This window comes from Micropterus salmoides, unplaced genomic scaffold, assembly GCF_014851395.1.
Source record: "Micropterus salmoides isolate LMB-PRFRI ecotype aquatic unplaced genomic scaffold, ASM1485139v1 Ms_hic_scaffold_21, whole genome shotgun sequence".
Taxonomy (NCBI): domain Eukaryota; kingdom Metazoa; phylum Chordata; class Actinopteri; order Centrarchiformes; family Centrarchidae; genus Micropterus; species Micropterus salmoides.
In genome coordinates, this window is record NW_024041262.1 from 27,716,811 (window position 1) to 27,777,758 (window position 60,948).

The following is a 60,948-nucleotide window of genomic DNA, read 5'->3' on the forward strand; positions in this document are numbered from 1 at the left end:
CCGTCTCATCCAAATGTGGTCATTTCCGGGCACTTCAAGCTTCAAAACGGCAGTCCACAAACCACCAACCACCACCAACGGATGACTAGAGTCTATGACTCTTTCATGACGCTTTTTTGGACATGTAGGGCTCCGCGGTTAAGTTAGCAAGAATAAATATGCAATGTCTGGTTAAACTTTTTCAAAATAAAACCAGTTTGATTAGGTTTAGGAACCAACATTATTCACTTTGGTTTAAAGTAACTACTTTCTACCTACGTATCAATAAACATTCAATGTTGACTCTTTTTTTTCCCACACAAAAAAAAAGGTGCAATCTCTGGCCCTCCATTCACCCCAACCACCTCCTTACTCTGACTTTTTTTGTTAAATATCCTGCAGCTACCTTTAGCGTTCAGAAGGGACCGTGCAGCGCTTCCCCCAGTACGTTACAAACTGACGCCAAGGGCTCTGGCGTCCATATGTCACGACTTGGGGGTGAGAATGGGTTGGACTGTTCTGTGATCTTCCACCTCGGGGGTTAATGTTTACTTCAGTGGCCGTGGTTTGAAGAAATAAACATTGACTGCTGATAGGAAACAAGATGTCTGTGCTGTCACTTTGTAAGAGTTTTTGTGGTGCTGTAAAAATGTAATGCTACGGTTTAATTCACACGACCACCTGAGGTCACTGTCAGGAAACAGACGGCTCGTTCTGAAGTTTCTCTGGGGAGGACAGTCGTCACGTCTGTGGTTTCATCCAGAGGTCGTGAGGTCTAAAAGTGTCTCGGCTGTCTGAGCCACAGTCCCAGCTTCATAAAGACGATATTAAAAAGACTTTTCCAAGTGACAGAGTCCTCAGGAGAAATACCAGCAGAGTCCTGAATCCACATCAGACCTCCTCCTTAAAACCTTTTAAAGCAAAAACTGAATATAAACTTAAATTAATGTTTGGCCTGGAGCTTCATCTCGTTTGCTTTTTATTACCTGTCACATCTGCTGTGATAACAGATGAACAGTGTCTCCCCGCTGAAGGAAGATATGCTGTGGTTGTTCTCTGATTTCAGTCCCACACACCTCCAGTGTCCTCGGCTGTCTGGGGAATCGAACCTGCATCTCCCTGCCGTCATAACCAGTGATGTTAAAGCCAGCTGCACAGTGATTGGCCAGTTTAAACAGGAGCATCCCCTCAACGTTTTAACATGATAGATTCTCACTCTGCCACTTTAACAGCAGAAGTTTAAAAGTTTAGTTTGGTCAGTTCAAATAAGTATGGAAGTTTTTTAAGGGCATGCGGTCTCTTCTTGACTTCCTCCTTTTCTCTCATCAGCATTACTGCGACCACCGGCATGTTGTGAAGACTGACAAACAGGAGCACAGAGACTCTTTTAATGGACCTGTTATTTTGTTGTTGAAATGAAACTTGCCTCTGGAGAGTTTCCTCTGTCAGTCCTGTCAACACATTCTCACTCCTGACTCATCATATTTTGACGCTTGGTCCAAGGACCTTTGGCATCCGTTTTAGACATTTAAGGCTCCGCTGTCAAGTTAGCAACACTTAGCAACAATACATATGCAACGTCCAGTATAGTTAGCAACAATACATATGCAACGTCCAGTATAGTTAGCAAAAATAAATATGCAACGTCCGGTTAGAGTTTCAAAATAAAACGCTAGCATTTCGAAACATCGCCATTTTGAAACGGCATGTTCTTAAAGTAGCAATTTGGTTAGGTTTAGGAAACAAAACATACTTGGTTCGAGTGGCTTTTTATTGTGACCAGCATAAGGCCTTTTATTGTGGCCAGCCTAAGGCACACCTGTGCAATCCCCATGCTGTCTGATCAGCATCTTGATATGCCACACCTGTGAGGTGAATATTATTATCTCGGCAAAGGAGAAGTGCTCACTAACACAGATTCTAACAGTATTTGAGAGAAATAGGCCTTTTGTGTATGTAGAGAAAGTCTCAGATCTTTCAGTTCAGCTCAGGATGAATGGGGGCAAAAACACAAGTGTTGCTTTTAGAAGTTTGTTTAGTATGTATAGAAATTGTAAGTTGCTTTTGATAAAAGCATCAGCTAAATGATTAAAATGTAAATGAGAAAGACCCTAATGAACAGCCTGCAGTTAGTGCCACTGCCCGGTTCAAGCTATCACTGCACACACACAAGAAAATCTTAAATAAAAGTATTTTTTTGCAGGTCCCTGTGTATGTTTTTCATTATAGATCATTAGTTTGTGTGACTGCAGTGTTTCACTGTGGTTGTGTTTAGGTATAATTTTGATAGGAATTTCTGTAAATAAGCTCAATTAAAAGAAACAAAAAATCTGGATCTCACTAATCCCTAAACCCTGGTTTTGGCCCTGGTGCTGATGCACCGTTGTGTTCCCATGATTACCAAATGATTTGCATAAACATGTACACTGCTTATTATACGAACAGTTCCAGTTCAGCAGACAGATTTATTAATAAGACTAAAATTAAATATCTGACATCATAAAATGGTGTGGTTGGTCAGTTTAGTTTCACGCCACAAACAAACTGCAACAGAGTCGCTGTGGAAACAGACCGAGACGCCCCTTTTCGAACGGTCCTGGTCCAGTTGTTTAGTCCGCATCAGCCCGAATGATCCAAACAGGTTACAGGCGAACGCTTCCTGGGATCTTTTCCAGGTCTGATACCATAAAATTAAGAAACGCCAGTTGCTGGACTCTCTGTCTCAACATGAGAGTGTTTGACCTGCTGCTGGTTGGACGCAGCGGTCTACCCGTTTAACATGACACGTGCGTGTGTGCGTGCGTGCATGATGTTGCCATGACAACATCTGCACACTGTATGCACTCTCTCACACACACAGTAGCTCTATACTATTCATGTTTTCATCTGCTCTCTGCTTCTGACATGCAGATTAGAGAGAGAGAAACAAAAGTGCACAAACTCACACATGCATTAACATGGACACGTGCACGCAGCGCTATAGACACACCTACTGTATTAAGTAATCATGTACACACACACACACACGTACTGTTTAATAGTGATGTCCAGATCCTCTTTTCCTTCTACAGGAGATGCAACCACAGATTAACATTTAATGTGTGAAGCTGGTGGTAATAAATCTATTTGTTTTCTTAAACGTGTGTTTTTCAGCTCTGGTCCATGTGAAGCTGTGGGCGATTGACCGTCAGTGTTTCCAGACCATCATGATGAGAACTGGACTCATCAAACATGCTGAGTACATGGACTTCCTCAAGAGGTGACTGCTGCAATGCAACCAATAAAAACCCACGAGCAAGGCACCAACTGTCAGGGTTAGAGGTTCGATTCCCACAGAGATGATCACTGAGTCCCTAATCCAGATCTCACTCCCAGCAGATTTAAAGTCATAATCCTTCAGATTTCAAAACCAATCCTAGCTGACACTGGGCGAGAGGCGGGGTACACCCTGGACAGGTCGCCAGACCATCGCAGGGCAATTTAGAGTCACCAATTAACCTGTGTGTCTTTGGGCGGGATTTACCGTACCGTAGCACTACGTTCGAAAGGCACGTTGTGTTTGCTAATCCAAGTTTATCTTTATAAAAGGCTGATTGATCATTAGTAGTCATGGTCGCACAGCTTAAAAACTGTAATGCTGATTAAAGAAGCAGTAAAATCGGCCTCCTTCAGACAAGTTGAGTATCTGGAGCTTCAGCAGTTGTGGGTTAAATTACAGGCTCCAAACAACCAGAAACATAGAACTTTCTTCTGAAACTCATCATAAATAATAAAACTCTGTCTCTCTGCAGTGTTCCCACTTTCCAGGGTCTTCCAGAGGAGACTCTCAGTAAACTGGCTGACGTCATGGAGGAGGTGAGACTGTCAGCTACACCACCACACCCCTCTGTAGTGATTATCACGACAACCCGCTGCTTCTTCAGCAGGGTTAACAAGTGAAATCATCGGTAGACTCCGGTGGAACCGATTTAAGTTATTTTTGTCCTCTTCTTTGGTGGAGTCACACTGTGAATCCTCCTATCTGGCTTCTCTGTGCAGACTCATTATGAAGATGGAGAGTTCATCATCCGACAGGGAGCCAGAGGAGACACCTTCTTCATCATCAGCAAGGGAAAGGTAACGCTTCACTCATATTGATTACTGCATATTGATCAGCTGACTCATCCTGGTCGTCGGCTGATAACTGTTAATCACATCTCCTGTCAGGTGAACGTGACCCAGGAGGACTCAGCCAATCAGGAGCCAACACACCTCAGAGAGCTCACCAGGGGAGACTGGTTTGGAGAGAGAGCGCTACAGGGGTAAGATCATGTCACCTCTGACCCCGAGACCTGAACCCAACTTCTAAACCTGAACCTTACACTTCTGAATCTGAACCCTACACTTCTGAATCTGAACCCTACACTTCTAAACCTGAAGCTTACACTTCTAAACCTGAAGCTTACACTTCTAAACCTGAACCCAACTTCTAAACCTGAACCCTACACTTCTAAACCTGAACCCTACACTTCTGAATCTGAACCCTGCACTTCTAAACTTGAACCCTACACTTCTTAATCTGAACCCTGCACTTCTAAACCTGAACCCTACACTTCTAAACCTTAACCTTACACTTCTAAACCTGAACCCAATACTTCTGAATCTGAACCCTTAAGGCCTTTGCACACCAAGTCTATATTGTTGTATCTGAATCAGCTTTATTGCCATGTAGGTTTGACATATACATGCATGGAATTTGCTTTGGTATCTTGGTGCATAATAAAAAACATAGAAAATATAAAAAGGTAAAACAAGTACTGCAGGTGAAGAATAATACTGTTCTGTATGGTCAGGGGAGTGTGAGAGTCGGTGTCAGTGGAGGTCCTGGACCTTGTTGATGAGGCCAGCTGCAGATGGGAAGAAGTGTTCTTGTGGTGTGAGGTTTTGGTCGGAGGGGAGTATCTGAAACAGTTTGTGTTCAGGGTGGGAGGGGTAGAGGTCCTGGAGGCATAGTTGGGTGATAGATTGCAGCCAATCAGCTTCTCTGCAGAGCGAATGATGCGCTGCAGCCTGCCCTTGTCCCTGACAGTGGCAGCAGGGAACCAGATGGTGATGAAGGAGGTGAGGATGGACTCAATGATGGCGGTGTAGAAGTGCACCATCATTGTCTTTGGCAGGCTGAACTTCTTCAGCTGCCGCAGGAAGTACATCCTCTGCTGGGTCTTCTTGGTGAGGGAGGTGATGTTCAGCTCCCACTTGAGGTCCTGGGAGATGATGGTGCCCAGGAAGCGGAAGGAGTCCACAGTGGTGACTGGGGAGTCACACAGGATGATGGGGGGAGGGTGGGGCTGGGCTCTTCCTGAAGTCCACGACCATCTCCACTGTCTTCTGAGCGTTGAGCTCCAGACTGTTCTGGCCGCACCAGGTCACCAGATGGTCGATCTCCCACCTGTAGGCGGACTCGTCCCCACCTGAGATGAGCCCAATGAGGGTGGTGTCATCTGCAAACTTCAGGAGCTTGACAGACTGGTGACTGGAGGTGCAGCTGTTGGTGTACAATGAGAAGAGCAGAGGGGAAAGAAAGCAGCCCTGAGGGGATCCGGTGCTGATGGTCCTGGAATCAGAGACATGTTTTCCCAGCTTCATGTGCTGCTTCCTGTCCGTCAAGAAGTCTGTGATCCACCAGTCAGGCACGCTCAGCTAGGACAGCTTTTCCTGCAGCAGAGCTGGGATGATGATGTTGAAAGCAGAGCTGAAATCCACAAACAGGATCCTGGCGTAGGTTCCTGGGGAGTCCAGGTGCTGGAAGTGAAGGGCCATATTTACTGCATCTTCTGTGAGTGGGTCTGTAGTGGATTTTAGGTGGGACAACAGAAGGTGCTCAAAAGGGCGACGGGCCCTGTCGTCTTTGTTTTTCGTCTTTGATTTGAAGGAGACTTGCACATGGCATGTCTCCAGAGAGGTGTGCCTCAACAGAGCTTCAGGCAGAGCCCCCACAAAGCAACTGGGCCGGACTCCCGGTCTCCCCATCCACCCTGAAGCATTGTGCCGCTCAGCTGTTTTTGTTTTAACACCTCACTGGAGACATGCCATGTGCCAGCCTGCTTCAAAGCCTCCACCATCATCCCTGTCCCCCAAAAAAACAAACTGAACCAGCAGTTATTTTATGGTAGAAAAGTTATGTAATGATGCTCGGTCACTTGCTGCTAGCTATAAATCTAAAGTTGCTATTAGCAAACTTACTAGCTAACACACTTGGACATTGGTAACTTTGCTGTTAGTACTCCTGCGTCGGTTGCTAGCTTTGTTGGCTAGTTCGCCACTCAAGTTTCAAGCAACATTATGCTACTGCTGGTTGGAGAATGCTGCTGGTGTTGAGCCGAAGTCAGCAAGCAGGCAACGTAACCGGGATCAGCAGCCTCTATGGATGTAACGTTAGCTAACAGCAGAGACAGAGGACATTGAAGGAGAAATTTAAGAAGAGAAAAAAAGAGAGATGAACCAGAAGCTGCCGGACGTTGGTGAGAGGAACGACCAGTCTGACCTGGTAACAGCTGAACACCTTTAATGTCTCCATGCACGGTGGTCTGGCTGGACTCGTGAGGACAGGGATTGATTTGTTTCCCTGCTAAGCCGCTGTTACAGCTATATGTTTTAACACACGTCAGTTTGGTGCTTCCAGGCTTTTAGCACCCGTTACTCACATGTGCATGAGTGCTTCTTTTCAGTCAATTCTCCACAAAAGAATCAAAGTCTCATACATGTTTCCACCTGCTGCTATTTAAAACCTCAGGGGCGTCAGCCAGCACTGACCCACCATCATGCACAATCATGTTAAGCACACACACACAGTATTAGATGTTTTTGGGTCTGGTTTTCATAATACCATCTCTTCTCAAAAAGCACATGAACTGATATAACTTATATAAAGCTGCAGGACGTGAGGCACTGTGCGAGGTGACTGGGACAGGTGCACACAGGTGTCCTAAAACAACAGGAAGTGAGTAGTTTAGCTGCTCACCACCTTCAGCAGGTGGAGCTGCAGCTCATGGAGGGATGTTTAAGGTTCTTTAAAACCCTTACGAAGTCAGGAATTGCTGCATTTTGTGTCATACATCTCAAAGTCATCACTCAAATCTAAACAGAGACATGAAACATCGAGTATGACCGTTTCTGTGTGAACACATGATTAAAATACGCTGTTACGGTCGGCGGGGTTAGGTTCTATGTATTATGAATTGTGTGGGAGTTGCATTTCTTTAACGTCATCCCAGGGGGGATTACCTCGTGTCATGACTGTCTGTAGATACTGTTAACTTAGTTTTAATACACATTACATTATTCGTTCAGTAGTTGTGGGAACTAGGCTTGGGTTAGTATATTTGTTTTCCACATCTTTTATTTTCAGCACCAACCCTAGTTCTGATTATTTATTCTGACTGACATTATGGGTGGCTGTTACATGGTAGTTTGGTTTTGCAGGCAAGGTCATCACATGAAGATAGGGTTTTGATTTATGTTTTCTTTTTGGACTTCGTGGTTATTAAAGTGACAGAGGCCGGGCGGCTAGAAAGGTTCGGTTCTTTTGTTTGTTTGTTTGTTGATTTGGCACCACCGCCTGCCCTTCCCCCTGCCTCTCCTTTTCTTACCTCTTTTGTTTTCCCATGCGCTACATGTTGCTCGACCTTTAAAGAAATGTGTGTAACTAAGATGGAACTTGCCTGGTGATATGTTGCTTCCTTCATCCCTAGACAAAACACAAACCGACCAGCGGCCTTCAGACCTTTAATAAACTGCTTCATTTCCTGTGCTGAGATCTGGTGTTATTAAGAGCTGAGACGTGCCGACCGTCGACCTGAATAACTACAGGACACACAAACACACCTAGAGACACGCATTTAAAAAGGTGTGTTTGGGTGAGTTTGTCAGTGCAACATGTAACTAATCCCACTAATGGACAGATTTACATGAGGTGTTCATGGTCCACAGAGGGTGACCTTCTGACCTCTCCTCTAGCGCCACCAGCAGGACAACATTTTAGTCCAGGTTCCAGTTGAGAGATGTACAGTAAGGGGGTTTGTGTTTTAAGGACTGAAATCTTGGCTTTAACGCAACATTATGATTTGGCGCCTCTACTGTTTCAGATTGTAGTTCAGAGCTGTGGCAGATAAGGACAGCTGCACACCTGCTTTAGTTATGAGCACATTATGATCAAACAACAAATTAACATCAAGAAAGCAACATTACTGACTAGCCCAACAGAAAGAAGGCCGGCTCGCCGTCTGTCCTGCAGCCTATTATTTCACGTAGCTCTCCGTGTGATCATGTGATGATACTGTGGCTTGTTTACTGACCTCCTGCTGTCGTCACAGTTGCTGCTGCTGCTGCTGCTGCTGATTGGATTGAAGTATGTTTCAGTGTTTCCTCAGGGGGGAGCTCTTTTACTGTCACATCGTCAGGTGCATGAGGGCTCTCTGTGAGTCTGCATCTCTGCAGACTTTGCCTGAGTGAATTACCCACAGTTCATGGCGTTGTGATGTTAAATACGGGGTTGCAGGGGGAAGCCTGTGGGTAAACAAACATAGAAGGACCAACTGGTTTGCTAAAAATGATTGAACTGATTATTTGAAAATGACCTCTGGCCCACAGCTCATTTCAAGATCCTGGAACACGTTCAGATCAGACAGCCGGCCCCTTCAGAGCCTCGGCTGTGAAGTATTCGGAACTAGAATCAGAATCAGGCTTATTGTCAGGTACATTTTCACTTACGAGGAATTTGCCTTGGAATATACTGATGCTTAGCAGTACACATAAACATACAAATATAAATATAGAAAAGTAAAGACTAAAGATTACTTAATCTAATACTAATACAAAAAAGTAACAAATGTAAAATAAAAAGTCCCAAACCCACATTTGTTCAGATGTAGTCAAGGTACCGTGAAAAGTCACACAGTGCAGCGCTGCCCCATTAAACCATTTCGTGCCCTTGCAACCTCTCGCACTTAAGCACTTACCAGGTGACCTGAGCAGAGTCTGGGAGTGTTCAGGGTTCAGGGTTCAGGTCTTTAGAGAGGAGATTAGCAGAGTTTAGACCCTGACAGCGAGGGCGTTGGTGCAACGTGAGGACCGTTTTCTGAAGGAACAGTTTGGAGATGGATTTGATTTGTCTCATCCTCTCTTCTTGGCTGAGCTGGTGTGTTGACGAGTGTGGTTGGTCGTTCAATCCCCGGCTCCTGAGCCTTGAGGGACACCCAGAGTTGCTTGTGATGGCCATCTGCGTCTGTGCTTATGACCGGGTGAAGTGTTTACTTCTGCTGAGTTAGATAAGTTCTCAAATTATGTTTTTTAAAGAGAATCAGGAGCTAAATGTGTCCTCGCACGTTCAGAAGTGCAGACATGTGAGTAATCTGCGTGTGTTTGTGTGTGTGTCCACAGGGAGGATGTCAGGACAGCCAACGTCATCGCCGCCGAGGCCGTCACCTGCCTGGTCATCGACAGAGAGTAAGACTCTCACTCACACACACAGTCTTTATGTTTGCATTAGAACACTTCAGTTAAAGTAGGCAACGATGTAAAAAGTCCAATTAACAGAAGGTCACTGCAGCAGGAGAAGCTGCTGCTGCTCTCTGCTGGTCCGCTCAGCTCACTGCACCGTCACTGTGCTGTAATGTCATGTGATCCTTCAGTGCGTTGTCAAGAGAAAAGGGGGGCAACATGAAACCAGATGGATTCTGTAAAATACAGTTAAATATGGCATCGACAGGTCGAAGGTAACTAAGATTTACAAACACCAACAACAAAAGAGGTGAGTCTTTGCTCAGAGTTTTAACCTGATCTACCGGACTCCAAGAAAAGAAACGAAAAAGAAAAGATAAACCGTCTCTTACAAGGCCAGAACCAAAAAACATGGGCAAAGCGACAATAAATATGTTGTTATTATTATTGTTTAGAGAGATAAATGCTTTTTATTTTATTTGCAAAAAGTGTGTTTGATCTGTAATAATGTTCTGTTTTATTTACAGGCACTATTAATGAACTAGATTCTCTCACAGACAGTCTGTGTGCTGATTGGCTGACCTCTTTCTTCCTCCTCAGCTCATTCAAGCATCTGATTGGTGGATTAGACGACGTTTCAAATAAAGGATACGAAGACGCTGAAGCCAAAGCCAAGTAGGTTTAATGTACACATATGACACGTGTTCGATATTTACAGGTTATATACGTCCTTTCTCTTAATATCAGCTTCTCAGAACATATTTTCTTTTTGTCAGAACGAGCACATTCCTTCAGCAGCAGACTTTGTATTTACAGCTGCATCACAGAGGGAACATGGAAGCGACTGGGCGATTCATTCATCAGCAGAAAATGTATCTGCAAATATTTTCATAATCAAACTTTTACTGGAGGGAATGTTATCTGTGGGACCGTGAAGAGAGAGAGGAGATGTGGGGAGAGAGAGCTGGGGAATGACAGGAAGCAAACAGTCCGGCCAACGGGGGAATCAAACCGGGGACTCGCTGCTCAGCCATCAGGTCGACCCGATAATCCAACTTTTGAAGCAAACTTGTGAAACTTTTCTGTTTCCAGCTTCTCCAGCAGCTTTTCTTTGTCATAAACGACAGTAAACTGAGAACCTTCATGTTCTGGTCAAGTTAAAGGAACACACCAACGCTGAATCGAGCAAACAATCAGCCGGTTAATAGATGCTGACAAAACAGAAAACAATAGAGCCACGACAGACCGAACAGTGACGGTGGTGCTTCACCCGTCTGCAGGACCCTTCTACAGAAGTTAAGAGAAGCCTCCTCTGTGTGTTTGTGTGTGCGAGTGTTTACAGCAGCAACAGGACTCCTGTTACGTAACATTTGCTAATAATACCTGCTGCAGCCAGAGAGGTCGCAGCCAGGTCGCCCTGAAGGACGCTGGGGAGGACGGAGGAACATGAAGCAGAGAGCAGTTTGTCGTGTTGCAGTAACGTTAGGAAATAAAGTCTTGTAGCAGCTCCTCTACGAACACAACAAACTCCAACCCCTCGTTTCCACCGCCGTCGTCCTGCAAACTGAGGCTTCAGCATCGACTGCACAGATTCAAAACTTTCTGTACCTACGAGTCATTTCAACACCAACATGTGTTAAAATAGAGCCCAGGTATAAAAATACAGATATCACCCTTTAACATTAAGCCTTCATGAATCACTCCTGGCAGTGTTTAACAGTTTAAAAACGTTTTACTCATCAAAAAATCTAAATCATGTCAAATGAAGTTTCCCTCACTGTGGGAATGGATTCAAGTTAAATGCAGTCTGATGTTCTTAATCTGTAGCTGAAGCCTCCGAGTCCTGCAGGGGTCCATGTTTTGCTTTTTGACACTTCAGCAGGGTGAAGGTTGGCGGGACAGCTCTAACAGTTCGACGCTTTCTCACTATTACAAACTATTTTTAGAGTGTTTGTGTGTTGGAGCGTCCTGACCGAACAGCAGCCACTGTTTCTGCAGAAATCGGATCCCACAGTTTCCGGGAAATAGTCCAGTCCCTGTTTGGAGAACCACACACACACAGATAAGTCTGTTGGGATTACTTTGGCAGGAGTCCATATGTTATTTTGACCTGACATATTGGAGGTTTGCTCCACAGAAAAACTAACCACATGTCATGTTATATGCTGAAAGAGTGCCAACATGAAACTAATTTGAGGGTATAACTGTTGAGGCTGAGAGCAGCTGAGCTAAAATCAAACAATGCTAGCTAACACAGCTGCTGAATGTTAAATGATGCGCGAGATTTTAAAGCTCTAAACACAACTTAGAGATCTTATCAGCTTCTAAAGCAGTTGTGTTGTGCAGGGTTCTGGTCCTGGTCCTTACTATTTTCAGATACCATGCTGATGTATTTGTTTTTGTCCACACACCGCCAAACAGATCTTCTGGTAGCTCTCTCGCAGGTTCTCCCTCATAAACAACCGAACAGGAAGTTACACAACGAGCCCTCCGACCTGAACGATGAAGTAGGTCGTCCAACAACACATGAGCGTTTCCTGCACCAGTCCAGCAACAAGCAGCCAGACCTGATCTACGTGATGGAAGTCAGTAACGTTCTTTAACCTAAACCTTTAACTAAAAACTTACGTGGTTTCACACGGGACTCCGGGGTTTGACCCATCCTGCCTTGGTAGGCGGACTTTCTCGCAGTGTATAATTTTTCACCCGTCATCCTTCTTTGCTGCCGTTGCACGGCAACAAGAGGACGCCACCACAACAAACATGAACGTGGGTTGTAATAATGTGGTTGTACAAACGGGCTATATGGGCGTTTTTCTGGTGAGGACAGTCTCCAGTTACAAGCTGATGCTTCATGGTGAGGCGTGTTTGTGTCACCTGATGAAGCTGAGTCCAGTGTTCGCTCTGTGTTAGCTCTGTGTTTGGTCTCCACCAGTTCCTGAGGGAAACATCTGGCTCTTTAGCTGCTAAATGCTGCACTATGTTCACCAGCTGCTAACGTAAGCTGATGTAGTCCGGAGTTGTACCTGCTAGCATGGATTTAATACTAAATCTAACTATTGATAAATGTTTTACAGAGAAATCCTTTCACAATAGAAGGTCCTAATGTTTCCAAAACTTAGTTAAATAAATCCATAAGGTCTTTTTTATGTTGATGAGAAACATAATCTCGCTGGCATTACGTTTCTCTCAGAAAACTTTCAAAAGTGTAGAGTATAAAAACACAATTTCCAGGAGACGGGTTGGCCCTTTACATTCTGGACCGGTCTGATTTGGATCTTGGACTGGGTTTGGTATTTGTAAAGTTGAGCTTCTGGCCTTTACCGGACACCAGACGGTCCTGCTGTGAAAACTCAACTGATGACACAGCAGATGCTGTTCACCTCAGCTTTACATTTCACAGAACTTAAAACTAAAACGAATGACTTGAAACATTTTAACACCTACAGATCCTGATATGTTCACAGCCAACCAAGGAAACTCTTAACATCCTGGTGAACCTCTGGAAGGTTCTGTGTCCTCTGCTTTGGAGGTCGGGACAGTCTGTCCTGCAATCTATCTGTCACTACGTTTACTGGGTGAACCTCCGAGTAATGTTTCCACGTGCTAAAAATACCAGCAGCAGCAGCGTCCTGCCCTGCGGTCGTCCTCTCAGCTTGGCATTACACCCAGCAGGACTCAGCCGGAGCAGACGAACCTTTCAGAACTTCTCTGTTTCAGTTTGAGCGTGCTCAGTTGGACTTTTTCCAAGTCAGGCACCCACAAACTTCCACACAAACAAAGACAGAATCAGAACAGAACATTCTCCAAAATCCATCAAGACTACAGAGAAGTTTGGTGAGGCCGTCTGATCTGGATTGTGACGGCGTCCCGCTCGGCTCAGGACCAGCCTCGTTTGTAATTTTACTGCACACAGAGCTGGAGGATCTGGCCACCTCACCGCACCACCGGTTCCACCAGGCCAGAACCTCGTATGGGTACCGCCACCGCCGCCCCTGCCACCGCCGCCCCTACCCTCGCCATGTAAACTGGAGATGGAGCTCTTCCTTTGAAACGGCTCTCTTACAGACTCTCTGCCGAACGTTCTCATGAGGACCAGTCTGGGTCTGATGCTGAAGAGTTTGTTTGCACTTTTGCACTTTGGTTTCTGACCAAGAGACTTTGTTCCAAATTTTGAGGGACTGGACGACTTGATTGATGTTTTTATCTGCAGAACAAAGAACTAGACCGCCGAGATCAGCTGTAGACTTTCAGTTATTTGTTTCTGCAGCAGTTTTGTCCTACACGACTGCTCAGAGTTCTGTTCCCGTATTCCTACATTATATTCTTTGCCGATAAAGCAGACAAGAGACCGCCGAAGCCGAGAAAAGAAAAGCAGTTTTCCAGCTCTCGTACTCGTGGACTAAACAAAGTTTGGAGATGAGAGAGTTGCTTCCCGTCCCGGCGAGGCAGCAGAGAGAGCGGATCACCAGCCTCCCTGCTCCTACGTCCTCCTCCTCCTTCCCCATCACCTCCTTCTCCATTCAAACCTCCAAGAAATTCCCGTTCTTCCACGTGGTCAAATGCTGCAGGTAGAGTACGACGGGAGGGGGGCCGTCGCCTGTGTTTCCTTCTGTAGGAAGGTTGGGTGGGTTTAATGTTGAGATACCGGCTCTGCTGCTCGATCTAAATGTGCTTCACCTTCGAAATGTTTACAGTGTCCCTGTGGTTTTTATTTCCAGATACGAGGCGGAGAACGCCTTCTTCTCCAGTCTGAAGCTGGACGACTTCAACATCATCGACACGCTGGGAGTGGGCGGCTTCGGACGCGTCGAGCTGGTACGATCTGATTACTTTATACAATATCAGGTCACAGACCGTTAGATTACACCAACAGGCCTTTAGTTACTGCTACGTTACAAATCAGTGTTAATGTGGTTAAACACTCTGAGCGTCCATGTTGTGGATTACTGTGAAACCAGTTTCAGGTGCGTCTGCAGCCAGTTGGATGTTTCTGGTTTACTCTCCAGAAACAGTGTGTGTGTGTGTGTGTGTGTGTGTGTGTGTGTGTGTGTGTGTGTGTGTGGGCTGTAAAGTATCAGTGCTGGTAACTGGAAACCCGTCCTCATGTGATTCTGACCGCAGAGGCTGACCAGGGCTCTTAAAGGGTTCCCCCTGGTTCTGTCAGGAAGCACAATAAACCAGAGAACCACACAGTGTGTATCTCTTCTTTCATGCTGTAACTCAGCTATTAAACCTCTTTAACCAGTTTATCGTGTCTTAACGAGCTTCCTTCGTCTCGGCTGCAGCTGATTGGTTTTTATTGGCTTTGTGAGGCTGTATTAATCCCCGCCGTGTGTTAAGGTGTGAGATGGATGGAAAAAGAAGAGAAGGGTGGGATGTGGTGCATTGCAGATCTGGGGGTCTGGTTTCTGTGCCGCGGGAGGCGGGGTGTCAGGGTACTGAAGGTTGGAGGGGAAGCCCTGCAGAGGGTCTGCCCAAAAACAGGAAGGAATCCCCGCTCAGGGTCTCCCATCATCCCCCTGGAGGTATTTTAGGCAATTAGTCAGAGTGTAACTCTGCCCAAAGGAAAAACCTGACCCCTGACCTGCAGACTGGCTGACCACGAACATGCAGATATTTTCCATCAGAGCAGCGACATTCCTCATCTCTCTTATTTTTGGACAGCTGGATACGATAACAACGAGATCTTTACATTTCATCACAGGAACCTGGTTGTGGTTTAGTTTCTGGTCCTCTGCAGCTCACTTTACATCTTCTGTATAAACACCAAATTTAAAAATGACACGTAGTCGTATCATCACTGTGAGGAAGTGACCCCATAAAACCACACCGTGCCAAGTTCAGTTTTTGTAAACAATCCAGGTTTGACCTGTTGATCAGGGAGCTTTACGGGAGCTGGAAGCTGGATTGTGTTTCCTTCAGAGAGAGCCAGGCTAGCGGTTTCCCCCCGCTTTCAGTCTTTATGCTAAGCTACGCTAACCAGCTGCTGGGTAGCTCCAAATTTAGCGTACAAACATGAGAGTGGAATCCAGTGGCGTCCAGAAATAGAGGATTGCATCATGCTGTATTAACGTCACAGTGTGTGTGTTTAACCACAGACCGTTTTCAGCTGACCAGTAAACACCGTGAATATTTCCAAATGTTTTCAGCTGGATGACGATGTATTTTGGGGGTTTTGAGAGTAACGATGTAACATATAATTACCTCGTTAACATGCGGTTATTTAAAGTAGATGTAAGGGTGGGAAAACAGTCCATCTCCTAAATACTTTGGAAACGTCGTCCACCAGGATTTTAAAAAGTTAAATCACTCTGCTGTTCTTCTGTTATGATCAGCACAACACTGAATCCCTGTTGTTGTATTGTGAACCTCCTTTGTTTAGTCGTTTTATTATTATTATCCTACGGCTCAGAGGAAGAGGAGGCATCAGGCTGAGACGGTCACTGCTGGTTTGAGTGACAGGAAGGAAAGCAGAGGAATGACTGGATGTTCTTCTTCAGGTGCAGCTGAAGAACGAGGAGGCGAAGACGTTCGCCATGAAGATCCTGAAGAAGCGTCACATCGTCGACACGAGACAACAGGAACACATCCGCTCGGAGAAACACATCATGACCGAGGCGCACTCCGACTTCATCGTCAGGTCAGTAGAACCATCATCATAACTGAAGCTATTTTATATTGAACTCATTGATTTTCTGTCTCAGAATTAAACATTATTAGCAGCTGGGGAAAAAAGTGAACATTATCTTTTGTGTTTTGACGTAAGTTATAATAAAAAATGTTTTATTATAACTTACGTCATTCATGAAGTTTGACAAAACCTCTGATCTCAAGCTCCACCCTTCATTTCTCAGTTTGCTCACACGACCTAAACACGGCATTAACGTAGACTATTTATAGCTGTACATCATTTCAAATGGTAAAAAATAAACTTTCATGAAGTTTAAAAGTAAGTTTACAAATCCAGAGAAAGTCAGCAGTGTTGGTTCCAATCTGGCAGATTAACAAAATAAAACCATCAAACAGGTTCTGTCTCAGGTCCTGATGCAGCTTTACTGTTTGTGTTCAGGTTGTACCGGACGTTTAAAGACAGTAAATATCTGTACATGCTGATGGAGGCCTGTCTGGGAGGAGAGCTGTGGACGATACTGAGGGACAGGTACACATCTCACACAGATCAATCCACTGCCGGGATGTTTCCTAAAGACCAGAATGAATATCAGAGAAGGAAAGAGTTCAGGTCGGTCACTTTCTGACGCTTAAATAAATGGAAATGTTTAGTTTTTGACCAGAAGAGTAAATTTATCGATTAGTCGAAAAACGACAGAAGACATTTTGATAATTGGTTGATCATTTAAACTCACATTTTCTCTGGCGTCAGCTGCTCAGGTGTCTCAGGTTGTGAACATCTCTGTTTCGGACACAACGAGACATCTGAAGACGTCACTTCAGATTCAACATACACGAATCAGCAGATTAAAACAGTTATTTTAGCAGCAGTCAGTGTTTGCCGACATGGTGGATAACAGAAGGTAAAAAATTTAGTTCGACAAACGTGAAACCTAAAGGGGTAAAAACAGAAGTCCGGCCGAGGGCCAGAAACACCTCTGAGATCTTAAACTCTGTATTTCAGGGGTTCGTTTGAAGATGCGACCACCAGGTTCTACACGGCCTGTGTGGTCGAAGCGTTCGCCTACCTGCACGCCAAAGGCATCATTTACAGAGACCTGAAACCTGAAAACCTCATACTGGACAGCCGGGGATACGCCAAGCTGGTAATTCCACACTCCCTCATAACATACATGTTATATATTTACATGTCCAACAAGTACGGGAAGCAACACGATGGGGCCTTTAGATGATAACTTAATATGTCAGTAGCAGTACATAACCAGCTTCACGGGTAGGATATACTGTACCATACAGTTGGCAGTCAGACGTCACAACAACAGACATTGGCAGTTGGCCGTTAAACATTGCCATGCAGTCTCAGTTTGATGATGGCGATGGATCCTGGTCCTCCCAACCTGTACCATGTTCAAGTTTGCTGTGTGGTGAACACACAGTAGTTGCACCTGGCATACTCTGCTTGGGACCATAATTTACTAAATGAACATCATGCTGTGTTGAAGAAGACTTGAAACTAGCGACTGAGACCAGAAACTCATCAGGAAAATGTTTACTGAGGGAATAAATCAGCTGAGAAGCAGAAACATTTTCTCTCTCTCTTACAGTACATTAACATTTGTTCATTTAGCTGACGCTTTTACCCAATGCGACTTACAGTTGCTATATAAATCAGAGGTCGCACGCCTCTGGAGCTGCTAGGGCTTAAGTGTCTTGCTCAGGGACACATTGGTGGAGGTGTCACAGTGGGAATCAATCAAACCTGGGTCTCTAACACCAAGTGCATGTGTCCTATCCACTGTACCATCGCCACCCCACACAGTCACACTTCTTTCTGCAGCCAGTGGAGTCGCCCCCACTCAAACGTCGCTCTTCACAAGTGACGTCTGCTGGCCTCACTTGGCCTCACTTTTCAGAGCCGGAGGTTCCTGCTTCATAGGGAGCCTGTTCAAGACAAGGCCTCAGGATATGAATCAGGACCCCTGAAGGCCCCTATCATGTCAGCTGATCGCTTCAGTATTTTACATTACAGTTATATTCTAAACTAAAAGTAGCTGACGATGTTGGAGTCAGTACCGTAGTTCATCCTCAGGAGGGCGAGCTTGAGTGGCAGTGACCAATGACAGTTTTACATGATCAAAACGAAGAACAATAAAAAGAAAGTGAATGTGTTCAATTAATTTTGTCTTTTCCAGGTGGACTTTGGTTTCGCCAAGAAGATCGGCGTTTGCAAGAAGACGTGGACGTTCTGCGGGACGCCGGAGTACGTCGCTCCAGAGATCATCCTCAACAAGGGTCATGATGTCTCAGCAGACTACTGGTCTCTGGGCATCCTGATGTACGAGCTGCTGACCGGCAGGTGAGGACACAAACGGGAGGGACAGAGTTCAGTAGAGTCAAACGGCTGTTGTTCAGCGTCCTGAAGCGTCTCTGTTTGTCTCCAGTCCCCCGTTCTCAGGTCCAGATCCAATGAAAACCTACAACATCATCCTGAGAGGCATCGACATGATCGAGTTCCCCAAGAAGATCACCAAGAACGCCGCTAACCTTATCAAGAAGCTCTGCAGGTAGGAGGCGCCGTGTGCCCGGGCAACTCAGATGAACTCATTGTTTTCATCTCCAAAATAAATATGTGAACCGTTTGTGTCTCCAGAGATAATCCCTCCGAGAGACTGGGAAACCTGAAGAACGGAGTCAAAGACATCCAGAAGCACAAGTGCGTGAGTTGGGAGGAAGCTGACTTTCAGTTTGGTTTAAATACAAGATGAAACTAACGTGTTTCTCTCCGTGTTCAGGTGGTTTGAAGGTTTTAACTGGGACGGGCTGAGGAAAGGAACTCTGACTCCGCCCATCACACCTGACGTGAGTTGAAATAAACTCTAGATTCTTTCCTCTAAGACAACAAACTCATGTTAGACTGATGAAGGCACTGTTAATGTACGGAAACACACCAAGCCAACCAGGTGATGTGGAGTAACCGTCGCCACTGTATGTTCAACCGATCAGCCGTAACATCGTGACCACTGACAGGTGAAGTGAATCTGGTTATCATGTCACCGGTCATGCATCAGGCAGCAGGTGAACATTGTGTCCTCTGAGTCGAAGTGTTAGAAGCAGGAAAAAACAGGCAGCGTGAGGATTTGAATGACTTTGACAAGGATGTGATGGCCAGACGACTGGGCGTGTGGTCCGATCCAACAGACGAGCTGCTGTGGGTCAAACTGCTGAAGAAGATGATGCAGGTTCTGACGGTGTCAGAACGCACAGAGCATCCCACAGTGGAGTCCAGGCCTCGACGGGTCAGGGCTGCTTTGGTGGAAAAGAAGCAAGTGGTCATAATGTTCTGGCTGATCGGTGTATACTGCAGTATTTATATATCGTGAAATTGTACATTTTCTGGTAACTCAATTGAGAAGCTGGCCATTACCAAAAGAGAAATTGCACAAAGACGGGTTACGATCTCACCCCCATATATAACCTCCTGCTCTGTCTATTTGAAGACTACATGATGACTTCTGAGCCAGCTCCATGAGACCATGACATTAGCTCATAAGTTGGCCTTTGAGCTCAGATTATTTTGTAACATAACTTAGAGACACATAATTGGAAACAGTTTAACGGTAGAACAACAAACCAGAATATGTGTTTGGACTAATCCAGCAAATGAAGTTAACTTCAGTAAGTATTTCTGCCACAAACCCAGCTTGAGTCTGTTGTTGCACGTCTTTCTGTCTTCTCATCTCCTGTCGACTCTAACAGCGCCACAAAAAATGTTGTTCTCTTCAGGTTTCCTCTCAGACCGACACCAGCAACTTCGACAGTTTCCCTGAAGACACAGACGAGCCGCCGCCAGACGACAACTCCGGATGGGATTATGACTTTTAGTCCAGCTCACATCCAAATCCCAAAACCTGGCACCCTACGTGGAGATCCAGATCTCAGAAGAAGACGGCTTCTCACCAGGCTGAACAAAGAACCTTCATGTGCCAGTTGGAGGACGTTTTCACCCACAGCACCTTCCTGTGACCTGGGCGCTGTGGCCTTCAGATCCCCAATGCTTTGTAGCCACATTGTGTCTCCAAATGATTTGAGTGTGTTGAAGGCAGCAGAAGGAAAAAGATCACTGATCAAACGGGTCCCATCTGCTCCCTCTAACTGGAGGAACCTTGAGCTGGAAGATGAGGCGGTTCGAGGATGAGACAAACCACCTGTTGGCTTCAACGGTTTGTCCCGGTCTCCAAGACCAGGGCCCCTAGTTCATCAAGTCCAAGTAGACTAAGAGAGAGATTGGACCTTAGTTAGTGATGACACCCAGAAACCTGCTGCTTACACCCATCAGTGAAGCCACCACAGGCTGAAGCTGGTAACTCTAACGGGGGGTCAAGGACTTTTGTCACAAAGTGCTTCCCCTAAAACAAACGTGTTTAATCAAATGGACATACGGAAAACCTGGAGCAGGGTAGTGGACCAGTGTAGTCAGACAGTTTTCCTGTTTCCAGAAGCTAAACAGGCATCGAATCGTCCCTGCAGATAACTCCCAATGAGTTCATATCATAGGTCATAGGCACCGAGGCCCTGATTTTCTGCAACCAATGGAAAGCCTTTGCTCCTGTCAAGTGTCCTTGATCATTGTCTGAACCCCACTGCTACTACTGTCTGTGATATCTTATTGTGTTTGTGCTGTGGAGGCAGTCATGGAAGTCCTGAGGGGCTCCTCTAACCCTGTGAACCCAGGTTAGGCGCTCTGACAGCGGGCGGGAGACATTTGTGGTCCGATCGACGAACAGACGACGACTAACTCAAGGTCACCGTGATGCCTTCACTTCTCATTTCATTTTCGGGAACTTCCAAAGACAGAAAGACAAAAGGTTTGGGTGTAGCAGCTGCGGACGTGATACGAAAATGTCTACTTTTAAACTTTCCTTTCACTTTGGTGATGTTGTGAATCTTCGGATCATAGCGTGAGAACATATATTTTTGTACATATTTCCAAGACAGACACATTTTTGCACGCACACACTCCATTCTCAGACACATGCACAATCACATGCACGAGCTGTTTGTTTCGAGGTGTTTCAAGCTTGAGAACGTTTCAGTATTGTTCCCTATTTTCGCGTCTGCGGCTCTTTTTAATGACCTGGTTCCAGATCTCAGAACCACCTCCCACACAGGTCTGGTGTTGTGTTCACTGACGGCCTTTTCCCCAGTTACTAAAACACACAAGCCAATCAGAGCTTTGTCTGCAGGATGAGATGTTTGCAGCTGTAACAGTTAAGTAAGCTGATTTCCAGAAATAACTTCATTTGCTCATTAACAGAACCGGATGACCGAGGTCCATCTGTTCTGGACTTTTCAACCTTACCACACGGTCTTCTTCTGCAGATGGAGTTTGCTAAGTGCTCAGAAACAAATCCATGTGCAAACTCCCTCTGCTGACGACGCTCGTGTGGTATTATGGTTCTGACTGGAACAGATTTCTTTCTGCTCAACATCACACACGTTGAGTCACCGTTTCTGGCAGCCGTGACAAATGCAAACAACATCAGATGAAGCCAAAACAAAATGGACGTTCATTTCTGACTCGAGCTGCAGTGTTCACATAATTCCTCTGCAGCTGGAGGATTAAATTGACCTCTATCAGGGCCGAACACCAAAAGACCCTCCTGGAAAACACTGAACACGGTGAGACTGGAGGTTACCATAAATCTGAGATCACGGCAGCGTTATGAAGGAATGCTGCGGGTCCCGCTGGGTTAAAAGCAAATTTAAGAAGAAAACGATTTCTGCGAGGTAATTTTAATCCATGCTTAAACTGTAACTCCACCACAAATTGGACTTTTGCTGAGTTGAAGTGCACGTGCAGTCTTTGAGGTTCGTATTTCTTCCACAAACAAAGAGTTGAATCCGTTTATTTCAGTTAGTATTTCTATTTTGTGGCCTTCTGTAAAAGCAGCTGATAGTTGTCTCTGTTTGGTGCGACGCCTTCGTGACCAGCGGCCTGAATGTGTTGTGATATTTAACTTCTGTGCGCTCTGCATGAAAACACTGGACACATTAAGTCACCAGACGTTCAGCTGGAGATCAAGCTTATATGTCTGTGTGGTACGGAGCCGGGACATGGTTAGCCTAGCTTAGCATAAAGACTGGGAGCAGGAGGGAAGCCAGAATTATTCAGATGTTTGGACCAGAAGGAGAAATACTGATTCTTGGTGATGATATTTTGTGATGAAGCTTGAGTGTCACTGATTTATTTGTATATAGTGGGAATATAGTGCTTTATGCTGTCTCAGCTGTTTGTAGATCATTATTATTATTATTGTTGTTATTTTATTGTTATTATCACAGCGGTAGCTGCAGAAACCTTCTGACTGTCGCTCTGTCCCAGTTCCAAAAAGCTTTATGGGCATGACTGTTAAAAACAAAGTGAAAAACTATTTTGCCAAAGCAGTTTGATCTGTTTAAAGAATAAAAGCTGTACAAAAACACTGGACTCTGTTTCTTATTTCATAAAGCAGTGGAAGAAGCATCCAGATCCTTGCATATACAGTGGGTACAGAAAGTATTCAGACCCCTTTAAATTTGTCACTCTTTGTTTCATTGCAGCCATTTTCCAAAAATCAAAAAAGTTCATTTTATTTCTCAGTAATGTACACTCAGCACCCCATCTTGACAGAAAAAAACAGAAATGTAAAACAAATTTATTAAAAAAGAAAAACTGAAATATCACATGGTCATAAGTATTCAGACCCTTTGCCGTGACACTCATATTTAACTCAGGTGCTGTCTATTTCTTCTGATCATCCTTGAGATGGTTCTACACCTTCATTTGAGTCCAGCTGTGTTTGATTATACTGATTGGACTTGATTAGGAAAGCCACACACCTGTCTATATAAGACCTTACAGCTCACAGTGCATGTCAGAGCAAATGAGAATCATGAGGTCAAAGGAACTGCCTGAAGAGCTCAGAGACAGAATTGTGGCAAGGCACAGATCTGGCCAAGGTTACAAAAAAATTTCTGCTGCACTTAAGGTTCCTAAGAGCACAGTGGCCTCCATAATCCTCAAATGGAAGACGTTTGGGACGACCAGAACCCTTCCTAGAGCTGGCCGTCCGCCAAACTGAGCTATCGGGGGAGAAGAGCCTTGGTGAGAGAGGTAAAGAAGAACCCAAAGGTCACTGTGGCTGAGCTCCAGAGATGCAGTCGGGAGATGGGAGAAAGTTGTAGTAAGTCAACCATCACTGCAGCAATCCACCAGTCGGGGCTTTATGGCAGAGTGGCCCGACGGAAGCCTCTCCTCAGTGCAAGACACATGAAAGCCCGCATGGAGTTTGCTAAAAAACACCTGAAGGACTCCAAGATGGTGATAAATAAGATCCTCTGGTCTGATGAGACCAAGATAGAACTTTTTGGCCTTAATTCTAAGCGGTATGTGTGGAGAAAAGCAGGCACTGCTCATCACCTGTCCAATACAGTCTCAACAGTGAAGCATGGTGGTGGCAGCATCATGCTGTGGGGGTGTTTTTCAGCTGCAGGGACAGGACGACTGGTTGCAATCGAGGGAAAGATGAATGCGGCCAAGTACAGGGATATCCTGGACGAAAACCTTTTCCAGAGTGCTCTGGACCTCAGACTGGGCCGAAGGTTTACCTTCCAACAAGACAATGACCCTAAGCGCACCGCTAAAATAACGAAGGAGTGGCTTCACAACAACTCCGTGGCTGTTCTTGAATGGCCCAGCCAGAGCCCTGACTTAAACCCAATTGAGCATCTCTGGAGAGACCTGAAAATGGCTGTCCACCAACGTTTACCATCCAACCTGACAGAACTGGAGAGGATCTGCAAGGAGGAATGGCAGAGGATACCCAAATCCAGATGTGAAAAACTTGTTGCATCTTTCCCAAAACGACTCATGGCTGTATTAGATCAAGGGTGCTTCTACTAAATACTGAGCAAAGGGTCTGAATACTTATGACCATGTGATATTTCAGTTTTTCTTTTTTAATAAATTTGCAAAAATTTCTACATTTCTGTTTTTTTTCTGTCAAGATGGGGTGCTGAGTGTACATTACTGAGAAATAAAATGAACTTTTTTGACTTTTGGAAAATGGCTGCAATGAAACAAAGAGTGAAAAATTTAAAGGGGTCTGAATACTTTCCGTACCCACTGTGTGTGTGTGTGTGTGTGTGTGTGTGTGTGTGTGTGTGTGTATGTATGTATGTATATATATATATATATATATAGTGGGATCATAAGTACTGCTAAATGAACCCGTAAATGGTAGTTGCCGTCTTTCCACATACTAATGGATTGGTGCATGTGGTACCGTATGTCTGTCAGCCAAAAATAATTTGATTTTCTGAATTATCAATTTATTAATCGTCAGACACCACACTGTCTGGGGTACGCCTTACACGCATATCAAAGTTTGATTGACACAGTTTGGGCGAATGACTTGGGAAAAATTATAAAACAAGTGTAGGGAAACACGGTGCCCGGAATCCGGCGAGGACTCACATTCGAACAACTATATGACTGTGAAAGAATTCTGCTGATCATTTGCAGTGAGGAATGCACAGACCTGTATCTTGGGGAGACTAAACAACCACGACACAAACGCATGGCTCAACACAGAAGGGCCAACTCCTCAGGTCAAGACTCTGCAGTCTACTTACATCTGAAGGACAGAGGACACTCGTTTGAGGACCACCAGGTGCACATTTTAGACAGAGAAGATGGATGGTTTGAAAGAGGTGTCAAGGAAGCATCTACACCAGGGTGGAGAAGCCGTCATTGAACAGGGGAGGGGTCTACGCCACCACTTATCCCCCACTTACAATGCTGTCCTTTCATCACTTCCCAGGAAACTCAACAAACGTAACCTATTGGCCTCAGGTGAAGATACCAACGATGGTCGTTCAGTCTTGGCCTCAGGTGAAGATACCAACGATGGTCGTTCAGTCTTGGCCACAGGTGAAGATACCAACGATGGTCGTTCAGTCTTGGCCACAGGTAGTCTTAACGACTGTAACGACTGTCGTCACAGCAACAAGGAACACTAACGAACCAGCGGTATCGATGACCCGGGATAACGACCCCACTGAGGTTAAATAGCTGAGTTTCCCTGCCAGTCAGTCAGTACTGAAGAAGTCCTTTGGATGAGGGACGAAACGTCTTCCAGTAGCTTCAACCAAGTCCAGTTGCCCTTGATTTTAACCTTCGTTGGAGAACTATGACCTGGATGACTGAGAATCTTCACAGACAAAATCTTTCGTACCAAATGCAAAAGGTTCGTTCAGTTCATTGACATGTCTCTACAATGGAGTCGCATCCGTTACCGTCTGCACTGCATCTTCTTAATTGTTTGTATTGTGATTTCTAACGGAGACAAATTTCTACATTTGTGGATATTAAAGATCTTATAAATGAACCGCATGCACAAAATGAAACTCGTGCTCTCCAGCAGCTGATAAATGAATAATAGTATTGTTATTTATAATTTACAGGCGCTGTGCTTCAGTTTTCAGCCAGGACAAGCCCAGACTTTCAGATTCAGTCAATATTGTTTCTACCTCCTGCAGAGGTCTGAGATACATTAACCTTCCAATCATTTTAATAATTGTAATATTATTACAAACAGTCCTGGACTTACGTTGTGCACATTCGGGACTCGAACCGTCAACCTTCTGCACCGAACATCTCAGCCAACAGTTATGCAAACGACAGTTACGGTGCCTTTTATTTTGAAGGATATTACCGGAAACATGTTTGTTATTCCCGCTTCTTTTACAGTCTGACCCGCCCGCTGTGAGCTGGCATCTGCATCGGCAGAACTCCGCTTACAAAAACCTGTAAAATAACACCACAGCTCGGATTACCGAACCTGTATACCGACAACATTATATTATTCAGTTTTCTGAGACTGTCTGAGTCTCTCCTTAAATCGGCAAACACGTAATCCACCAAATAGCAAGTGTTAAAGTTTAGTTTTAATCATTTACAGATATTCACCCCGTTTCTCACCAGACACCATCCGGTTTCTTATTAACGTGAAATGGATAGAAAAGAAAAGCAGTCCGGTGAGAGTGACATTCTCCTCACAAACACCAATTAAAGACAACACAGCGTTTCTACAGTTACTGCATTTTGTACCATCAACTTCTCACAGAGCTTATACTGAATTTGTTATAATATTTATTATAATTCTGCGGGCTTTTGTTTAATTTTCGGGGAGGAAGTCTCTCACAGTCTCCCGCGTTGCAGTACCGCTCCCTGCCTGAACCGCGCCGGTGGAGGCGCTGTTTCTCCAAAACACAAATCTCACACAAAAGGATGGAGGAAAATAAAAATCACATAAAATGTTTGAAAAGTGAAAACGCTTCACGATTTTGTGTGTTCTGTGTGCTCTTATCTTGTAAATGCGAACATGTTTTGGAGGACGTCACCTTGAGCTTTCACCATTTTCTAATCGATGAATGGAGAAAATGATCGACAATACTGAAAATAATCGTCAGTTGCAGCAATATTTCTTATTTATATATTCAGTGTTTCTTTAAAGCTTTTCATCAGACTCTGAGCGTTACGACTCTGCAGGATTTTTATTTATTTGTGTCATTAAAATGTTTCTCCAGTAAAAGTCACATGATTTTTTTTCCAGGGGGAGATAAATGCATAAACACATAAAACAAGATATAAATTACAATAAAATACAGGAGTAAACAGACGTAGGAGCTAAACTAACCTCCCTGCCTCCAAGTCACCTTTTTTGAAGAAATGATTTCCATTTGGACTCAGTTTATAGAATAAGTGTTTCCCTCTCAGGTGTCTATAATAACGTGTACTTCTGCAGAATGGCCGCCAGGTGTTTCTGCACAGCTGCAGGTGAGTGTTATAAAACGTCTCTGGTGTCGTTTAGACCAAAACTTACTCATTTTAAATAAATACATTTATCTCGTTCACGTAACGACAAAATAAACAAAACTCAATTTATTATGTAGAGATTTTAACAGTAAGTAAGTAATTTAGTTTGTGGCAAACTTTGTCAACAGGACACAGGCCTTTTTTCTCACTTTAAAGCTGGTACTGAGACATTCGGCATTACTGCAGTGAACACACAGCACAAATCCACTGAACTGAGTGTTTTCTGTCTGGCTTGGCCGCCATGCAGGGACAACATGTAAGTTCTTTAAAAGAAAGCTTCTTGTTTCGAGGTTTATTCAGATGCCGAATTTATTCAAAGATGCGAAATGTTTGGAAAACACGTGACAGCCTGTTAGAAAGATCTGTGTTCGCTGCCCATAAACACGGTTCCCTAAATTCACATGATTCCTAAATGGAGTCTGGCGAGCGCTTCCCCAAAGAAGATCCTGCTTTAATGCCGTCAGTTTAGTGAAAACAGTCTCTAATACAAACAGGAAAAACACATCAGAAACGTGAGAGATGACTTTTAAAAACGCTTAAAAACACCAAATGTGTTTTTACCTTTAAAAATAACATTCAAATTAAGTGTTTCTCGGAGGATCATTTAATCCCGATTATTTCCAAAGTCTCATTATTATTTGGAAAATATCGTTAAATCATTGTAAACGATGTGGATCATTGCTATAAAATCAGATTAAATAAATCCTCGCGTGTTTTAAACGGAGTTTGGCGAGCAGTTCGTCACTTCACTGATGATCACTATACAGTCCTAATAATGCACAGGAACAATAAACACACATGTTGTGAACGTCTTTCTGCTGTACATGATTTACTGTTTCCAGTCTTGCAGTAACATAAAGTTTTTACCTCAGCAGCAGCTGCACGCGTCGTTTTTCCTCCGCAGGTCAGACAGAATCAAACCAGACTCCACTGAAGAGTGTGTGAAGTTTGTTTCACACTGGAGCAGCTTAACTCTGCAGCTAAAAGCTTGAGAGAGGAAATCTGTTTAAATACATTCAATACATAAAACCCAACCTGTCCAAACATGGCCGCCATCCAATTAGCAGTGAAGGAGAGTGATGCAACATGCCCCCCCCCCCCGCATACATTTTTACCACCATGTCAGCTGCACCTGGGGTTTATTCACTTTACAGTTTTCACTTGATTAGATGGAGAATCGCTGACGTGTTTAACGTGTCACCTGTTTGCTGTGGTTTGTTTAGATGCTCCCAAACTGAATATTGTTTACTGAAATATTACGCAGTACTACACAGAGTATAGTACAGAGTATAGTAGCAGTAGAATAGTACTTAGAGCTGTAAAAATGCCGACATTAAATACAAAGATTGTATTTAAGCATCTTTCTTTCTACGGTTTTCCTCTGTTTCAGTTGTAGAGTCTGTTCAGTGAAGAGTGAAAACCCAGTCCAGCTTCAGGTCTGTTCTGGACTCTGTTAGTGGGACGTTAGGAGGACAGAAGTCACCAACCAGCAGAGAAGCTGAAGGTTGAAACGCCCCCTTTAGACAGTGGACACGCACTAGTTGCTCCGTGTGACCTCTGACATGTACAGCAGTTGTAAGTCGATTTGGATAAAAGCGACAGCTAAATGTATTTTATCTTAAAATAACATAACAAACGCACAGGTGCAGCGCCGAATTATAAGAGTAAGGACGCCACATCACACAAAAGGAGAGGTGGGCTTGGATTGTGGAGTTTAGGGCAGAGAGGTAACCATGGCCTGGACCAGGATCTGGGTGGACTGCTGAGTAGGGGTGAGAATCTCCGGGTACCTGCCGTACGATTCTGAAACAATTATCGATGCGTCATTTTATTTCTACACAGGATCTCTGGAAAAGTCTAATTAGCTCAAAAGGACGAGTTTGCGTCCCTGGTTTACTTCAGCTCCGTGGTCCTGCGCGGTACAGGACGGAGCTGCACACCAGTTTAGTCTCAGCTTCTACCTGATGTTCAACCCTGGACTAGCAGGTAGATTAGTAAGACATACAGCTGAGCTAATCAATATGGCTTCCTTACTAATTTAAAACCCGTGCTGCACAGAGGAGACGTTAGCTCGCGCTGCAGCCTTCACGTCTCCAGCCGTTGGGGGGAACGGACACTCTGTGACCTACGCTGCACGTTTACCATCAGACTGAAACTTGCTGCTAATATATTTCTCCGCTAACTTACACCGCCATGTTCTGCCGCTCGCGCTCTCTCATTCGCTCACACAGTGTGCGAGTTAAAATGAGTGATTGTGTGACATTTTAGTGGCGTGTGTACACTGGACATTTACACTTATTCTTTTAGCTGACGCTTGAATTACAATTGCTATACATGTCAGAGGTCGCACGCCTCTGGAGCAACGAGGTATGTGTCTTATCCACTGCGCCATCAGGTCCCCTCAAACCACCTGAGTTCCAACGTTTGCATTCCGTCAACATCAATTAACATAAATAATCGATTCAGAAGAATTGATTTTAACACTGAGTGAGGTGGGGCCTGATTTTTCTTATGTCGTACAGATCAAAGCAGCAGCACGGTCTGAACAGCTGACGCCACAGCAGAGATTTCTTTGCTTCAGACCGATTTCGGTCTTTGGATTCACCGCTTTAGTCTGGACGGCCGGCGGAAACGTAGCAGACGTTTTAAAACGAAAATGTCGGACTTCCAGAGGAAGCACTGACCATGTTTGGCGTCGGGGGCGTGTCTATAGGCCTGGGTGAGCAGGTAGATGTAGAACACTGTTCCTGTTTGCACGTCCCAACATGAGAAGCTGAAGGTGAAATAAAAGTGGAAACTGGGTGTTAAAGGGTTAAACTGTGTGTGGATGTGTGAGGGGAGGCACGTAGCTGCTCCTCCTCCTCCTCCTCCTCCTCCTCCTCCTCCTCCTCCTCCTGCTGCTGCTGCTCGCTTTTTTATGAATGAGCTTCAAACACACAGTGATGTCAGCAGAAGCCCATCCCCCACTGATGCGGGAAAAACCTCACGATCAGGAGGAGAGAGAGGCGTCCTCATGTTCCCCATATGTCTCTCTCCCCCTCTCTCTCTCGGACAAACATCCCTCCCTCCTTCCTCCCTCCTCTCCCTCGTTCACGAGCCTGAGGATGAGTAATCCAACAAGGGAGGGAGCGAGAGAGCTGGAGAGCTAATGGCAGAGGGAGGGAGGGAGGACCAACGCATCATCAGCATCATCATCAGTAAACGTGCAGAACGAGAGAGAAAGAAAATTCAAAACCTCTCAGCTCCTCTTTCCCTGCAGAGCTCAGTCACACCGGAGCCGGCTAAGTCCTGGACTGTCGCACGCTGAGAGCACGAGAAGAAGAAATAAGGTGCCTCTGGATCTGGCTAATCACTGGAGTGATTTATATTCCCGGACTGTCCACTTGCATGTGGCTCGTCTCTGGAGGAGCTGGAGGCATCGTGGCTTGTTTCACTGGATGATACCGGTCTAATTCATGATTAGGAGGTTCACTGGCTCGTCTTTTGGACTGGGGGGACAGACTACTTCCTAAACAGGGTCCATCCTAATGAACCAGCTACTTCAAACCATCAGTGCCACTCCTCCACATGTGGTGCTTCAGAGGCTGGGATCTGGCTAGTATCTGGACTCCGTGATCCGTACCAGCCCTACACATCCCAGAAACCGGTCTATCTGTCTGCACACAGCCTCCTCCTGGGACCAGGTTAATCTCTGGATCAGCGTGTCTGGCATGTTCTGCTTCTGCCTGCAGAGTTCCCTGCTGAAGCTCCAGGCGCTGGAGGTGGAGGGGGGCCACCCGCTGGGTCTGTCCCCAGAGGAGAGCCCCCCTGCCCTGGGCAGCAAGGAGCAGAAGGGGCCCTGTGGCCCCGTGGAGCTCGGAGGGAAGGAGGGGAAGACGCTGGCTCTCTGCCACAGCGTCCCCACGGACGAAAACAGCCCGCCAGGTAGATGCACCTGAATCTAATAATGCCCCCCCACTTTACTGATCTTAATATTTATTGGTCCTGGTCTGTAAAGCTCATTGCAACAGCAGTGTTCTTCCTCTCCGCCCTCAGAACCTCTACAGACTGGACGCACAGTTAGTAGAGTCAGTCTTTGTGATGAGTCGGCTCATTGCGCTCAGCACGCCACCGGCCGTGCTCTGTCTGTGTGTGTCTGCTGCTATTTATAGTGAAACTCTCTGCAGCACGTGAGACACGCCGACCGCCTGTTTCCAGATCTGCCTTCACGCATTTCAGATTCCTTCCCGTTGTTCGGTCACGCCTACTTTTATTCCACAAAAAACGATCAACCGCAGCTATTTTTAATGACGCGACGAGGCGACGGACAAACTCATCTGTAACCGCTTCTGTTATCGATCCGCGTTCGAGTCGTTTCCGAGCATCGGTGCCGAAGCAGCTTCTCCGATGTCAGGATGTGCTGCTTTCTCAGTTTTGTTTCTAGGGGTTATTTGGTCCTTCAGGTAATTGTAGAGGACCTTTTTAGGGGGTCCTTGTGGTCAGGAGGTTCTAGAGATCCTTGATCTTGGTTTAGTGGTCACTCAGGAGACGTTAATGGTCCTGTGGGTAACTGACCTTTTAGGGGGGTCACTGAGGAGGCGGTGGTCTTTCAGTGGGGATTTGTGGTCATTAAAGGTCTGACCTGATGACTGACGGCTTTCTTTTAATAGAAAAGTCTTCTCTTCTTCTTCCCGGGCTCCATTCAGCTCTGTTACATTTACATTCATTTATTCATTTAGCTGATGCTTTTATCCAAAGCGACTTACAGCTGCTGTACATGTCAGAGGTCACACGCCTCTGGAGCAACGAGGGGTTAAGTGTCTTGCTCAAGGACACATTGGTGGACGTGTCACAGCGGGGAGTTGAATCTGGGCCCTTTGGCGTCGCCTGTTAATGAACTGCAGCAGGTCACAGGAGCTTCTCTCTCTGGCCCCTCTCAGAATATAAAGAGCTCCAGGTTAGCGATGTCCCTGTTTCTCCACCTTGGTTTAGTGTTTACTCACAAACCGTTTTAAGCGGCTCCCCTTCAGATACACCTGCTGCTCTAACTTTATTCCTCAATAGTTTTATAAAGTCTCCCATATGGTTCTCGTGCCATGGGATCTTGCGATATTAAAACGTGACGATATTTTTCGAGGTGAAAAGCTGTCTCACGATATCAGCATGACGGAGTGTGAGGGTGAAGTTGCCGTAGAAGACGTCCTCACCGCTTTTAAATTGTTTGTATGGCAGCATTTTGGGAACCCGGTGGAAACAAAGATTTTGCCCTTACAGGTTTACAAATGGCGAGCGAACTTCCACGCTGACCACATGTTTCAGTGTTTGTGTCTGCGCCGCTGTGTGCATGACGTGAACCGTCGTGCAGCGCAGCCTGCGTGTAAATCTGACCGGTACAGGATCGGACATGCGGGACGATCGGTGCATCTCTAGTTCTAATGTATTTTAGGTTGTTCTGGTGGTCATTGAGGAGGTTCTGTTGGTCCTTCAGGTGATTCCAGGGGTCCTTTTGGTAGTTCTATAGGTCCTTCTATGTAGTGGGTTGTTCTGGTGGTCATTGAGGAGGTTCTGTTGGTCCTTAAGGTTGTTGTAGTGGTCACTGAGGAGGTTCTCATGGTCGTTTTGGTGGTTCTAGTGGTCCTTATATGTAGTGGGTTGTTCTAGTGGTCATCAAGAAGGTTCTGTTAGTCCTTCAGGTAATTCTAGTGGTCCTGGTGGTTCTAGGGGTCCTTTTTATGTAGTGGGTCTAGTGGTCATTGAGGAGGTTCTGTTGGTCCTTCAGGTGCTTCTAGGGGTCCTTTACGTAGTGGGTCTAGTGATCATTGAGGAGATTTGAGAGGTCCTTAAGGTTGTTCTAGTGGTCATTGAAGAGGGTTTTCATGGTCCTTAAGGTGATTCCAGGGGTCATTTTGGTGGTTCTAGAGGTCCTTCTATGTAATGGGTCTTGTGGGTCATTGAGGTTGTTCTAGAAATTCTTATGGTAGTTATTGTGGTCATTGGGAGGTTCTCGTGGTCCTTAAGGTTGTTCTAGTGGTGCTTTTGGTAGTTCTATAGGTCCTTCTATGTAGTGGGTTGTTCTAGTGGTCATTGAGGAGGTTCTGTTGGTCCTTAAGGTTGCTCTAGTGGTCCTTCAGGTAATTCTAGTGGTCCTTATATGTAGTGGGTTGTTCTAGTGGTCATCAAGAAGGTTCTGTTGGTCCTTCTGGTGGTTCTAGGGGACCTTTTTATGTAGTGGGTCTAGTGGTCATTGAGGAGGTTCCTGATATTTTTCTATAAGTAATTCTATAAACTTTCTTCACAGGAGGAGCCGTTGTACATTAATAAAAAACTGAACACGTCCTCAGAGCTGCTTCTTATGCTAACAGGGGAGTTTCACTTAAATATTAACAGAATGGTTCTGTCCCTGCAGAGCTGCTGACAGTCCTGACCAGACCTCCGCAGTCTCCCAGACACCAGCTGTTAACCACCATCCAACCTGCTCAGCAGCCCCTGCCTCCCGATGCAGAGCTGCCCCCCAGCCCTCACCACTCCCCCTACTCCCCACCGAGGAGCAACCCCGGAGGTGAGGGAGGAGGGGGAGGTGGAGCTCTTCTCCAGCTGCTGGCGGGCGGTCCCAGCCCTCTGCCCTCCCCCCGCTGCTCCAGCCACAGCCTGAGGTTCAACTCCGACCCCGACACGGCACCGTCACCGCCCTGCAGCCAGCAGTACATAGTGTGAGTGTCTCCCTGTCTGTCTGTCTGAGTTGATCCTCCTGTCTCCACAAACATCATGTGACATGGTTTGTGGCCTTAAAGTCCCGTGAATAAACTTGTCTGAGCTCTCGCTGGCCGCTGCATTAACACATCTTATATAATCCTTCTGTTTTCTGACCCACAGCCTGAAGCTGAATGTGTGCTTGTGACCCAGTTGACGGTCTTAATGGTCCGTCCTGTGTTTCTGCTTTACTGAGCAACAGTCATATTGAATCTGCTTCTTGTATTTTATTCGCCTGTTTATTTGGTTTTCTTACTCCCATCCTTCTTACATGTACACCGTCCTGCTACGATCACGTTCCCCTGTGCTTTGCATGTGATGGAAAAAGTCATTTAAAGTTAAGTCTGCATTTAATGGTGGGCCTGTGTGACGGCCCCGGGGGCCCTTTGCCTTGGGGCCACCTTAGCCTGGTGTCATGGCGGTGGGCCGGAGTGCAAATCCCTTCACCGACCACGTTTACCACTGACAGCACAATCAATGTCACTGTCTTACAGTGAGATCTGGACCTCCGATTTGAAGCTGATTCGTCTGTCTGTTTACCTGTCTCTCTGTCTGTCTGTTTACCTGTCTCTCTGTCTGTCTGTTTACCTGTCTCTCTGTCTGTCTGTTTACCTGTCTCTCTGTCTGTTTACCTGTCTCTCTGTCTGTTTACCTGTCTGTCTGTCTGTTTACCTGTCTCTCTGTCTGTCTGTTTACCTGTCTCTCTGTCTGTTTACCTGTCTCTCTGTCTGTCTGTTTACCTGTCTCTCTGTCTGTCTGTTTACCTGTCTCTCTGTCTGTCTGTTTACCTGTCTGTCTGTCTGTTTACCTGTCTGTCTGTCTCTCTGTTTACCTGTCTGTCTGTCTCTCTGTTTACCTGTCTGTCTGTCTGTTTACCTGTCTGTCTGTCTGTCTGTTTACCTGTCTCTCTGTCTGTCTGTTTACCTGTCTCTCTGTCTGTCTGTCTGTCTGTTTACCTGTCTGTCTGTCTCTCTGTTTACCTGTCTGTCTGTCTCTCTGTTTACCTGTCTGTCTGTCTCTCTGTTTACCTGTCTGTCTGTCTGTCTGTCTCTCTGTTTACCTGTCTCTCTGTCTCTCTGTCTGTCTGTTTACCTGTCTCTCTGTCTGTCTGTTTACCTGTCTCTCTGTCTGTCTGTTTACCTGTCTCTCTGTCTGTCTGTTTACCTGTCTCTCTGTCTGTTTACCTGTCTCTCTGTCTGTTTACCTGTCTGTCTGTCTGTTTACCTGTCTCTCTGTCTGTCTGTTTACCTGTCTGTCTGTCTCTCTGTTTACCTGTCTGTCTGTCTGTCTCTCTGTTTACCTGTCTCTCTGTCTGTCTGTCTGTCTGTTTACCTGTCTCTCTGTTTACCTGTCTGTCTGTTTACCTGTCTGTCTGTCTCTCTGTTTACCTGTCTGTCTGTCTCTCTGTCTCTCTGTTTACCTGTCTGTCTGTCTCTCTGTCTGTCTGTTTACCCGTCTCTCTGTCTGTCTGTTTACCCGTCTCTCTGTCTGTCTGTTTACCCGTCTCTCTGTCTGTCTGTTTACCTGTCTCTCTGTTTACCTGTCCAGGTGTCGAGGTCGGGACAGGTCGGAGGGATCGGAGGACGAGTGTCTCTCCTCCGTCCCGTTCCTCAGCCGACAGATTCAGACCCTGAAGAAGAAGGTTCGCAGGTTTGAGGATCAGTTTGAACAGGAGATGAAATACAAGGTAAACACAGCAGGGAGCAGGATCCCAGTCCACAATCAAGTCCAGGACCCAGAGGGTCTTTTCACAAATCAGTATAAAGGCAGAGTACAGGAAACCAGCTACCTTTGTGCTAAGCTAGCTACCTTTGGCAGGAATTGCACTGTTTATCTTTTCTTCTCCATCAAACAGTGATTCAGCTGCTGTCTTATTTAATGATGCGGAATAACATTAACTTTTATATCATTCATTTACCGATAACGAGCAAATCATCACCTGAACGTAGCTTTAGCTAAGGCTATCCACGGATATCTCACAAGCCTTCTTTCTGCACACTTTCAAGTCTTCAAAATGATTCAGTTCCTAACTTTCGTGTTTTACATCTTGCCGTGTAGAAATGATGTTGATGGTGTCGTGTTGTGTTTCTCAGCCGTCCCACAACGATAAATACTCGAACCCCGAGATGGTCGGAGTGATGAGTGAACTGGCGAAGGCTCGCAAACAGCTCAAAGGTGAAACCATCAAAATATGTGTTTAATTGTTGTAAAGCACTTTGCAATGTTGGTTTGAAAAGTGCTCTATAAATAAAGCTTATTATCACTTTGTTACACCACCGTGTGTCTCCTGCAGAGCTGAGACTTAGACAGTCGGTGTTTGAGTTGAAGGAGCAGGACGGGCCTGAAAACATCTGCAGGTAACACCAGCACATCACAACACGTCGAGTCAACGTGATACAGTATCATCAGATCCATCAGTCAGTGTCGATGTGTCCTGCAGGCACGGCTCCGGCCAGCAGGGGGCGGCAGAGTACAAACCCACGCTAGAGGAAACGGTGGAGTCTCTGTTCAGGCGGCTGAGAGAGAAGAGACAAGCTCTGGGCCTGCCAGACAACATGAAGGTCAGCTTTCACTCAGACGTCCTCACCAGACTCTGTTCATTTTCTTCAGAGTTTTATTCCCCCATGTCTGTGTGTTTAATCTGACAGCCTGTGTGTGTCTGTGTGCAGGAGATGACTCAGGCTCAGATGGTGTTGGAGAAGATCACTCTGCAGAAATGTCTGCTCTACTTTGAGAGTCTGCACGGCCGGCCGGTGAGTCTAGTGGGCAGAATGAAAAACAGAGCAGGAACAGAAAATACCAACGCAATTCAAAGGAGGACGTCTTTTCTGTTCTGCTCTAGAGACTCTGCTTTGTGAAATGAATCCTGCGTTAATAAATCTCCATTAAATCCTCAAGTTTACATTGTGAGCAGCCAACAGAGGGCCGACCAGGGGCCACCGAAGTCACAGCAGTCGGCCTAGATGGGGCCAAGACCCCGGTGATCTCTGTTAGCTTTCCACGGTCACAGCACCATGTGATTCAGATTTGTATTAAGTGGTGGTTTTCCTCTGATGACAGGAACGATTGGAGTTTAAAGTTGGAGAGAAGCTGCGTTCATGAGTAGTGATTAATATCCGACGATTGTTCAGAGGCGTCATCTGTCCTGCTGAGATCAACCAGCTAGATCAGCAGTACACACGTTGTCGGTCTTTCGGTCCGTTGTTGGCACGTTGTTGGCACGTTGTCGGTCTGTTGTCGGCACGTTGTCAGTCTGTCGGCAAGCTGCTCAAATTAATGTATAATTTTAATGGAGATCAGTTACAGTAAATTAATTTCATGGAGCAGAGGATCAATTTCAATGAAGCAGCTATTAACAGAAACGAGGTCTGACAGTCTTAAAACTGGGCTAAATTGACTTATTTAGATTATAACCCTTCTAGAGGCACAAAGATGTTGCCGTGGTAACTCCATATCTGTCTGTGTGTCTCTCAGGGAACAAAACAGGAGAAGAACCTGGTGAAGCCTCTGTACGACCGATACCAGATGATCAAACGTTTACTGTGTGCCAGCCCGACCATCACTACCATAGTGAGAAACACACACATTCACTGTCACTGGTTCACTGGTAGCATGCTAACATTAGCATTCATCTGTGAGCACACTCTGACAAACAGGTGGGGGAAGAAGTCTTCACTCATTTCTTACATGTCTAATTAATGAATAAAATTCAGGTTTCTTGAGCTGTTACTCGTTAGCTGGTTGTTTTTGCTGGATGATGATTTACAACATGAGCTTTCCTCTGGCGCCCCCCTCAGGACAGACTTTAATCTTTAGCTCCAATGCTTCTGTCTCTCAGGAGGAAGAGGACGGTTCTGATGAAGACTCAATGAGCTCCATGACAGTTGATGAACCTCCAGTCACGCCTCCTCGCTGTGCCACACGCCCAGCTGTCTGCGAGGAGGACAGCGACCGGGACAGCGACCCCGCCTTCGTGTCGCCGTTAGATGAGGTGAAAGCCGTCCATCAGCCGCCAGCTCTCACCATGGCCGGCCTGCACGAAGCCTCCAGGTCTGTATGTGGGCTCTAATAGGGTAGTTTATTACAAACGTCATGTGATTTTAATAAGGACTTCTGGAGCAGAACATTGAGGTTCTGGTTTCACTTAAGCCAAGTTATTACTGACTAGTCCAACTAAAGAAGGCCGTCTGTCCTGCGTTCTTTCAGCTCTTTTAGCTCATGCCAACGAGTAAAAGCCAGTCTCATATTTACTCTTGTCCGGTCTGTTGTCTGTTCACTCTTTTTTTCTCTTCCTCACTTCTGCCATGATATCCGTACTGAGAATAGCGAGCTAGCTTCTTCTTATAGCTAGCTTACTTGGTGTGTGTGACGTGTTGCCATAAAGCATCACGCTGTTGTCGCGAAAGGTTTCCTCCCCGGGATTTTAATGCTGCAAAGTGCATTAGCAGTCGCTGTGGACCCCGAGTCAATGTAGCATCATTATTTTAAGATGAAAATACAACATAATCCTCATTGCAGGGGCCCAGGTTTGAGTCAAGCCCACATTTCCTGTCTCTTTTCAGCGATTCTATTCAAAATAAAAATCAAAAACCAAAATAACAACTAAATAATGTCGTTTTAAGACCAACTGTTATTGAGCGGAAAGTAAGAACTCAAACGCCGGTGTGTTGGTTGGTGACTCAGATCATCATGCATATAAAGCCTGTCCACAGGGAGCCTCTTTGCTTCCTGCTTTCCGTTACTGTTTGGCTGCTTCTTGGGGGATTAAAACTGGGCTTAGTCCAACCACATGTCCCGGTTTCAACCTCTACATTGTGTTCTCCAACTGAACCAGGTCTCAGCTGCTGGTTTGTCTGCGGGAGACGAGGGCAGAGAAGAAGACAAGGCGTAAAGTTCTGAGAGAGTTTGAGGACGAGTTTTACCGTCAGACTGGAAGGTGAGAGACCAAACGGAGACATGTGGCCTCCCTCGTGCATCCTTTTCACCCCCCCTCTAACCCATAATCTGCCAGTATTAACTATTAATTCCATTCTGTAAAACTAAAAGCTCTTCAAGATGAATACTCTTGTACTTTTACTTCAGTAATTATCAGTGAAATGTTTTCTTTAAATCGTCCCGTGGTGGAGTTCATTTTATTTGTTGATGAAATGACTAAATGCAGCAGTAAGTACGCAGTTTCCTAAAATATTCAAGTAAATAATTATAAATAAATAAATAAGTAGGAAGAATGCAGGTACCTTGTGTACTCCTCTGAATTTGGACATTAAGGTTTTAGATCCAGAATACATGACCTGATCAATGAAGATGGATTATTATAGGAAACGTCCTAAATGAAAAGTAAATGATAATATGGCCACTCTTGTGTTTACTGCCAGAATCTGCCAGAAAGAGGATCGCACTCCGATGAAGGAAGAATACCAGGAATACAAACAGCTCAAGGCTAAACTGCGTCTGCTGGAAGTCCTCCTCAGCAAACAGGAAGTCACCAAAACCGTGTGAGAGGAAGTGGAAACTCCCACAGACTCCCTCCACCCTGAAACTCTGCATGAGAAAAGAGCTTTCTGTGTTGAGAGGAGAGTAAGAGTTACAGAAAGAAACGTGTTGAGGTGCACCGACATGTTCTTCCTTTCTATTATTTATTTCAGCTACTTCAGCTGCAGAGCTCAAGAGAGCAGAACGTCGCAGCCTGAAATAAAACTAGTGCTTAACGTTGTGAAACATCTGTTGGGTCAGGTTTAGGAAAAGTTCATGGTTTGGGTCAAAATAACTACGTTACATACGAGGTCCAGTGTGTTCTAATGACAGAAATGCAAGATGAGATCCATAACTATGTTCTCAGCGCTGCATAAAGACCTTAATGTTGTTATTACCTTAGAATGAGACATTTTCTGTCCACAGACACCTCTCACATGGAGGTCACCCTGTTGCACCGCCATGTTTCTACAGTAGCCCAAACGGACAAACTGCTCTGCAGAGCGCGTTTTATTAGGAGGAGGAGGAACAAATGGAGGCGCATACGTGTTATTTAGCAGGAGAGCTGACGGAGCATGTCGTAGCTTCTCCTGCTCGCTTGGAAAGGGAGGGGTGAACGTTGACTGAGCCTTTGGTTTCAGTTTGAAACCTTCACCACTAGATGCCACTAAAACCTCCAAACTGAACCTTTAAATTACATAACTTACGTAACATCACCAATGGTGGCTTTTTGTTTCACACAGGAAATGAACACCAGTCCCCTGTGTGAAAGTCTGGTTTTTATTCCACCCTAACCACCTCCTTACTCTGACTTTTCTGTTTTATTGATATAGCTATGAGAACAGTCTGGTTTTTAAGAGAAGTTAACTTAACGTTTGAAGGTCAACCGGAACAACACACTGATTTAAAAGAGAAGAACATTTTGGTGCATGCTCTCTCTCTGAGTTAGATGCTCAGATTGACTCTGGCGCCACATATAAAGCTGCAGCAGGTTATCTTAGCATAAAGACTGGAAGCGTAGACATAGTGCTATGTTATTAAAGTTTCCATTAACATGATACATGTTTGATGCCAACATACTACAGTTAGAGTATTTTAATGTTATGGTTGCATGTTAACGTTTAACAGAACGTGTTGGTAGAAACTTTCTCACTTCTTCCTCTCCAAACTGAACATGTGAAAATACTGTAAATACTCCAGCAGAGTTTTCTAAAGTTTAAAAGAGACCAGACGTCTCTCTGTACCATCTTCTGCTCTGTCAGTGGAAACGTACCAGCAGCCTACTGTGTGTATTTATTGACCTGCATCGTCAAGTCTCAGTCATTTAATACAGCTGCATTTGTTCCAGTCTGCAAAGATGAGGATGTTTCTGTGGGTGAAACTAAGGTGTTACTTCCATCTGGTTTGATTTAATGGACCAAAACATTTTTTGTCTAATTGAAAGCACTTTAATGTGTCGCCGGGGTCCTGGAGGACAAAGACGGTGGCGGGTTTGATGATGAAGCAGCAGGACCTTCCTTCCAAAAAGACCAGTAACTGCAGTTTGGTGTCTGAGGATTGAGAATCTGAAACCTGAATCATAAAGCAAAGGATTCTGGGACAAAGCAGTAGTGCCGTGTATGAGCACAGCCTTGGTTCGTCCGTACAGCCATTAGCTCTGCTGGCATGAACGTCTGTATTAACGAGCTGATTTATTGGAACGTGAGGTAGACGTTGATGAAGTCGACGTCAGAAATCAGAGAGCTGACGATGTTCAGCGTCGCGTTGAGGTGCGTTCTGACTGGAAACGTGTGGGACGAAGATGCAATGTACCAATGATTGTTGTTGTTCTGCATGTCAAGATATTATTTAAACAGCAACATGGAGATATGTGGAGGATTATATCATAGCACTTAATGATGACAAAGGGAATTTACTTACTTTGATATGCAAAATGGTCTGTGGAGAGATGCAGGTGAACATGCAGGTGAACTGCGTCCTCCAGGTTTACTGTGTTAAGGGTCACGTTGTACGACGTAGCTGTCGTGCTTCTCAGAGCCGAGTTCAGCCCCGACAAACTGCAGGTGATGCCTTGAACACCCTGTTGTGAACACAGGCGCGCTGCACTTCACTGCCTTTTTAATATGGCAGTGCTTACATACACGTCGCTGCTGATTGGGTAACACACTCTGACACGCCCACCAAACGAGGGGAAACGTACCTCACAGTCTGTTGCGCACCGTTTCAAGGAAACTTGTCGTCCAACCTGCACAAAACCAGTGTAAAGTGTTTTGAGATTGAGCGCTCTCGAGATTTTTGACAACCCTGCCTCTGATTGGCTGGTACTCGTTGCCTCCGTTGGTTAATGCTGCGCTCTAGTCACAGTTGGTCTTGAATTTCACAGTTTAAGTTTCTGACTTCCGACCTGAAAGCGTTCCAGGTGCATTACGCCAAACATGGACTAAAAACATGGCTGACCGTGACAAACTGATGCTTCTTTGCCAAGTGTGCGCACAGCTGAACCCTCAGCAGTGAGTGGTGTTAAATAAAAAGAGCAACATAAATATACGTCTCTCGTTTACGGTGTTCCCGTCTCGCTAGATCAGTGTGTAATCTGCAAAAGTCAGAGATACTGTAACCAGCTGCCCAATAACACTGGCACTTTCTTACTCCCAGAACAGGTTTTATTATATGATAGGGTGTATTATTTTAATAAAATACAGGCAAATATACTTTACGTTGCCTTTTAGTTGATGGTTTACCATTTACAGTATGTGCTTCCATGGAGATGCCTCGAGTTCACAAGTGGAGCTCTGACTCGGAGTATGTACTTTTCACTACATGGAGGTTAGAAATTTTCGTTTTGAGAAGTCTGGAACGCAGCATTAGGTTAGGGTTAGCGAGGGCTGCAATTGGCTGCTGTTTTCCCCAACATGTTTCTGTTGCCGGTGGAGTTTCTTTGAAAGAGAAGGTAACAAGAAGGAAGTTATAGACCATCGGTAGGTTTCTCCTTCTTTGTAAGAAACGTCTAATCGAGCGCCGACACAGCAGGACAGCTGCTCTGAATCAATGAATGAACGAAACTGCGGTCGTCATCTGTTCAGCCAAATAATAATAAGTTACCCGGATCTAACTGTAAGTACGTGCGTTGGCCACAGTCTCTCTGTATCACCAAGTAAATAAGAGTGAACTATATAAACGGTCTGATCATTTACAACACATGCGTCTAGTGTTGATGGGTGGAATTTTTACCCTTTAAATCGACCCATATCCACACAAAACATAATCCAGCAAGTGAAACTTTTTTACTGGAAAACCAGTTTAGTATGTAAAAATCAAATGTTTAATCGACAGGTTGAGCTGTAACACCTGGAAATGTGCAATAGTTGAAAGGTTGTATTCCTGAAGTCCGTGCTAACATGTCGCCGCGTCTCACTAAGAAACAAACGTCTCACTGAGGTTATTTTATATTGTGTTGGATGCAGACTTTCGGTGCACGTTGGTGTTGGTGTTTTGACCTTCGTCATGCTGATTAAATATGTCTCTGTTGTGCAGTTCTGGTTCGCTTGACAAGTTTCTACAGACGAATTTAAAATAAATATTTTTGTTATTAACAGTTTTTGTTGTTTTTTTTATTCAGCAAAACATAAACCTGAATACAGTTTCAGATTTATTCATTGTGGCCAAAATAACCAAAATATATTTCACATAGTGTTCACATTTATAAAATATACATAAATATAGAATAGGTAGAATGATAGAATGTTTTCAGTTTCTTTACTTTAGTAAATTACTACCACACTGTAAAAACACTTCATTAAACAGTTCTGCATTGTCACTCAAGTATTATTAGCAAAATGTACTTATTATGGTTGGTTACCATATTATTTCTACAATGATGATCCTGAAGTCATGCCTCTTTGTATATTATATTAAATAGAGTTAGACCATCAGAACTTTAGTCTTTGAAACAACATTTTCTGTTTTCTGTTCATTTGCTTTTTAAATGTAGATCTGAAGGCCAAGCCAGTGACACGGCTGCACGCTAGCTTCAGATAGACGCCCTGTCTCACATGAAATTTCATAAATAAGCTTTGTGGCTGGAGGCGCTGCATGTCTGCCCTCTATCAAAACAAAGCTGAATGGAAGTGGACACAAACACCTCTCCAAAGAGCGATGTTGTCTGCTGGATGTATAGTTCAATTCCTTTTAAATTCACCATTTCAACTTAAAAGGAGTTAATAAGTCAGCTTGTTTCTGCCATAAAAATGTAAATGCAGGTTTAAATGTGAGCACAAAACTACTAAACATTTGTTGCTATGACTCATTTAATTCATGCAAGAAAAAAAACCATATGATACGTTTTTAGAAAGTTTGGAAAATGATCAAAATAATCTCTATTGTGATTTTAGGAAAGTGTTTTGCTTTAATTCATAAATTTAACCACTGAGACACGAGGCATGATCTGTATTTTATTTCCGCAGGATGAAACTGTTGATTTGATCCTAAAACCCAACAAATTCACAAGTTTCAGGTCAGAGCTGTTGAAGAAAGGTCCTGGAATGTCATCTTGGTTTTCTGCTCCTCGACGATCAGGAGCTGGGACCTCGGAGAGGTGCTGACCTCACTGATAGTAAAAGCTGTGGGCGACTCTGAAGACGTCGGATATGCCTTCGTACGGTGTGATGACGGGCCGCAGGCCTTTCAGCTGCTTGTAGTGCCCGAAGTGTCTGATCCTGTAGGAACCGCTGGGGGCCGACGGGGGAATGTGCCACTCGACCGTGGAGTTACTCTGCTGGTTTGAACCCTTCAGCCAGTGAAACCTGCAGGGAGAGAGTCATTTACTGTCCTCAAAGACAATTAGAGGTAAAGGTTGGTTTCAGCAAGGCCACGCCTGGTGCCTGATTTAGATTTTGGCGAATTAGAAGCAGTGACCCGCATATAAGAAAGGCATGATTATAGTTACAACACAGTTTGACACAGAGGACTAGGCTAATCTAAATACATTTGTTAGTAGCGTTGAGCTTTGGACTCAAAAACAATTGTGAAGGAGTGACTTTGGGCTCAGGGTAACTGACAGCAGAATCTTTACAAACCAAACAATCAATGGACCGATGGAGGAAACAATCAGCAGATTGATCCAGAATGAAAAGAATCATCAGCTGCAGTCTGAAACTAAACAGTTCAGAATGAGCTGCAGCAGCAACATCCTGCTTTACATTAATGAGAAGGAAGAAAAATCTGAGGAGAGGAGATGTAATAGTACCACAGGCGCAGGGACATTTTACTGTAAAGAATTTAAATACTTGCTCCACCATTGGCTTTCACATAGAGTACACAGAACTTTAACCTACCTGGTCTCCCATGATGCATCAGTGTAGACAACATTCCAGGTTTCTGTTCTGTTGTCATAAATCTCCACAGTAATGAAAGTTTTATCTCTCTGCAACGAACGACAAGACCGAGGAGGTTGGAGAGGGTGGAAAGCAGGAAAGTTAGAAAAGTACAACGAACAAAAAAACGATATTACAAAACTCAGCAAAAAGGCAAATCAGCTGGTCTTACGATGTCTCCAGAATGTCTAGGATTTCCTGCTACGAACGTGACGGAGACAACATCGCCCTGAAAAACACATTCAGACGCTTCAGTTGATGTATGTTAACATGAAACAGCGAGGTGTCGTCAGCATAACAACGGTGGAAAACAGTTCAAACTGAAAGAGGAAACGAGTTCGGGGCAGCAGCCCTGCGGGATGCCGCCGAGCAGACAGTGGAGCACAGGAGGACGTCGTGTCCTACCTGTCTGTAGACGGGGTACACCTGCTGCAGGACGTCTCCAAAGCTGCTGTTCACCGGTTTTCTGTCAACGGGGGCCGCAGGCATCAGATTGAAGAGTTTCTGAAAGAAGGGAGGCTGAGGGCCGGCGGGCAGCTCTGACACTCGATCCTGAAAACACACACCAGTAAATAAATATGATCTGTTAGGGTTCCAGTTCTTTAAGAACCATGTTGCTGAGGCAGTCTGACCATTAATACTGTCAGATGGGTTTCGTCACTCCTGCGGTTTGTCTTTGTTTTGGAACTGCATCTCTCATAAGCCTATAAATGTTTACATTTTGTCCAGTTGTCCCAATTAACAGCAGCTGAATTAGCTGTTAGCATGGACGTACATACAGCTTTCCCTGGATTACTGTGATACTGAAGACAACATAAAACATGAAGATTCTCAGGCAGCATCTTTTTCTGGTTTCTAAGCTGATTTCTGGACATTTGTCCACATCGGAGATGATGATAATGTCTTTGGAAAGCCAATAAAACACCTGAATGCACCTGTCCCTTCAACTCACACAGTATTTTGTACTTTGCCTCTCCTTCCATCTCACCTCTTCCTTTCAACTTGTGTTCTTTCAAGTTATCCAATGATCTATTAAATGGATCAATGCTGATTATTAAAGGTGGAACTCGGCCTGCCCCACCTGTGCGATTGCTCTGGCCAGGCCTTTGTACTTTTGCAGGTAGGCACTGAGCGTGTGCGGACCGTAGATGGTGGAGGCTCCTTCATACCTCTGAACCTGAAAACACAGTTTGATTTATTTACACTTTGTCTCTTAGAAGTTGTGCTTTTGTTTATCTGTTGGGGGCGACTCAAAAACTACAGTACCCATGAGCCTCAGTAGCTGTGTACCTGATACTCCTCGTAGGTGGTGATGTAGTGAGTGTAGATGTTACTCAGGCCAGCGATCACCACCTCTGTGTCCTTGAACGCCCCCTCGGACTCGAGTTCCTGATACACAAACACACACAGGGTTAACACGTGGCGTGTTGCAGGTGTGATGCGGTGCTGATGTTTGCGTGTCTCACCTGTTTGACCGTTTCTCTCAGCCTCCTCCCCGACATGGTGCTGTTAACGTGCAGAGCGACAGGGTCAGGATGAAGTGTGGGAAGCTTTACTGTGGTTACTACTAAATGTTGATCAGAGTGATTGGAAACGGGAAGACTGCAGCAACTCAAAGCAACTCTGACTGGACGTTATAAGTGTGGAGGTAGAAGCTAGAGTCCAGGATAAAAATAAGGTGGTCCTTCTGCATAATGAGTTACTTTTTGCACTTAAAGTACACATTGATGCTAATACTTGTATTTTTTCTTGGGTAAGATTGTTTGTGCAGCACATTTACTTGTAACAGAGTATTTTTACTCTGTGGTATTACTACTATTAAATAAGCTGTTTCATCAGTGGGATTGGGCGAGAACAGGTTCCAACTTGGAACCGTTTCAAAAACAACAATTCCAAATGGAATCCTCTAGAAAATTTGGTTTTGAATCCGATCATCAGTTCCAAATTTAGTCTAGTAGCAGACCTATTTCTGCCAATGTTAAACTGGAGAAACTCTGTTCACCTTAGCAGAAAATCTAAATCGAGAATCGATAAGAACCCGAATCGAAACGAATAAATACTTTGCACTGAATTTCATAGAATGGCACTTTGCTGCATACACAGCGCTTTAAATTACATAACCCTGTGTAAAAAACGGTGGTGTCTTTTAAATTGTGTTGTATTAATATCTAATTTAATGTTTAACTGTGTTAAGTGTACGTTGTGATGACCTGCCAGGGACTAGAGATGGAAAATAGCCTTCGTGCTAATTCTGGCACATTTATATTGCTGAAATGTTCATTGATATGCACTGTCCCTTTTAAATAAATAAATAAAAAAAAGAATCGGAAAAGGAACGGTTAAAATCAATATGATGCACAACCCTAAACATCAGCAGTATGAAGTGTAGTGTCATCAGTAGTGGTATTTTCAGTGGTAGTAATCTCAGTAGTATTATCAGTAGATCATCAGTAGTATAAGTAAAACGTTGTTACGTCATCTCTCCAGGAACAGCTACGACAGCTACAGAACCGATGGTGATGATCTGGACGTCGACAATCTGAGGATGCCACGGCAGAGGCCAGTTCATCTGCACACGCACAAAACACATTAACACACATTAACAATCTGGATATAACCAGATTTAACTGGCTTCATGGGGACATAAATAGATAAATAACTTTATTGTCTGTCCCAAAGCAGTGACAGAAATTCTCCAAGGCTCATTTAAAACAGCAGCTGTACCATGAAATATTTCTTGTGAATGTTTTTCCGGGCCAGGGTAACTTTCCATCATCTGCCTGATGGTAGTAGCTGGAAAGAGTGGTGGAGGAAGAGTTTTGATTTATGTTTGGAGGTGAGGAGATTGTATCAGGATGAATCGTTGAAGGTCAGAATGGATTCAATGAGTGAAGAGTAAACCAGAGTTAAAATATCCTTAAAGGGTCTTGGCATGACTTACTGTCGATCAGGGGCCTCAAATTACTGTTTAGTTCATTTATTTTTTCCCGTTTAGATCTTTGACTTCAAGTGAGACTGAAACATTGGACATCCAAAGTAGATTTTTTAAGTTACTGCACAACCTGTCATCATAAGCACGTGTGATTTACTCCAAAACATCTTTTCCTCTGACCATAAAATCTAGAAAGTGGGAGTTTCCTGTGCGGTTTGTTGTGACTGCTTCCTGTCTCAGTTACATGTAGAGCAGTATGACCCAGCTGTATTGATACCTTCAGTTTTTTCCATGGAGCAAGCTGAAAGGCCAAAAACTTCTTTGAATGGTCAGATGATGTTTTCCAATTCCAATTTATACTTCTGCGTCTACCATAGCTGCTGGTGTAGGCTATACATGCCATCGTGAGCACTCATACTTGTGTGATGGCGTCTGCGTCTCTGCAGTTGCGTTGCCAAAACGCTAGTTAAGCTTAAATGTTCCACTGTGTTGAGTTTCTTCTTCTTCGTTGGTGTAGGGCGGCTGAAAGTGAGTGGACCATGTTGGACTTGGAGCTGATTGATGTTAAACAGCAGCTACTTTTAGTGAAATTACTAAAAAACAGAAATAAGAGAAGGCGTCAGAGCAGATGGTTTGTATGAAACAAACCAGTTGAGGCAGGAGAAGAAGAACGAGACGGAAATGTGATGCTACCAAGCCGACCAACCGATTCCAACTTCTTGCGGTTCTTGCAATCAGGGTACGGTGTAGATTCGACGCAGAAGTATAAATTGGCTTTTGCGGGTGAGGAGTTAGTGGAACGGGTGCTTTAAATATCCACAGGTGTGTAGAACAACAGCTGTTCATTTGGAGAACACAGTCGGTGTGCAAACAGAAGTTTAAGTTGCTTTTTCTTCCATCTCTGTCTGTGGAGGTAAAACGAGGCACCAGTTCCACAATGATGAGATCATCATCATCATCATCATCATCATCCACCTTAATACTAATATCTGACCTGTTGACAGCAGCTTTCTGAGTTATGAAATGAAACTGTGCTTTCGATTTGAGATCATATTTATCTTCAAATGTGCAACAAATTTCGGCACATCATTGGGACTCAATGTGTCCTTAAGTCCAGTAAGTAGTTTTATGCACGTGGCCCCTGGTCTGTGGCCCCTGGTCAAGTAACTTGAGTTTGAGAGCCCTGCTGAGTTAAATTCTGCCTCTTCCTCACCTCCCCAGTGCTGAACAGGATCGGTTTGGGATGATGACACTCCTGCGTCTGATTGGACGGCTCCCCCAGGAGAGCGTCTCTGATCCCGTCCCAGAACGGGTCGCCTTCCACCGCGCCTACAGAGAGAGAGAGAGAGAGACATCCGGTTATACAGGATGTCAAACCGGAAACAGCAGAGCAACAGCAAACATATTCTCACTCCCAGCTCGTCACATATGAACAATTAGTCAGACCCCTTGGTGTCGCTTTGAAGGCCTTGGTACCTTTTAGCGTTGTTATTCGACGTAAAGGGCTCCGCGGTCAAGTTAGCATCAATAAATATGCAACGTCAGATTTGACTTTCAAAATAAAAGTATTTCTTAATGTTGTGATTCTAGGCAATTTGGTTAGGTTTAGGAAAAGACCATGGTTTGGCTAAAAATAACGACATTACTTACTTAACCTGTGGAACTTAAATAATAACATTAAATGTTGACTTCTTGTTTCACACGGGAAACAAACACCGTCCTCCTGGTTGAAAGTCCAGCTTCTGGACCACCTTTTCAACCCAACCACCTCCTTACTCTGACTTTCCCTGTTTTTACTTTTAGAGTTCATAAACAACGCTACAGGGATCCCGCCAATGCGTTCTAAATTGACGCCATTGGGTCTTGACTATGTGTCCATATGTAACGACTTGGGATTGAGAACGAGTTGCAGTAGAAGAAGAGTAGAATCACCCTGAGTGAAGTTCAGGTCTCCTCCTCCATCTGTTGTTCCTGCTGCAAAACTGTGACCCAGAGCTGGTTTACATGTACTGACCTGTCACACACACACACACACACAAACACACACACACACACACACACCTGTAAATAGTTTATACAGGTATAACATATCTGTAAATTGGGGTCCACTGCCCCAGACCTACATCGCTAGCTTTGCTAATACACGTTGTGTGTTTCCATTGATGTATCTAGTGTGTGTGTGTGTGTGTGTGTGTGTGTTGCTGACCGTGTGTGTGTCGTTGATCTGAACAGTAACATTTGTCATGTTGACCCACTGGTGGGCGGAGTGAAGGAAGCCAGTCACCTCTTCGACTGCGTTAGCATACAGCTCCTGTAGGGGGCAGCGACACATCACTGTGCTGACTACTTCTTCTCCTAACTTTAAAATAAAAAGCATGCCTTGTGGGGAATTGATTTCAGTCCTCATAAGGAATGTGAGTCCCCACAATGCACTGATGGAATGGGTTTGGTGTCCCCACAACGTAGTTTATACAACATTTGTGATGACTTTTCTTTTCATTGCCCAAACTTCCCTGAACAAAGACCCTAAATGTCACAGATGCTTGTTTTTAATAATTTGAATAATTAACCTGTGATTAAGTGAAATGTGAAATAAGAATCATTAAATGTCACGTACGTTTACTTCAAATAGTTTAGAGTTAAAATTCGAGATGTCCTGATCCTAAGAATCAGTGCAGGAACATTTTAATGGATCCATTTTCTCTGCTGTGTTTTATCCACCTCAGGCTGCAGCGCTGCTCTCTTCAATGACAGATTACCTCACTGCATAAGTGTAAATATAGAGATTGTGAATGTGAAAACTTATTTGGAAGAGTACCAGTGAAACTGAACTGAAACAGAAGACATATGTGGCAGAATGCACAGATCACGTTTTAACGCTAATAAATCAGTTACCGCTCTCTTATTTATCGAAGCTTGGTGTAGAAAACATTCAGGAAGCGTTAACGTTACATCAGTGAGAAACAAAAGTAAACCTAAATCCTCTCTGAGGGAAGAGGCTCCACTCTGTTGTTCAACAACTGCAACAGAGTGAGACGTCCTCTCTATGGAAGATCTCTGGAGACACATTCTCTAGGTAATCTTTTTTTACTTATATATTTTAAAAGTGGTAGATCGAATATGAAAAGGTTTGGCCAGGTGTGTAACTGTCAGTCCCGACAGAAAGATAAGACTTTAGAGATCAGACTGGCTTTACTGAAAGACAGGATGGACGGACGGGTACCTTAGCCTTGCTGTAGATGTTGTGTCCGATGATCCTTGTGCTGTCGAACATGTCTTCTCCAGGTCCGAACGCCTTACACATCTTAGTCTGACAGACAAACACTTCCTGTTTACTGTCTGGTGGTTATACTGAATGTGTGTGTTGGTGTGTGTGTGCGTGTGTTTACCCCTCCTACAGGACAGGAGCTGTTCAGGTAGTCGCAGGGCAGTCCGGTGTTCACACAGCGAGGTCCTCGAGTGTTCGGAGTGACGTCGCCGAGGTTACTGGAGGAGAAACCGGCAACGAAGCCTCCCTGAGTACACACACACACGCACACACACATTACAATGCACAAAACCAAAATGAGTCGCAGCAGCACACGGGGAGGACAGAAGCCCAAATGATTAATGTAATGTAAGACTCCACAGAGCCCCTCTAAGACAACATGTAAACATGGAGGAAGTTTTGGAAATGAAACACACTGGCACTTAATGTACTTATTACTTACAAGCCAAAACAAAATGTTTTCCTAAACATAACCAAACTGCATATATTCCACCCAGGCCTCGGACACGGACGCTGAAGGGTACCTTGTGCGTAAAGTACAGACACATGGTCAGGCTTTGATAAAGCATCAATATCTGACGCTATTAGATGAGAACCTGCTCGGCTATCAATGCTGACTGATTTTTCTAGCTAACACATAGTTAAATATATTAAAATATATGAATCAATAGTAATTGAAATGTTTTTACGTAAACATGTAAACTTACTGAACGGTGCTCCAAGATCTCACTGAGAGACTCGACCAGCAGCAGATGATTAAAACCCGGGGTTCTCTAAGACTGAGACCGTAAGCCTCCTGGCAGACAAAGCTTGGAGCCCACCCCCTACCCCTTAGTTAACTTGCTTAGTTTTGCTTAATTCCCGGATAGCCAGGCTATCCTGACATTTCTGTTTGATATAATTTCACACAGTAACTTAATGTAATATGGTCTAAGAGTCCTGAGACAGGTATTTAGTTTCTGACTCTGGGAAAGTGGGGAAACGGTAACATTCCCCAAAACTTCTGTTTCTATCTAACCAAATCACACACATTTGGGCTACTGATCACCTTTTGATAACTAATGTAATTTTTTTCACTTTCATTCCCTTGGCTTCCCTTTTAAACTGTCCCACTTTGAAAACCTCTGATTTAGTGCTTTGGATACCAAAAACAGTCACAAATGTATGACCAACTTCTGCTACTGATGCTATGACCAACTCCTATAAACCAACCAATCAGAATATGACATGAACTGATAGCTGGACCCATCTCACGTAGTGTACCACTCAATTAACTTAAAGTATAAACCCTGTTTAAAATAGACAATAAGTTCAGATTGTTCTGTCTTGTCTAAATAAAGATGTTTGCAGTGTTTTTTCTGGCTACAGGTACGACCTCTACCAATCAGAGGGTCGAGCAGTAGACTCTGTGCAGCCTGGTAGATGGGAGCCAGGGCAGAGATGACCTGGTGCTGCTCACAGTAACCTGAGCAGAAAGACCTGCAGCAGGTGTCAGCAGGGTCCTGTCACCTGTCCAGGTAGATCTCCGGGGTTCTTGTCCTGCTCCAGCAGGTAGGAGGCGTAGCCCATGTTGTCGCTGCTCACCATTTGGTTGGTGAGGTTCATGCTGACGGCGTGGACGGCAAACCAGCTGTGAGGTGGGGCGGAGTCGTATAGACAGTCAGACCAGCATGGAGTAAAGACACAAGCTTTTAAACAGATTCATCAACAGCGGTGAGGTAAACCCACACAAGTTTTTCACATCGAGTTTAACTCTGGTCAACTTTTAAACATGATTTCAAGACATCGATCAATAACAAGCCTGACAGAGCTGATCTGAGATCTGTAGTGTGTTTGAAAAAAATATTAATAACACTTTACATATAAATAATGAAAATAAGATACAACCCATCCCTTATTTGTTCAATTTATATTGCATCATACAGGTGCCAGAAAAATCAATACCCAGCCTTATTATTATTATTATTATCACGAAAGGAGGGCGCTGTGTGTTTTTACCTGAGCATACCGATCCCATCTCCATCCCGATCAGTGAACTTGAGCACCAACACCTGTTTATCTGTGTTCCACTTATACCTGAAGGGATCAATAACAACACTTATCAATAATGTCTTTGGAGGGAAAATACAGGGATTCTTTTTTATAAATCAGGCCGGGTTTTATCATCAGAGCCACATACGACCTCCTACCCTCCCCCCAAAACCTGAAAGTGTGGTATGGAGAAGATCCCACCTGTTCCCTGTGTCAAGCACCTGCATCCCTAAGGCACATTCTATCAGGGTGCACTACAAGTCTCACCCAAGGGCACTTTACTTGGCGGCATAACCAAGTACTCAGAGAGCTGGCATCAATACTGGAACAGGAGCAAACAACAACAAACTACTTCCCCCAAAAATCAGCAGGACAGGTCAACTTCACAAATTTCATACCAACTGGCCAACATTAAGAGCATCATACAACACCTAAGGATTCAAGCATCCCTGCAGTCAGCGCAGGATTGGGAACTGAAAGTGGACCTTGATAAGAAGCTTGTGTTTCCCCCAGAAATAGTGGCTACAACACTCCGGCCAGACATGGTCTCATTGTCTCCAACAACAAAGCTGGCTTATGTTGTGGAATTAACAGTACCATGGGAACATGGGGGTGAAGAGGAAAAAGAACAAATATTCCGACCTGGAAGCTGAAGCATCCCAGAACAGCTGGAAGACAGAGCATCTTCCCAGTAGCGGTGGGATGCAGGGGATTTGTTGCCAAATCTACCACCAGTTTGCTGAAGGAGATAGAGGTGAAGGGTTGCTCCCTCCAACAGGCCATCAAGTCCCTGTCAAGTGCTGCCGAAAAAAGCAGTAACTGGCTCTGGATCAAGCGTAAGGACCCAAACTGGGCAGCAAAGTAGAGGCAAATGGTATGCGGTCAGGCTTAGGTCTGACTCAGTGAGAAGGACGCCCCTGCCATGCAGAGCCCGTCAGGGTATAGAGGGTATGACATGGAGGGGGGTGTACCTGGGACACTAGGTACACTGTTAAGCCCTCTGGAGATGTGGGCTTCAATCAGTGGAAATTCGATGAAGCAGGGTGCCCACCTGATGACCCCAATGACATCAGGCGGCTGTGGCTCAGGAGTTAGAGCGAATCAGCTGCATATCGTTGTATCCTTGGGCAAGATACTGAACCTGTTTCCTACTGAAGGGATAGAAACTAGAATCTAGTTCTATTAGCTTTACTGATATTAAAGTGTGCACCTGTGTCTCTCGTCCTCAGGGTTGTTGAGGTAGGAGTGAGGACTCCGGTTGATGCTGCTGTCATCCAGCTCCCCTCTGCTCCTGTAAATCCTGCCCGGCTGCATGGTTCTGTGGGCTATGTCAATACTCTGGAAATGGAGGTTTACAGTTAATAATACAGACATCAGGCCATGTCTATTTTCTGATAAAAAAAAAGTTTGATATTCTTATATAGAGAGTCATGGTATGATGGGGGTGCCTATACTGTGAAACAAGTTTAAAATGATCAATAGTGTTATAAACTATATTACAGTCTATAACACTATAACACACTATTATATACAGCATTACATATTTGGGCTCTCCCAGTATGTATTTTCATGTTCAGTGGCTCAAAATACTTCTCGTTCTCACTCCCAAGTTGTCACATATGGACGCACGGTCACGACCCAATGGTTTGTAATGCCCCGGCGGGAAGCCCTGTAGCATATTTCAATGTTAAACATAAGTATATGATATTTAACAGAAACGTCTGAGTGAGGAGGTGTTTGGGGTGGACGGAGGGCCAGAAACCGGGCTTGCATGTCACGTAAAAGTTGTAACTTTTAAACCAAACCCTTGACTTTTCCAAAACTAAGTACGTTTGCCACCTAAACATAACCAAGTTGCAACGTTTCACAACGTTAACAAATACTTAGACTGTCAATATTTTGACCGAACGTTGCATTATTTATTCTTGCTAACTTGACCACGGAGCGATACACATTGAAAAACAATGCTAAAGGGCACCTAGGGCATTTTAAAAGTGACCCCAAGGGATCTCGAACAAGTGTCCATATTTGACGGGTTCGGAGTGAGAATGGAAGGAGGGAGTGTAAATGTATTTTCATCCCTCGTTAAATACTTAATAATGATGATCCACTGACAGGAACTTGCAGTCGGCTCAGGAGATATGTATCTCCTGTATTATTTGGTTCATGATGCTCTCAATAATGTTGTTGCTGCTGCATGTTGAGTCTTCCTGTACAAACTGTGCAGGGAGCTGAACATAAACCAAACAGTAAACCTCACACACCTTGACGATGCCGTTGACCAGCGGCTCGATGGACGCCTTCAAGTAACCTTTACTGGTGATCATAAACAGGGTGTACTGGAAGTATCCGCCCAGTCCGCTGTGTGTGTGCGTCCCGCTCAGAACCACATTATCCTGGCGGTACAGATCCCCATATTTCACCTGCAGCGCCTGAAGAACCTGAACACACCCGCACATTATTTCTCAAGTTATTTGCAGAACAGACAGAGAAAGTTAATCTGACCCTGGTGTGTTTTAGAGTAAATTTCTTAACAATATATCAGTTAGCTAAAATCAGCTCCCCCTCAACCAGCTACACCGCTGAAATGTTGCTTACATTAACAATAATGATTAATAATCCAGCTCTCTGTAAGGAGCTACTTTTACTAATTATACTTTAGTAAATATTGCTTTTACTATACATGTGTACTTTTATTGAAATATAATTGTTAATGCTGGGTTTTTACCTGTAAGGTAGTATTTTCATACTATTAATAATTTTACATAAGTAGGATCTAAATACTTCTTCTGCTATTTATGTGTGCTATATACTGAATGTGTGTGTGTTCACCTCCAGTCGTAGCCTTTGTGAAATCATTCCTACATCTGCAGTGACGAACACGACTCTCCGCCTCCCGTCGTCAATGATGAAAGCTCGGCTGTACAGGCGAGTGTGAATGCCTGCAGCCGTCTGCTGAGGGTTTGCATAACCCATCTACACACACACACACACACACACACACACACACACACACAACTGGGTGTGGTCATTCCAAAGGAAGTATGAATGGTGAGCTTAGCTCAGGTTATACATGTTGTAACTTTCTGACGTGTGCAGGATAAGTGAGGAAACACTTGCTGGGTGAACAGACTCTTTAACCTTCTTGTTGCTCTGATAAAAGCTGCAGTTCAATTTATAACCATCTTTGAAAAAGAAAAATACAGCTTCATTGATGAATTATCCATCTACCTATTCCCCACCGCTTATCCAGAGTAGCGATGGCAGCAGGGTAGTCCTGACGTCCCTCTCACTAGTTTCAGCTTCTCCTGGAGGATCGAGAGGAGTTCCCAAACTAGATGATATATATAATGCCTCCATTATATTCTGGGTCCACTCCGGTGTCTCCAACCAGTTGTATGTGCCCAGAAAACCTTCAAAGGAAGGCGTCCAGGAGGGTCCTGATCAGAGCCATGAAACAAAGGAGCACGGCTCTACTCGGAGCTCCTCATCCTCTCTGTGACGCTAAAACACCCCGAGGAGGAAAATCATTTTGGCCTCTTGTATCTGCAATCTCATTCTTTCAGGATTCTGGGGTCCCTGAATCAGACGTGTGATGAGAGATGTGTTGGACTTCCTGCAGAGGAAATGGACGCAGCTCTCACATCGGTTATATGAGGACTAGATATCTATTCAGCCAAAAAGATTTTCCATCTGCAGTTTGTTCAGAAATGTTCAGACACATCCAGGTGGACCTCAGGGTTTATGGTCCTCTGGCTGCAGATTGAGAATCTGACAGAACCATAAATATTATCAGTCCGAACACACCCAGTCAGACAAGAGCCATCTGGCCTCCACAGCAGACTGGAGTTTGAGCTGTTGAATTATTCAACGTTGGAAAAATATGGGAAACCAAAAAACATTCCTCTACTGCATCTCTCTTCAGAAAGTGTTGGGAAAGTGTTGCCTTGTGCCCATAAGAATTCAGCAACGATAAAAAAGGGTTGACGTTGGACAAGCAATGAACTGGCTGTTGTCAACAGTCCATTTGACTGGCTAAAAACAGTCTCAGGTTCTCAGGTCCAGCTGTTGCTGTGCATCCTGCTGAGTTCTGTTGCCAGAGAACCAAATATGTCCCAGCTCAATCCCCCCATTTGGCAGGTGTTGGCACCAGGTGTTGGACCTCAATACATTGGGCTATTCTGGGATGCCCATGATAAGTCCACCAACAAGGCATGACGATCAAGCAATTTTTGCTAACCTAATGTATCATGTAAAAGCAGCTAAACATGCCATTCTACCTTGAACTTGCCCTCTCCATTACTGTAGTTAAAAAATACAATTGCCTTAATACAACCCATCTGAGGAGTTTTACAAGTGTCTTCAGTCGTGTTTCTAACATTTGTTTGACTGAACAGATACATTCTAGTTTTGGATTGTGTTTGACTTCTTTTTGGGCTACAGGTCTACTTTTTTACTCGGTGAGGCTACCTAAAGCTGCTGGAGACACACAGAATCCAGCGAGGACACATCTGGATGCACCAGACAGATGAACGCTCCGGCTTGCGGGTGACGAAACAGTGAGTTGGGCGGGGCTTTCTTGTGGACTGTCTGTTTTCAACATGGCGGCCAGGTCAGAAACTGTCTGATCTTAGAGCTAAACCGTTTGCTAAAAAATGTTTCTGGAAACATTTAAGGGAAGAAAGAGGCACTGCCTAGTTTTACAGTTTTGTGAGACTGGTGCACAGGATGGACTCATTTAGATAGCAAGTCGAACATTTGGATACCACGAACGGTCAGTCAGTCAGCTTGATGTAGCATAACCGCCTTGAACCGCATGGCTCTCCACAGAAAATTAAAGAGGTGGTATTCTTGTACCAAAGTTATACCAGAAAAGGTTTAAATGTTTTCATTTTCAAAAAAACATATTTTTGTCCTACTGCACATTGCTGCAGCTCCTCTTTTCACCCTGTGTTGAAGGCTTCGTTTTAGCTATGGAGTGATACATCTTGTCTCTAAATGATCTTTGTTGGGAGTTGCACATGCTCAGTTCCTAGTTAAGGACTACTAGCCAATCAGAAGCAGAGAAGGGCGGGTCATCGAGAAGCCGGTAAACAGCTCGGGTTCAGCCGTACGTGTTGCCGACCAGCTCGGCAACATGGACTGGAGCGAGAGTTTCAGAGCGGTGAGTTATTAATCTGTATCCATAAAGTTTTAACTGAGCTCTGTCTCTACATCACAGGAACAACTTTATGTCCACTGCCTGCCTGGAGGGTAGCTAGTGTTTGGAAGGGAGAGGAGAGCTGTATGCTGCAGCTCACTGTTTTTCTACCGGTGTTTTTGAGGGTGTGTCGGAGTAGGATCCATCTCCTCTACATCCGTCAACGGCTCCAGTGTCTCCATCATAAGGCTAAAATATGCTCCCTCAGGCTGCACATTGGCAAACTTGCACAAATGGTCATTCAGAGATTTTGAGAACAACCTTTAGGAGAAATCCAACAATAGAAGTGGGATTTCCCATTTGACCCAATGGGGTGTAGACTTTGGAGGTTTGCACATCAGCTCCTCTGCGAGGCTCTGCAACCTAAAAATACCCATAACACCCTTCTCTGGGTAGGTCCACAGAGACGTTTACAGACAGTATGTCTTTGCAAAAGCATTCTTCAAGCTTTACGCATATAATTTATCAGGGTTGGGAGCATCAGACTCCAAGGTCTCTAAAGATTCACCACCTGGACACTTGCGAGTAGTTATTGTCTCTACGTGGACACCTCAGAGTCTGTTACTGTCTTTTATTCCATGTCACACGACACTTATTGAGTTGCATTCATGACTTCTGAACATGGAAGAAGCAGTGTGGCAGGAGGCCTTGAAGGCAGCACCAGTGTCTGATGTGTGTTTTGGTACTGACCAGAGGGATTTCAGCTGGTGGCCCGGTGCAGTCGGCTCGGCCCACTCCGATCAGGTACGGTGTACGCTGGGGTTCTGGACTGGGAGAAGGAGTTGGCTCTGGGTCTGACAACAGAGGAGGGTGGGATGTTAGTTTTAAAGGACCGTACCTGAGATCAGAAAGACTTTGCAAGAAGCTATAAACACAATGAAAGTACAGATAGTTTTAAAGAATGAAGCTAGTTTCATTTAATATGTTTGTTATTATCAACCATCCCATGGTCAGAGCCAAACCAACAACATGTCAGTCTGTTTCTCAGCACTGTCTGACTTCCTGTCTGTGGCTCTCAGATCCAAGCCCCATTGGTTTTGGGGCGGCTGTGGCTCCCCCTGGTTGCGTGTCGAAGGCAAGATACTGAACCCCGAATTGCCCCTGGCGGCTGTTCCGCCAGTGTATGAATGAGTGTGAATGCTAGTTTCTGTTTGAGCACTCAGTGTATGAATGTGTATGACTGGTGAATGCAGATGTAGTGTAAAAGCGCTTTGAGTGGTCAAAAAGACTAGAAAGGCACTATACAAGTACGGAGCATTTACATTTACATTTTTTTTTAAAGGTTACTGAATCAGTCCACCTGTGGTGAGTATTTAGTATTTATGAAGGAACACACATGTTTCTATGTCATGCTTCCTGTTCTAGATGTAAACATATAATCTCATGTATGTGTGTGTTCTCACCTGTGTGTGTTTTCCGGGTGGCCATCACTGCGATCAGCGTCACACACACTGCTGTCATGACGATGAACAGGACGACCAGCGTCAACTCCCGAGCAGAAAGACCACAACATACTGACTTCCTGCTCGCCATACTGTCGGCCTGTCTGTCAGCACAGGAGGAGGTGGAAGCTACCAGTCGAAGGTATAAGATGTCTTAGTAATGTGTAAAACACTTGTGGCAGCTTCCAATCAGAAAGCAATCAACAATTTAAACAAGGTAATTTTGCAAAAAAGAGTTTCCTGTTTCCTGAGTGAGAGTTTAAAAGTAGTTTGTGGATAAACAGAATCTTGATGAGTAAACGCTGCTGTACATGAAGCATTAGCTTTGAGGAGCGATGAGGAGGCTGAAACCTTCCTCACATTAACACGTGAAACTAACAGAAATGTTTAAGTTTCCATCGTTTGAGCTTCTGAGCTGAGACATAAAATGAATCTGACGACATGATGGAACTCACCTTCAGTGTGAAACCAGGAGACAAAGTGTGTTTGTGTTGAGCGAGTCTGATCTGAGGTCTGTTCACAGCTCAGGTCCACCAGAGCAGTCCAGCTGTTATCTACCTGATAAACAGTCTCTCACTCCAAAGGTCAGACACACACAGCGCCACTCAGATACAGATTGTAGATCGGTGATTATAGAAGTAATAAAGCAATAATAAATAAATTCTAGTCTGTGTTTAGGTAGACTGCTCTACTTTCGTGCTGGTTCCAGAGCTTTTGACCGTATTACATGATCTTCATCAGGAAGTTTGCTCAGTAGTCACAGAACTATTTATATTTGATATGTTTATATTTCAAGTTTATATTTTATATTCATCAATCTGTTTAAATTTGATTTTAACAATGAACCAAAACTAAATTATTAAAAAAGTAACATATTTTAGAGACAGTCGGCCTTGCTGGTGAACTTTAAGCCCAGTGTCACTGTGAGCTTGTGTCTTTTATGATCTAAGTATAGATGATATTCATCCCGTCACTTGGTATCAGGTGGAAATGTTCTCATGATGTCTTTCTAGTGTTCATCACCATACATGTGACTGTGCATTATTATACTGGTAATTAAACAACTACTAACAGCATATAAAGCAGTTTAAATAGTACAGTGGTTCATGTTACTTTATAACTAAGTGGATATTAACATGACTATTAATACCAGTACTGATGCCTCTGAGAACACTAAGTATCAATAAACAAGATCTATTGACAGAAATTCAATATAAGATCCATAACTATGTTTTCAGTGGTGTAGAAAGACCTTACATAATGAACTGTTTTATTACCTTAGAATGAGACATTTCTATCTACAGACATCGCAGATCCTCTCACATGGACGCCACCATGTTGCACCGCCATGTTTCTACAGTAGCCCAAATGGACAAACTGCTCTACAGAGTGCGTTTCATCACTACGCTGAATACGTAGGAGGAAGAAGAAGATGAGGAAATAATAATAATAATTACATTTACTCATTTAGCTGACGCTTTTATCCAAACCGACT

At 44.5% G+C, this 60,948-nt stretch overlaps 3 protein-coding genes across 7 annotated transcripts in view; 2 read left to right on the forward strand and 1 right to left on the reverse strand.

Moving 5' to 3' along the window:
- Positions 1–22,574, forward strand: part of LOC119915867 (cGMP-dependent protein kinase 1-like) — a 59,900-nt gene extending 37,326 nt beyond the window's left edge. For 4 of the 5 annotated variants that reach the window (XM_038735660.1, XM_038735659.1, XM_038735658.1 and 1 more), the window contains 15 exons: positions 3,133–3,238; positions 3,771–3,834; positions 4,018–4,095; positions 4,186–4,280; positions 9,397–9,462; positions 10,057–10,131; positions 14,178–14,274; positions 15,960–16,099; positions 16,529–16,618; positions 17,093–17,234; positions 18,282–18,445; positions 18,531–18,653; positions 18,740–18,802; positions 18,882–18,948; positions 19,873–22,574. In XM_038735660.1, the coding sequence (XP_038591588.1) occupies positions 3,133–3,238; positions 3,771–3,834; positions 4,018–4,095; positions 4,186–4,280; positions 9,397–9,462; positions 10,057–10,131; positions 14,178–14,274; positions 15,960–16,099; positions 16,529–16,618; positions 17,093–17,234; positions 18,282–18,445; positions 18,531–18,653; positions 18,740–18,802; positions 18,882–18,948; positions 19,873–19,971 (1,469 nt within the window). In that variant the 3' untranslated portion in view covers positions 19,972–22,574. Of the gene's footprint in view, positions 1–3,132; positions 3,239–3,770; positions 3,835–4,017; positions 4,096–4,185; positions 4,281–9,396; positions 9,463–10,056; positions 10,132–12,097; positions 14,028–14,177; positions 14,275–15,959; positions 16,100–16,528; positions 16,619–17,092; positions 17,235–18,281; positions 18,446–18,530; positions 18,654–18,739; positions 18,803–18,881; positions 18,949–19,872 lie in introns of those variants that run through there. The other variant, XM_038735662.1, reaches the window with a different exon arrangement.
- A 7,562-nt stretch (positions 22,575–30,136) lies between these two features.
- fam13c (family with sequence similarity 13 member C) lies at positions 30,137–42,803 on the forward strand. Its single transcript, XM_038735669.1, has 11 exons — positions 30,137–30,931; positions 33,393–33,696; positions 35,285–35,423; positions 35,830–35,911; positions 36,030–36,093; positions 36,177–36,297; positions 36,406–36,489; positions 37,211–37,306; positions 37,575–37,786; positions 38,571–38,672; positions 39,112–42,803. Exons 1-11 carry the CDS (start codon positions 30,718–30,720, stop codon positions 39,233–39,235), a joined length of 1,542 nt encoding a protein of 513 aa, XP_038591597.1. The 5' UTR covers positions 30,137–30,717; the 3' UTR covers positions 39,236–42,803.
- Positions 42,804–43,808: 1,005 nt separating this feature from the next.
- Positions 43,809–59,990, reverse strand: asah2 (N-acylsphingosine amidohydrolase 2). The gene is made up of 21 exons (XM_038735657.1): positions 59,909–59,990; positions 59,415–59,582; positions 58,702–58,805; positions 55,644–55,787; positions 55,076–55,252; positions 54,022–54,149; positions 52,779–52,856; positions 52,290–52,410; positions 50,902–51,027; positions 50,736–50,822; positions 49,719–49,823; positions 49,445–49,526; positions 48,726–48,841; positions 47,055–47,149; positions 46,047–46,086; positions 45,871–45,969; positions 45,662–45,757; positions 44,986–45,132; positions 44,753–44,809; positions 44,542–44,630; positions 43,809–44,010 (listed from the first exon to the last, which is right to left on the reverse strand). The coding sequence occupies exons 2-21, from the start codon at positions 59,542–59,544 to the stop codon at positions 43,812–43,814; spliced, it is 2,220 nt and encodes a 739-aa protein (XP_038591585.1). The 5' UTR covers positions 59,545–59,582; positions 59,909–59,990; the 3' UTR covers positions 43,809–43,811.
- Between the last annotated feature and the right edge of the window lie 958 nt (positions 59,991–60,948).

What these genes read in the sequence shown, in the direction of transcription:
- fam13c (XM_038735669.1), top strand. Translation starts at nt 30,718, where the DNA reads ATGTTCTGCTTCTGCCTGCAGAGTTCCCTGCTGAAGCTCCAGGCGCTG. An exon ending in AACAGGAGATGAAATACAAG is followed by an intron (nt 35,424 to 35,829) that starts GTAAACACAGCA and finishes TGTGTTTCTCAG; the next exon opens with CCGTCCCACAACGATAAATA. An exon ending in GGCCTGCACGAAGCCTCCAG is followed by an intron (nt 37,787 to 38,570) that starts GTCTGTATGTGG and finishes CAACTGAACCAG; the next exon opens with GTCTCAGCTGCTGGTTTGTC.
- asah2 (XM_038735657.1), bottom strand. Translation starts at nt 59,544, where the DNA reads ATGGCGAGCAGGAAGTCAGTATGTTGTGGTCTTTCTGCTCGGGAGTTG. An exon ending in GCTGTTCCTGGAGAGATGAC is followed by an intron (nt 46,087 to 47,054) that starts GTAACAACGTTT and finishes GCACGTTAACAG; the next exon opens with CACCATGTCGGGGAGGAGGC. An exon ending in TGGCCAGAGCAATCGCACAG is followed by an intron (nt 45,133 to 45,661) that starts GTGGGGCAGGCC and finishes GTGTGTTTTCAG; the next exon opens with GATCGAGTGTCAGAGCTGCC.